Source organism: Triticum urartu, chromosome 7 (assembly GCF_003073215.2).
Source record: "Triticum urartu cultivar G1812 chromosome 7, Tu2.1, whole genome shotgun sequence".
Taxonomy (NCBI): domain Eukaryota; kingdom Viridiplantae; phylum Streptophyta; class Magnoliopsida; order Poales; family Poaceae; genus Triticum; species Triticum urartu.
In genome coordinates this window covers 32,327,481-32,399,569 of record NC_053028.1, presented here as the reverse complement: position 1 = coordinate 32,399,569, position 72,089 = coordinate 32,327,481, and the positions used below count along the sequence as shown (strand labels likewise).

General features: G+C 45.1%; 3 protein-coding genes and 1 long non-coding RNA gene across 5 annotated transcripts; 2 read left to right on the top strand and 2 right to left on the bottom strand.

Annotated features, from left to right (window-relative positions):
• The first annotated feature begins 28,096 nt into the window (after positions 1–28,096).
• Positions 28,097–31,716, top strand: LOC125520404. Its single transcript, XM_048685321.1, has 3 exons — positions 28,097–28,703; positions 28,807–29,309; positions 31,314–31,716. The coding sequence occupies exons 1-2, from the start codon at positions 28,173–28,175 to the stop codon at positions 28,900–28,902; spliced, it is 627 nt and encodes a 208-aa protein (XP_048541278.1). The 5' UTR covers positions 28,097–28,172; the 3' UTR covers positions 28,903–29,309; positions 31,314–31,716.
• A 1,193-nt stretch (positions 31,717–32,909) lies between these two features.
• Positions 32,910–34,105, bottom strand: LOC125520405 (peptidyl-prolyl cis-trans isomerase CYP18-1). Its single transcript, XM_048685322.1, has 2 exons — positions 33,906–34,105; positions 32,910–33,799 (listed from the first exon to the last, which is right to left on the bottom strand). The coding sequence occupies exons 1-2, from the start codon at positions 33,906–33,908 to the stop codon at positions 33,320–33,322; spliced, it is 483 nt and encodes a 160-aa protein (XP_048541279.1). The 5' UTR covers positions 33,909–34,105; the 3' UTR covers positions 32,910–33,319.
• A 502-nt stretch (positions 34,106–34,607) lies between these two features.
• Positions 34,608–38,890, bottom strand: LOC125520403 (probable aminotransferase ACS12). The gene is made up of 4 exons (XM_048685320.1): positions 37,957–38,890; positions 37,709–37,852; positions 36,126–36,286; positions 34,608–36,035 (listed from the first exon to the last, which is right to left on the bottom strand). The coding sequence occupies exons 1-4, from the start codon at positions 38,449–38,451 to the stop codon at positions 35,177–35,179; spliced, it is 1,659 nt and encodes a 552-aa protein (XP_048541277.1). The 5' UTR covers positions 38,452–38,890; the 3' UTR covers positions 34,608–35,176.
• Positions 38,891–59,345: 20,455 nt separating this feature from the next.
• LOC125525037 lies at positions 59,346–64,543 on the top strand. Of its 2 annotated transcripts, XR_007291117.1 has the most exons (3): positions 59,346–61,158; positions 63,896–64,049; positions 64,137–64,543. It is a non-coding gene; the product is annotated as an uncharacterized LOC125525037 (long non-coding RNA). The 2 variants fall into 2 exon arrangements; XR_007291116.1 differs by lacking the exon at positions 59,346–61,158 and having other exon boundaries at positions 63,612–64,049.
• The last annotated feature ends 7,546 nt before the right edge of the window (positions 64,544–72,089 follow it).

Genomic DNA, 72,089 nt, shown 5'->3' with positions numbered 1-72,089 from the left:
TGTCTCGGCCATGTCTGTATGGTTCCCGAACCCGTAGGGTCTACACACTTAAGGTTCGATGACGCTAGGGTTATGGGGAAAGTATGCACGCGGTTACCGAATGTTGTTTGGAGTCCCAGATGAGATCCCGGACGTCACGAGGAGTTCCGGAATGGTCCGGAGGTAAAGATTGATATATAGGAAGTATGGTTTTGGCCACCGGAAGTGTTCCGGGCATCACCGGTAGTGTACCGGGACCACCGGAGGGGTCCGGGGGTCCACCAGGTGGGGCCGCCAGCCCCGAAGGCCTACATGGGCCAATAGTGGGAAGGGACCAGCCCCTAGGTGGGCTGGGGCGTCTCCCACCAAGGCCCAAGGCGCCTCCAAGAGGGGAAGGGGGCAAACCCTAGGGCAGATGGGCCCTAAGGCCCACCCCAGGTGCGCCTCCCCCTCTCCCCCTTGTGTGGCCGCCACCCAAGATGGGATCTGGGGGCTGCCACCACCCCTAGGGAGGGAACCCAAGGTGGGGGCGCAGCCCCTCCCTCCCCCTATATATACTTGAGGTTTGGGGCTGCCCAACAGATGTGATTTGCTCTCCCTGTTGGCGCAGCCCTACCTCTCTCCCTCCTCGTCTCTCGCAGTGCTCGGAGAAGCCCTGCTGGAGTTCCGCGCTCCTCCACCACCACCACGCCATCGTGCTGCTGCTGGATGGAGTCTTCCCCAACCTCTCCTTCTCCCCTTGCTGGATCAAGGCGTAGGAGACGTCACCGGGTTGTACGTGTGTTGAACACGGAGGTGCCGTCCGTTCGGCACTAGGATCATCGGTGATTTGGATCACGACGAGTACGACTCCATCAACCCGTTCACTTGAACGCTTCCGCTTAGCGATCTACAAGGGTATGTAGATGCACTCTCCTTCCCCTCGTTGCTAGATTACTCCATAGATTGATCTTGGTGATGTGTAGAAAATTTTGAATTTCTGCTACGTTCCCCAATATAGTGGCATCATGAGCTAGGTCTATGCGTAGTTTCTATGCACGAGTAGAACACAAGTGGTTGAGGGCATCGATTTTGTCAATTTGCTTGCCGTTACTAATCTTATCTTGATTCAGTGGCATCGTGGGATGAAGCGGCCCGGACCGACCTTACACGTACTCTTACGTGAGACTGGTTCCACCGACTGACATGCACTAGTTGCATAAGGTGGCTAGCGGGTGTCTGTCTCTCCCACTTTAGTCAGATCGGATTCGATGAAAAGGGTCCTTATGAAGGGTAAATAGAAATTGGCATATCACGTTGTGGTTTTCGTGTAGGTAAGAAACGTTCTTGCTGGAAACCTATAGCAGCCACGTAAAAACTTGCAACAACAATTAGAGGACGTCTAACTTGTTTTTGCAGCATATGCCTTGTGATGTGATATGGCCAAAAGGATGTGATAAATGATATATGTGATGTATGAGATTGATCATGTTCTTGTAATAGGAATCACGACTTGCATGTCGATGAGTATGACAACCGGCAGGAGCCATAAGAGTTGTCTTTATTTATTTATGACCTGCGTGTCAACATAAACGTCATGTAATTACTTTACTTTATTGCTAAACCGTTAGCCATAGTAGTAGAAGTAATAGATGACGAGACAACTTCAAGAAGACACGATGATGGAGATCATGGTGTCATGCCGGTGACAACGATGATCATGGAGCCCCGAAGATGGAGATCAAAAGGAGCAAAATGATATTGGCCATATCATGTCACTATTTGATTGCATGTGATGTTTATCATGTTTTACATCTTATTTGCTTAGAACGACGGTAGCTTAAATAAGATGATCCCTCACTAAAATTTCAAGAAAAGTGTTCCCCCTAACTGTGCACCATTGCGAAGGTTCGTTGTTTCGAAGCACCACGTGATGATCGGGTGTGATAGATTCTAACGTTCGAATACAACGGGTGTAAGCCAGATTTACACAGCAAAAACACTTAGGTTGACTTGACGAGCCTAGCATGTACAGACATGGCCTCGGAACACAGAAGACCGAAAGGTCGAGCATGAGTCGTATAGAAGATACGATCAACATGAAGATGTTCACCGATGTTGACTAGTCCGTCTCATGTGATGATCGGACACGGCCTAGTTGACTCGGATCATGTTTCACTTAGATGACTAGAGGGATGTCTATCTGAGTGGGAGTTCATTAGATGAACTCAATTATCATGAACATAGTCTAAATTGTCTTTGCAAATATGTTGTAGATAAATAGCTCACGTTGTAGCTCCCTGTTTCAATACGTTCCTAGAGAAAGATTAAGTTGAAAGATATTGTAAGCAATGATGCGGACTAGGTCCGTAGTCCGAGGAGTGTCCTCACTGCTACACAGAAGGCTTACGTCTTTGATGCACCGCTCGATGTGCAAACCCCTACAACATCGTCTGTGGATGTTGTGAACACCTGACAGATACATCCTGATGACTACATGATAGTTTAGTGCACCATACTTTACGGCTTAGAATCGGGATTCCAATGACGTTTTGAACGCCATAGAACATATGAGATGTTCCAAAGCTGAAATTGGGATTTCAGGCTCATGCCCGTGATTGAGAGGTGTGAGACCTCTGACAAGTTCTTTTGCCAACAAGATGGAGGAGAATAGCTCAGCTAGTGAGCATGTGCTCAGAATGTCCGGGTGCTACAATCACTTAAATCAAGTGGGAGTTAAACTTCCAGATAAGATAGTGATTGATAGAGTTCTCTAGCCACTATCACTAAGCTACTAGATCTTTGTGATGAACTATGACATGCAAGGGATGGATTTGATCCCGGAGCTGTTCGCGGTGCTTAAGACCGCAAAAGGTAGAAATCAAGAAGGAGCATCAAGTGTTGATGGTTTAACAAGACCACTGGTTTCAAGAAGGGCAAGGGCTAAAAGGGAAACTTCATGGATGGCAAACCAGTTGCCGCTCTAGTGAAGGAACCCAAGGTTGAACCCAAACCCGAGACTAAGTGCTTCGATTGTAAGGGGAACGGTCACTGGTAGCGGAATTACCCCAAATGCATGGTAGATAAGAAGGCTGGCAACTTCAACAAAGTATATACGTGTTATTAATGTGTACCTCACTAGTACTCCTGGTAGCACCTGGGTATTGGATACCGGTTCAGTTACTATTATTGGTGACTTGAAGCAAAAGCTACGGACTAAACGGAGACTGGCTAAGGGCGAGGTGACGAGGTGTGTTGGAAGTATTTCCAAAGTTGATGAGATCACCATCGCACGCTCCGTCTGCCTTCGGGATTAGTATCGAACCTAGATAAATGTTATCAGGTGTCTACGTTGAGCATGAATATGATTAGATCATGTTCATTGCAATACGGTCATTCATTTAAGTTAGAGAGTAATGGTTATTCTGTTTACATGAATGATACCTTTCATGGTCATGCACCCTATGTGAATGGTTCATTGAATCTCGGTCGTGGTAATACACATGTTCACGCCAAAAGATGTAGAGTTAATAATGATAGTACCACTTTCTCGTGGCACTGCCTCTTAGGTCATATTGGCGTAAGATGCATGAAGAAACTCCATGTCGATGGATGTTTGGAGTCACTTGATTTTGAATCGCTTGACGCATGCGAGCCATGCCTCATGGGCAGGATGACTAAGACCCCGTTTTCAGGTACAATGAAACGGGCAAGTGACTTGTTGGAGATCATGCATGCTGATGCGTGTGATCCAATGAGAATTGAAGCGTGCAGTGGATATCGCTATTTTCTCATCTTCACTGACGATTTGAGTAGATATAGGTATATCTACTTAATGAAGCACAAAGTCTGAAACGTTTGAAGAGTTCAAGCAATTTCAGAGTGAAGTTAAGAATCATCATAACAAGAAGATCAAATTCCTACGATCTGATCAATGAGAATATCTGAGTTATGAGTTTGGCAAACACTTAAGACATTGTGGAATTGTTTCACAGTTGAAGCCACCTGGAACACCACTGGGTTATGGTGTGTCCGGACGTCGTAATCGAACCTTATGAGATATGGTGCGATCTATGATGTCTCTTATCAATCTACCATTTTCATTTTGAGGTTAAGCGTTAGAGACAGCTGCATTCACTTTAGATAGGACACCATCTAAGTCCGTTGAGATGGCGTCGTATGAACATTGGTTTGGCAAGAAACCAAAGTTGTCGTTTCTTAATGTTTGGGGCTGCGATGCTTAAGGCTTCAGCCGGAGAAGCTCGAACCCAAAGCAGACAAACACATCTTCATAGGATACCCAAAGGTGACAGTTGGGTACACCTTCTATCTCAGATCCGAGGGCAAATTGTTTGTCGCTAAGAACGGGTCCTTTCTCGAGAAGGAGTTTCTCTCGAAAGAATTGAGTGGGAGGAAGATAGAACTTGATGAGGTTGTCGAACCTTTATTTCAACCAGAGAGTGATGCAACACAGAAAGATGTTTTCCGTGGAGCCTACATCTGTTGAATAGGAAGTTAATGATAGTGATCATGAAGCTTCGAATCAAGTTGCTATCGAACCTCGTAGGTCGACAAGGATATGTACTACTCCTAAGTGGTACGGTAATCCTGTCTTAGATATCATGTTGTTAGACAACAATGAACCTACAAGCTATGGGGAAGCGATGGTGGGCCCGTATTCCGACAAATGGTTAGAAGCCATGAAAACTGAGATAGGATCCATGTATTAGAACAAAGTATGGACTTTGGTGGACTTGCCCGGTGATCGGCAATCCATTGAGATAAATGGATCTTTAAGAAGAAGACGGACGTGGGCGGTAATGTTGCCGTCTATGAAGCTCGACTTGTGGGAAAGAGTTTTTTCACAAGTTCAAGGAGTTGACTACGATGAGAATTTCTCACCCGTAGCGATGCTTAAGTCCGTCGGAATCATGTTAGCATTAGCTATATTTTTCGATTATGAAATCTTACAGATCGATGTCAAAACAAGTTTTCTTACCAGTTTTCGTAAGAAAAGTTGTATGTGATACAATAAAAGGTTTTTGACGATCCTAAGGATGCTAAAAGGTATGCTGGCTCCAGCAATCCTCTATGGACTAGAGCAAGCATCTTGGAATCGGAATATATGCTTTGATGGAGTGATCAAAGCTTTTAGGTTTATACAACATTTGCTAGAAACTTGTATTTACAAGAAAGTGAGTGGGAGCACTACAACATTTCTGATAAGTATATGTGGATGACATATTGTTGATCTGAAATAATGTAGAATTTCTGGAAAGCATAAACGGTTGTTTGAAGAGTGTTTTTCAAAGGAAGACCTGGATAAAGCTGCTTACATATTGGGCATCAGGATCTATAGAAATAGATCAAGACGCCTGATGATACTTTCAAAGAACGCACACCTTGACATATTTTGAAGGAGTTCAAAATAGATCAGTCAAAGAAGGGGTTCTTACCTGAGTTGTAAGGTGTGAAGTTGAGTAAGACTCGAAGATTGACCACGGCAGAAGAAAGAGGAAGGACGAAGGTCGTCCCCTATGCTCTTGTCATAGGCTCTATACGGTATGCCATGCTGAGTACCGCACCTGATGTGTGCCTTGCCACATGTCTGGCAAGAGGGTACAAAGGTGATCTAGGAGTAGATCACCAGATAGCGGTCAAAATTATCCTTAGAGGAATAAGGAAATGTTTCTCGGTTATGGAGGTGATAAAGAGTTCGACATAAAGAGTTACGTCGATGCAAGCTTAACACCTATCCGGATAGCTCTTAGTAGAGATACCGGATACGTATAATGGAGCAACAATTTGGAATAGCTCCAAGTGGAACGTGGTAGCAGCATCTACGATATAAAGTTTTGCGAAATACATAGGGATCTGAATATGGCGAGACCCGTTGACTAAAACCTCTCTCACAAGCATAACATGTTCAAACCCAGAACTCTTTGAGTGTTTATCACATGGTGATGTGAACTAGATTATTGACTCTAGTGCAAGTGGGAGACTGTTGGAAATATGCCCTAGAGGCAATAATAAATTGGTTATTATTATATTTCCTTGTTCATGATAATCATTTATTATCCATGCTAGAATTGTATTGATAGGAAACTCAGATACATGTGTGGATACATAGACAACACCATGTCCCTAGTAAGCCTCTAGTTGACTAGCTCGTTGATCAATAGATGGTTACGGTTTCCTGACCATGGACATTGGATGTCGTTGATAACGGGATCACATCATTAGGAGAATGATGTGATGGACAAGACCCAATCCTAAGCCTAGCACAAAGATCGTGTAGTTCGTTTGCTAAAGCTTTTCTAATGTCAAGTATCATTTCCTTAGACCATGAGATTGTGCAACTCCCGGATACCGTAGGAGTGCTTTGGGTGTGCCAAACGTCACAACGTAACTGGGTGGCTATAAAGGTACACTACAGGTATCTCCGAAAGTGTCTGTTGGGTTGGCACGAATCGAGACTGGGATTTGTCACTCCGTGTAAACGGAGAGGTATCTCTGGGCCCACTCGGTAGGACATCATCATAATGTGCACAATGTGATCAAGGAGTTGATCACGGGATGATGTGTTACGGAACGAGTAAAGAGACTTGCCGGTAACGAGATTGAACAAGGTATCGGGATACCGACGATCGAATCTCGGGCAAGTATAATACCGCTAGACAAAGGGAATTGATACGGGGTTGATTAAGTCCTTGACATCGTGGTTCATCCGATGAAATCATCGTGGAACATGTGGGAGCCAACATGGGTATCCAGATCCCGCTGTTGGTTATTGGCCGGAGAGGTGTCTCGGTCATGTCTGCATGGTTCCCGAACCCGTAGGGTCTACACACTTAAGGTTCGATGACGCTAGGGTTATAGGGAAAGTATGCACGCGGTTACCGAATGTTGTTCGGAGTCCTGGATGAGATCCCGGATGTCACGAGGAGTTCCGGAATGGTCCGGAGGTAAAGATTGATATATAGGAAGTATGGTTTTGGCCACCGGAAGTGTTCCGGGCATCACCGGTAGTGTACCGGGACCACCGGAGGGGTCCGGGGGTCCACCAGGTGGGGCCGCCAGCCCCGAAGGCCTACATGGGCCAATAGTGGGAAGGGACCAGCCCCTAGGTGGGCTGGGGCGTCTCCCACCAAGGCCCAAGGCGCCTCCAAGAGGGGAAGGGGGCAAACCCTAGGGCAGATGGGCCCTAAGGCCCACCCCAGGTGCGCCTCCCCCTCTCCCCCTTGTGGCCGCCACCCAGATGGGATCTGGGGGCTGCCGCCACCCCTAGGGAGGGAACCCTAGGTGGGGGCGCAGCCCCTCCCCTCCCCCTATATATACTTGAGGTTTGGGGCTGCCCAACAGATGTGATTTGCTCTCCCTGTTGGCGCAGCCCTACCTCTCTCCCTCCTCGTCTCTCGCAGTGCTCTGGCGAAGCCCTGCTGGAGTCCCGCGCTCCTCCACCACCACCACGCCGTCGTGCTGCTGCTGGATGGAGTCTTCCCCAACCTCTCCTTCTCCCCTTGCTGGATCAAGGCGTAGGAGACGTCACCGGGCTGTACGTGTGTTGAACATGGAGGTGCCGTCCGTTCGGCACTAGGATCATCGGTGATTTGGATCACGACGAGTACGACTCCATCACCGTTCACTTGAACGCTTCCGCTTAGCGATCTACAAGGGTATGTAGATGCACTCTCCTTCCCCTCGTTGCTAGATTACTCCATAGATTGATCTTGGTGATGCGTAGAAAATTTTGATATTTCTGTACGCTCCATCATTGTCATATTGCTTTGCATGATCATGTAGTTGACATTGTATTTGTGGCAAAGCCACCGTTCATAATTCTTTCATACATGTCACTCATGAGTCATTGCACATCCCGGTACACCGCCGGAGGCATTCATATAGAGTCATATTTTGTTCTAAGTATCGAGTTGTAATTCTTGAGTTGTAAGTAAATAAAAGTGTGATGATCATCATTATTAGAGCATTGTCCCAGTGAGGAAAGGATGATGGAGACTATGATTCCCCCACAAGTCGGGATGAGGCTCCGGACGAAATAAATAAAAGAGGCCAAAGAAGCCCAAAAAAAAGAGGGAGGCCATAAAAAGAGAAGGCCCAAATAAAAAAAAAAAAAATGAGAGAAAAAGAGAGAAGGGGCAATGCTACTATCCTTTTACCACACTTGTGCTTCAAGTAGCACCATGATCTTCATGATAGAGAGTCTCCTATGTTGTCACTTTCATATACTAGTGGGAATTTTCATTATAGAACTTGGCTTGTATATTCCAATGATGGGCTTCCTCAAATGCCCTAGGTCTTCGTGAGCAAGCAAGTTGGATGCACACCCACTTAGTTTCTTTTGTGAGCTTTCATAATACTTATAGCTCTAGTGCATCCGTTGCATGGCAATCCCTACTCACTCACATTGATATCTATTAATGGGCATCTCCATAGCCCGTTGATACGCCTAGTTGATGTGAGACTATCTTCTCCTTTTTGTCTTCTCCACAACCACCATTCTATTCCACCTATAGTGCTATGTCCATGGCTCGCTCATGTATTGCGTGAAGATTGAAAAAGTTTGAGAACATCAAAAGTATGAAACAATTGCTTGGCTTGTCATCGGGGTTGTGCATGATTTAAATATTGTGTGGTGAAGATGGCATAGCCAGACTATATGATTTTGTAGGGATAGCTTTCTTTGGCCATGTTATTTTGAGAAGACATGATTGCTTTGTTAGTATGCTTGAAGTATTATTATTTTTATGTCAATATTAAACTTTTGTCTTGAATCTTATGGATATGAATATTCTTGCCACAATAAAGAGAAATTACATAGAGAAATATGTTAGGTAGCATTCCACATCAAAAATTCTGTTTTTATCATTTACCTACTCGAGGACGAGCAGGAATTAAGCTTGGGGATGCTGATACGTCTCCAACGTATCTATAATTTTTGATTGTTCCATGCTATTATATTATCAACCTTGGATGTTTTATATGCATTTATATGCTATTTTATATGATTTTTGGGACTAACCTATTAACCCAGAGCCCAGTGCCAGTTTCTGTTTTTTCCTTGTTTTAGAATATCGCAGAAAAGGAAAATCAAACGGAGTCCAATTGACCTGAAACTTCACGGAACTTATTTTTGGAAGGAAAGCAACCCGGGAGACTTGGAGTCCACGTCAAGGAAGCCTCGAGGAAGCCACGAGGTAGGGGGCGCGCCCACCCCCTGGGCGCGCCCTCCACCCTCGTGGGCCCCTCGTGGCTCCCCTGAAGTACTTCTTCCTCCTATATATATCCATATACCCTAAAAACATCCGGGAGCACAATAGATCGGGAGTTCCGCCGCCAGAAGCCTCCGTAGCCACTGAAAACCAATCTAGACCTGTTCCGGCACCCTACCGGAGGGGGCAATCCCTCGCCGGTGGCCATCTTCATCATCCCGGTGCTCTCCATGACGAGGAGGGAGTAGTTCTCCCTCGGGGCTGAGGGTATGTACCAGTAGCAATGTGTTTGATCTCTCCCTCTTTCTCTCTCTTTCTCTCTCTCTCTCGTGTTCTTGAGGTGTTACGATCTTGATGTATCGCGAGCTTTGCTATTATATTTGGATCCTATGATGTTTTCTCCCCCCTCTACTCTCTTGTAATGGATTGAGTTTCCCCTTTGAAGTTATCTTATCGGATTGAGTCTTTAAAGATTTGAGAACACTTGATGTATGTCTTGCCGTGCGTATCTGTGGTGACAATGGGATATCACGTGATTCACTTGATGTATGTTTTGGTGATCAACTTGCGGTTTCCGCCCATGAACCTATGCATAGGGGTTGGCACATGTTTTCGTCGTGATTCTCCGGTAGAAACTTTGGGGCACTCTTTGAGGTCCTATGTGTTGGTTGAATAGATGAATCTGAGATTGTGTGATGCATATCGTATAATCATACCCACGGATACTTGAGGTGACATTGGAGTATCTAGGTGACATTAGGGTTTTGGTTGATTTGTGTCTTAAGGTGTTATTCTAGTACGAACTCTAGGGCTGTTTGTGACACTTATAGGAATAGCCCAACTGATTGATTGGAAAGAATAACTTTGAGGTGGTTTCGTACCCTACCATAATCTCTTCGTTCGTTCTCCGCTATTAGTGACTTTGGAGTGACTCTTTGTTGCATGTTGAGGGGTAGTTATGTGATCCAATTATGTTATTATTGTTGAGAGGACTTGCACTAGTGAAAGTATGAACCCTAGGCCTTGTTTCCTAGCATTGCAATACCGTTTACGCTCACTTTTATCATTAGTTACCTTGCTGTTTTTATATTTTCAGATTACAAAAACCTTTATCTACTATCCATATACCACTTGTATCACCATCTCTTCGCTGAACTAGTGCACCTATAAAATTTACCATTGTATTGGGTGTGTTGGGGACACAAGAGACTCTTTGTTATTTGGTTGCAGGGTTGCTTGAGAGAGACCATCTTCATCCTACGCCTCCTACGGATTGATAAACCTTAGGTCATCCACTTGAGGGAAATTTGTTATTGTCCTACAAACCTCTGCACTTGGAGGCCCAACAATGTCTACAAGAATAAGGTTGTGTAGTAGACATCAAATGCCTGCTTAGTATAAAGGTACCGTATGGCTTCTCATCTAATATAAAGGAAATAATACATATGTAAGATAAAAAGTTTCAGAACCTAAAGTCTCATGACTGCCACGTGATTATGACGCAACTGCTTCCGGTTGCATTGAGGGGGCTTCTACCGGAAAACGTTCGATTAGACATTGTGAAGCTATGCGCATTCCTCAATGCAATCTCTCAGAAGGTAATCGATCCGGAAATCATACCAATGTTAGAGAATGATTCGGTGCAATGTCTTGTCAGTTTTGAGTTTGTGTTCCCACCATCCTTCTTCAACATCATGACACACGTCCTAGTTCACCTATGCGAAGAGATTAACGTTTTGGGTCCTGTATTTCTACACAATATGTCCCCCTTTGAGAGGATCATGGGAGTCTTAAAGAAATATGTTCATAGCCGTGCTAGGCCAGAAGGAAGCATCTCCAAAGGACATGAAAATGAGGAGGTCATTGAGTTTCGTATAGACTTTATATCTGACCTTAAGCCGATTGGTGTTCCTGAATCGCGGCATAAGAGCAGACTGAGTGGAAAAGGCATGCTAGGAGGGAATCAGATAATATGTATGGACGGGCATTCTCTCACTCAAGCACACTACACAGTTCTATAGAATTCCGTCTTGGTGGCTTCGTATATGGAGGAACACAAGAATTTTCTACGCTCCAAACACCTGGAGCAGTCTCACGACTGGATTACACGTGAACAAACGGGGACTTTCCCCGGTTGGTTGCAGACACGTGCCATGCATGACGCCGCTATTGAAGATGACATGTACTTGTTGTCCAAGTTACCATCTTCGAATATAATGACTTTCAAAGGGTATGAGATAAATGGGAATACATTTTACACGATCGCCCAAGATAAGAAGATCACCAACCAAAACAGTGGTGTCCGCTTTGATGCAGCAACCAAGACAGGAAAGGACACATATTATGGTTACATAGAGGACATATGGAAACTTGACTATGGACGTGGTTTGAACGTCCCTTTGTTTCGGTGCAAATAGGTCAATATGACACGAGGCAGGGTAATGGAAACCGCAGTACGGAATGACAACAGTGGATATCAACAATCTTGTGTACGCAAATGAACCATTCATCCTAGCCAATGATGTGACACAAGTTTTCTATGTGAAGGACATGTCTACCAAGCCGAGAAAAAGAAAAGATAAGGAAACGAATACATCATACGATGAGTCAAAGCGCCACATAGTTCTTTTAGGAAAAAGAAACATCGTAGGAGTGGATGACAAGACAGACATATCAGAAGAATGTGAAAAGTTTGATGAAATTGCTCCATTTGGAGTGAATATTCACCCGAGCATCCAGTTAAAGGATGAAGATTGTCCATGGTTACGACGCAAAGGGACACACGTGAAGAAAAAGTTTCACACCCAAAGATCCCACTCTAGGATGTGATCGGCTTCACTGTCATCACTTTCTTCTCTAGTGAGTTTCTAGACTTGTATATGTTTTTAATAGTTAGGGTGCTTATGTGTTTTGGCACTTGAAACGTGTATTTTTGTGCTTCGGACAAACGTGTACCTTTCTGACATCATTTGCTATTTTTCATGCATTTACTGAATTTTTTGAGCTAAATGACCCTGAAATTGAAAAGCACTATAAATGAACTCTGAAAAGGTTGAAAGTTGGCATGACATCATCATTTGACTCACGTAGCATGTGCAAAAAAGTAGAGAGGGTTACGACAAAAACTGGAGGCACTTCGTGTACAAAATGGACAATCTCTTTCGAAGTATCAGGGTTTCGGACGAAAACTCATCTGTTACAAAGGCATTTCATTTTTTAAATAATCTAAGTATTACCAAATTGAATATAATGATAAAACACACTAATATTAAACATAATAAAAAAGAATCACTAAAAAAATCTATTTTTAAAGTTAAGTTATTCACAAACTAGTGATTCACACAAATTTCAAATAATTCAAATTTAAACTATTCAAATTTGAAAACTACTGGCACTAACAGAAAGTTTGTAATTTTTTGTACCTGAAGCAAAAATATTCACAAAGAAACTCTAAATACAACAAAAAACAAATCAGAAATAAAAAAGAATTTAAATAAAGTAGAAAATAGAGAAAACTAAATAGAAAAGCCCACCTACTGGGCCACAGCGGCCTGCATACGACTAGAAACCCAACCTGTAGTTGGGGCAGGATGCAGGCACGCAAGCCCAGTAGGCCCCACAGGGCAGAGTAGGAGAGTTAGACCCAGAAGGCCTGCATTAGAGAGGAGCTCAATGCCCTCGCCGGGGCTTATAAACAAGTCTTGGGGCTCCTCAACTAGCGAGGTGGGACTAAACTTGCCGCACCGCACCTGCGCCAGCGCATCTCCCTTTAGTACCAGGTCGTGGTTGCAACTGGTACTAAAGGGGGGGTCTTTAGTACCGGTTGGAGCCACCACCCGGTACTAAAGGGGTGCCATTCCCGTCGCTTGGCCTGGCAAAATTTGACCTTTAGTACCGGTTGGTGGCTCCAACCGGTACTAAAGTTCATCCCTATATATACAAAAATTACGAAAATTTCAGTTTCTTCTCCTCTGCTTCTTCGACCCGGTCGCCGCCCCCCGTCGCGCGCCGTCGCCGTCGCCGCCCTCATCCCCGTCGACTCCGCGCTGCCCCCGTCGACGCACTGGCTCATCGCCCTCCCCTCGCCTCGCCGTCGTCGTCGCCTTGGACCTCGCCTCGCCATCGCTGTCGCCTGGACCTCGCTGTCACCGTCGCCTCGACCTCGCCCGCGTTGTGAGCCCCTCTCCTCCCTCCAATCGAAGCCATCGCGCCGTCATAGGTGCACGCACACATACGCACACACACACACAAAATTTCTTCATCTTTTGCACTAGATGTTGTAGATGCCTTAGCTATAGATGTTTTTCTGTTTTTAGTTTTTAGTTTTTTCTGTTTTTCTGTATTTTATACAAAGGTTTTAGATGAATTAATTAATCAGATACTTTTAGTTCGATGAATTAGATATCTTAATTTGCATAGGAATTTGCATATAGAATTTTGACATATGCATGCAACGATACCATTTTTAAAATTTTTATATAAGAAATCACAATCCAATCATTTAAAAAATGTTACGTTTGTATATAGTATTTGTTCTCGACGATGCCCGGCCCGCATCCTCGCCGTCGACCCGTTCGCGACGATGTCCTGCTTCAGAGGACCCATGTCTGGGACTGGGCTCCGCCGGGCTGGCATTGGGAGGTGCTACCTTCAGGGCGCGTGAGGAACCCGGCCCCTGGTCCCGTTGTCGACCCTGAGCTCCTTTGGTGGCGTTCGCGTGGGCCACTTTCGGTGCAGAGGGAGCCGGCCCCACCGGAGGTGGTACATCGCCGTGTCAGGGAGGAGGACGAGCACATCCGTTGCTACATGGCTGCTATGGACGTCGGGTTCTCTAATACCTGACAGGTTCTTCGAGGATCTCACCCGAGCTATGATCCTATGATGGTTCCTTCTCTTTGGGTGTCCACCGCCCGCGCCTCAGGAACCGCGAGTGAACTAGATTATTCTGTAGTATTCAATCTTTATTAGCTAGCTAGCTAGTGATGTATTCGATATATAATATTCGAGATGATGTATCCGAGATTATATATACTATTTGATAATATTTGAGACGATGTATTCAAGATTATATTCGATGATGCATATTATGTACTATGATTCAGTTTTTCCTTATTGATTGCATGCAGGCATTGTAATTTGAATACTAAATTGTTTATTATTTCTTCTAGATTAGTTAAATAAAAGCTATGACGGACAATACCGGCAGAGAAGGAGAAGAGGCCCTGTTCAAGATCATACGCTCCCCTGGCCGGCTAGATGATCGGAATGAAGAAGATGATGGATCCCAATATCTGAACAATACCGGGGAGGGTGATATGATATCGATCGTGACGACCGAATTGATGAAGTCCAGAACTATGATTATGATGACGAAGAAAATGTTGATCTTGAAATAACAGAGACCGGCGAGGTATATTTATATAAGCAGGCATCTGGTGATCATCACATGTTTTAAATGGTTTGAAGATATATTAACGATTCGATCTTTCTTCTTTCAGCCCTCTGGATCGAGCAAATCTTCTACAGGCAACAGGACAGTGCGATGCCCGGCCAAAAAGTTGAAGCAGGGCGTAAAGTACAACATCGAAGCCATCAAAACTGATGGCGAACCACTCGTGCCTAAGAACATTGCGAACAAGTTCGTTCGTCGGTGCGGAGTTCTTGTGAAGGACCAACTCCCGATCTCCACGCAAGAATGGAAAAAGACAGCAAAGCAACGTCCAGATTTTACTTGGGTCGACGGCAGAGCAAAAGATCTGCTTTGGGAATCTCTCATGGAACATTTCACCCTACCAGATCATTTCACAGATGCAGATGTGCAGAAAGTGAAGGTCACTGCTCTTAGAAAGATGGCAATTGCATTCAACAACCACAAGAAAACTATATGTGCCAAGTACGTCGAAGGAAGAAAGAAGACTCCAGAATTCAAGGGAACACTGGAGAAGCAAAGAGATCACTGGCCTGATTTCGTGAAATTCAAGGAATTGAAATTATCTATGGAACGGTCGAGAGTAAACAAGGCCAATGCCGCAAAAAAGGAGCAGTTCCATAAGTGGGGCCAGGTGGCTACGCGGTGGCAATGCCTAAGTGGGATAAGTCTAAGCAAGAGATGGTGGATGCAGCGATCATTCCAGTTACTAAGAGCTGGCCCCCAGGTGCGGGACTTGGTTCTATGCGCATGGGGGGCGTTGGACCCGAAGACAGGCAAGGTTTTGAAGAAGGCAAGTCTTAAAGGAGCCGAGGACAAGTTACTTGTTGCAATAGAAGAGGCCCGAACGGGGGTGTTCACGCCCAACAGAGAGAACGACGAGCTTACGCGTGCCCTGGGAAATCATGAACACCCGGGAAGAACATGAGGCAAAGGCGTTGTTCTGTGGTATGAGGGGTTGCGGACTGGAACGCTGACTGCAGAAGTCGTTGATACATCTCCAACGTATCTATAATTTTTGATTGTTCCATGCTATTATATTATCTGTTTTAGATGTTTAATGGGCTTTATTATACACTTTTATATTATTTTTGGGACTAACCTACTAACCAAAGGCCCAGTGCAAATTGTTGTTGTTTTTGCCTATTTCAGTGTTTCGCAGAAAAGGAATATCAAACAGAATCCAAACGGAATGAAACCTTCGGGAGAGTGATTTTTGGAACAAACGCAATCCAGGAGACTTGGAGTGGACGTCAAGAAAGGAATGAGGAGGCCATGAGGTAGGAGGGCGCGCCCAAGGGGTAGGCGTGCCCCCACCCTCGTGGCCCCTCGTGGCTCCCCTGACCGACTTCTTTCGCCTATATATACTCATATACCCCGAAAACATCCGAGAGCACCACGAAACCCTATTTCCACCGCCGCAACCTTCTATACCCGTGAGATCCCATCTTGGGGCCTTTTTTGGTGCTCCACCAGAGGGGGAATCGATCACGGAGGGCTTCTACATCAACACCATAGCCTCTTCGATGATGTGTGAGTAGTTTACTACTGACCTTTGGGTCCGTAGTTATTAGCTAGATGGCTTCTTCTCTCTCTTTGGATCTCAATACAAAGTTCTCCTCGATTTTCTTGGAGATCTATTCGATGTAATTCTTTTTGCGGTGTGTTTGTCGAGATCCGATGAATTGTAGGTTTATGATCAAGATTATCTATGAACAATATTTGAATCTCCTCTAAATTCTTTTATGTATGACTTGTTATCTTTGCAAGTCTCTTCGAATTATCAGTTTGGTTTGGCCTACTAGATTGATCTTTCTTGCAATGGGAGAAGTGCTTAGCTTTGGGTTCAATCTTGCGGTGTCCTTTCCCAGTGACAGCAGGGGCAGCAAGGCACGTATTGTATTGTTGTCATCGAGGATAAAAAGATGGTGTTTATATCATATTGTTTGAGTTTATCCCTCTACATCATGTCATCTTGCCTAATGCGTCACTCTGTTCTTATGAACTTAATACTCCAGATGCATGTTGGATAGCGGTCGATGTGTGGAGTAATAGTAGTAGATGCAAAATCGTTTCGGTCTACTTGTCACGAACGTGATGCCTATATACATGATCATGCCTTGATATTCTCATAACTATGCACTTTTCTATGAATTGCTCGATAGTAATTTGTTCACCCACCGTAATACTTATGCTATCTTGAGAGAAGCCACTAGTGAAACCTATGGCCCCCGGGTCTATTTTCCATCATGCAAGTTTCCAATCTGTTTTATTTTGAAATCTTTACTTTCCAATCTATATCATAAAAATACCAAAAAATATTTATCTTATTATCTCTATCAGATCTCACTTTTGCAAGTGGCCGTGAAGGGATTGACAACCCCTTTATCGCGTTGGTTGCAAGGTTCTTATTTGTTTGTGTAGGTATGAGGCGACTTGTGTGTGGTCTCCTACTGGATTGATACCTTGGTTCTCAAAAACTGAGGAAAATACTTACGCTACTTTGCTGCATCACCCTTTGCTCTTCAAGGAAAAAACCAACGCAATGCTCAAGAGGTAGCAGTCGTGCGAGAAGGAAGATGGAGGAGGAGAAGAAGAGGAAGTTGGAGGAGGAGTAGAGGAAGCAGGAAGGCAGAACTCATTAAAGGGCTAGAATCAAAGCACGCGGAGTTGGCACTCCAATTCCAGCGGCAGTAGCAGAAGATCGACTCACTTAGCCAAGAAAGAGGGTCTCAGCAGTGGCAGCAGCTAGCAGATGATCCAACATTGGATAGCACTGTCCCATCCACGTCGAGAAGCAGCGTGGGTTCCACCTCGGGCGAGGCACAGCTGATGGATAGATACCTTGTGGATGACATCATGGAGACCACTAATTGTGGGCTACACTTCAAAATGAAGAACATATCCATGAAGGTGGCGGACGCCGTTGCTTATACAAATCCCCCTGAAGCAACCTTCCATTGCAACCCTATTCCAGCTGGCTATGCTCCTGTCGTGATTGATGAAGTGGTGGACCAATATTCGGGGCTAGAGCTTGACATTCCTAGAGGCGACGAGGAGTGCTACCTCTTGAGCACTGCATTGGTTTTCTCTTGAAGAGGAAAGGGTGATGCAGAAAAGTAGCGTAAGTATTTCCCTCAGTTTTTGAGAACCAAGGTATCAATCCAGTAGGAGGCCGCGCACGAGTCCCTCGCACCTACACAAACAAATAAGTCCTCGCAACCAACGCGATAAGGGGTTGCCAATCCCTACACGGTCACTTACGAGAGTGAGATCTGATAGATATGATAGGATAATATTTTTGGTATTTTTATGATAAAGAGAAATAAAAGATGCAAGTAAAATAAATGGCAAAGGAAATAACTAAGTATTGGAAGATTAATATGATGGAAGATAGACCCGGGGGCCATAGGTTTCACTAGTGGCTTCTCTCAAGAGCATAAGTATTTACGGTGGGTGAACAAATTACTGTTGAGCAATTGACAGAATTGAGCATAGTTATGAGAATATCTAGGTATGATCATGTATATAGGCATCACGTCCGAGACAAGTAGACTGACTCCTGCCTGCATCTACTACTATTACTCCACATCGACCGCTATCCAGCATGCATGTAGAGTATTAAGTTCAAGAGAACAGAGTAACGCTTTAAGCAAGATGACATGGTGTAGAGGGATACAATCATGCAATATGATATAAACCCCATTTTGTTATCCTCGATGGCAACAATACAATACGTGCCTTGCTGCCCCTACCGTCACTGGGAAAGGACACCGCAAGATTGAACCCAAAGCTAAGCACTTCTCCCATTGCAAGAAAGATCAATCTAGTAGGCCAAACCAAACTGATAATTCGAAGAGACTTGCAAAGATAACCAATCATATATAAAAGAATTCAGAGAAGATTCAAATATTGTTCATAGATAAACTTGATCATAAACCCACAATTCATCGGTCTCAACAAACACACCGCAAAAGAAGATTACATCGAATAGATCTCCACAAGAGAGGGGGAGAACTTTGTATTGAGATCCAAAAAGAGAGAAGAAGCCATCTAGCTAATAACTATGGACCCGTAGGTCTGAAGTAAACTACTCACACTTCATCGGAGGGGCTATGGTGTTGATGTAGAAGCCCTCCGTGATCGATGCCCCCTCCGGCGGAGCTCCGGAAAAGGCCCCAAGATGGGATCTCATGGATACAGAAAGTTACGGCGGTGGAATTAGGGTTTTGGCTCCGTATCTGGTAGTTTGGGGGTACGTAGGTATATATAGGAGGAAGGAGTACGTCGATGGAGCAACAGGGGGCCCACGAGGGTGGAGGGCGCGCCTGGGGGGTAGGCGCACCCCCTACCTCGTGCCCTCCTCGTTGATTGCTTGACGTAGGGTCTAAGTCCTCTGGATCATGCTCGTTTCAAAAATCACGTTCCCGAAGGTTTCATTCCGTTTGGACTCCGTTTGATATTCTTTTTCTGCGAAACCCTAAAATAGGCAAAAACCATCAATTCTGGGCTGGGCCTCCGGTTAATAGGTTAGTCCCAAAAATAATATAAAAGTGTATAATAAAGCCCAATAATGTCCAAAACAGAATATAATATAGCATGGAACAATCAAAAATTATAGATACGTTGGAGACGTATCAAGGAGCACACACTGGGAGAGGCCAAACATTGTATCATCCTATGGAGAAAGGATTGCATCATCTTTTCAAGGCCATCGACACCGCGTCAGCCGACTCCTTCTCGGAGTCCACCACCGCGTCAGCAATCTCCCGCTCCTCCAAGTCATCAGCCACCGCCTCAGTACAGTCCTGCTCCTTCAAGTCCGCCAACACGTCAGGCCACTCCTCCTCCTCCAAGTCCGGCACTGCGTCAGGCCACTCCTCCTGCTCCGAGTCCGGCACCGCGTCAGCCCACTCATCCTCCACCAAGTCAGCCACGTCAGCCATCTCCGCCGCCTCAGCAACAGCGGAAGAGAGCCGTCGCAGCTATGGTGTGTAGCGATACAAGTCGAGGTAGTACAGGAGGTACAGGCGGAGGCAAGCGATTTCAATATGGTCCAAGCCTCGCGCCTCTTCCGTTGAGGCCTTACGACATGACCAGTGAGCAAAACGAAGCCATAGTGAAGGCCCAAGTGGACGCCCATTTTGGACCAAAACCACCACCGCCACAAAAGGAGAAAGTGCCTGAGGAAATTGTTGACCACTTTATTTGTATGGCTAAAAAACTAGCTCCCAAGCCTGTTGACTCGGACTATGAGCGCCAAATCAGAAAGGCACATCAAGCACGACAACAGAAGGAGTCGAGCTTGAGCTCGAGCCAAGCAGCTGCCAAAAATAGCGGGAAAACCGTTCCCCAGCTGGGAGAACAGGCGGTGCAATCGATCCCCCCGCTCATTGTACCAACACATGCGAGTACCGGCGCCGATCAGCTGTTAATAACCGACGACCATATAAGGCAGGCTAAAGAGATCGGATGCACTATAGAACAACTCCTAGGCTTGGAGCCCATGGAAACTTTTAAAGAGGAGGAGCTAAAACGGAAATATGTCTGCGGCAAACCTCTGGTCAAGCCTGAGGAGGTCAAGAAGCTCTCAACGAGAATGTATGAATTTCATCAATGGTACATGGAAATTACTAAGACTACCAATCGAGAGTCCCTCATGGTGAAAGTCAAGAAAGAGCATTACTTCCATGAGACAGCTCTGTCTGTTGATTATACATAACTGTTTCAGTTATTCAATCAAGACGCACTCGACAAATCTATCGTCAGTTGCTATTGTCTATAAGTGATTTCTTTTCGTAATTTAAGTCACAAGCTAGTTGTAGTGCTCGTTGATCATTACCTGTAATTATCCTCACTGTATTATTTTTTGTGGTGTTATGTAGGACAAAGATCTATGAAATGAAAAAAGTTGGACGCTACGGCATTGGATTCATTGACCCAAATACCATTAATGAAGAGACATGGGCATATGAATGGTATCGAGACGACGTAGAGAAAAAATACTAGAGTTCTTGAAGCGCCTCAATACCAATCGAGATATACTACTTCCTTACAACTTCCAGTGAGCCACACTGTCTTGTACTATAAATTCTGTTTTTGCTTACTACCTAGAGTTAATAAGTGTATAGGGTTTAGGGTAGTTGATGAGTGTTATGCACATGCCCGCTTAATTTATACATGCAAACGTATGCGCATGCAGTTACCACTGGATCTTGTTAGACATTCAAGTTGAAGAAGGAAAAGTTGAAGTACTGGACTCACTACTTAAAGAATCTAGTGAGTACTCAATCGTGAAGGGGATAGTCGATAGGTAATTTTAATCATTATTGAACTATATGTTGGCCTCTTTAGTTCGTCATTTCTTGATATCAACTAATTAATAACTTCTTTATTCATTTTCTTTGTTGGCGGGCAGGGCTTGGCAAAAGTTCATCAAAATGGTCCTAGGCGAATGAAAACAAAAGTTGTTCTGGTATCGACTCAGGGTAAGTAATGAAGTAGTACTAGCTATCTACCATCTCTTTAATTCTACTTTCAATACCATTAATTATCATGCTTCATTAATTATTATCTGATTGAATTCTATTATCGTAAAGGCCATGAAGCAGGCGCCGGGGAATGATTTATGTGCATACTACGTTTGCGAGAACATTCGCATGATGGCGTCCGAAAAGAGCACATCTTCTAGACAGCTATGGGTACGTTTGCTAGAACACTATTCATAATTTTTACATCGTTATCGATATCTAATCACACAATGACTAATACATGCATATTGATCTCCTTCTTAAAAGTTCAATGAGGTGCGGGATAAGCTCCTACCAACGGATCGCGTACGAGCAATTCAAGAGGAAATAGCGGGATTTTTGCTCGACCAGGTGATAGATCCCAAAGGAGAATACCATTACCCACTACCGCAGTAATGCCTCCATGTAGGAGAAATTGTATATACCAAATTGTATATGTATACATGTGTATGTGTGAATGGTGGTGTGAGACATATATATATAGGGTCGCGCTATTCGTCATCCTGGGTGAGGCATAGTTATTATTCACCCTCCCTCTACTTTACTATCAATGCACCGTAAATTTACGTTCCGTAAGTTTTGTCTTATTTCCGACGCAAAAAGGGACCGTAAGAAAATATATAATCGTCGTAAAAAATATTTTATGTTATGTAAAATTACAAACATAAAAACATAGTCTAAAATACACATAAACTGCAAATTTTCTTGTCTTATGACCTATATTTTTATTTTCTTATGTCAAATTTTACGTAGTGAATCAATAGGAATGTAACTATTTGAATTCGAAATGTAATTTAATTATGAAATGATTGTAAGATTACCTCGGATGAAGAATAACTTATTCTGCACCCTGGTTGATGAATAGTAACACTATATATATATATATATGCATATAATGTGTACAATATAATATGTAGTATCGTAAAATACCAGCAAATGAAAAAGAATTAAAGGGAAAACACAAAATTAAAGGGAAAAGAAATCATGAACCCAAGACCCCCCCAAACCTTTAGTACCGGTTGGTGTTACCAACCGGTACTAAAGGTCTCCCCGCCCCCGGCGCTGGCTCGTGCCACGTGGTGGCCCTTTAGTGGCGGTTCATGCTGAACCGGTACTAGGGGGACCTTTAGTCCCCACCCTTTAGTGCCGGTTACAGAACCGGAACTAAAGGGCCGTACGAACTGATGCTAAAGCCCGGTTCTGCACTAGTGACTCCACAAACGATAGTCCCCACATGGAAGTCTCTCTTCCTCTTCTTTTTTCTTCTTCCTTTCACGCGGCCAATGGTGACTTCTATATACTAGATGAGGCCCATGAATTAGCTAGGACCTGTGATAGATGCTCCACAAAAGTAATTTGCCAGAGGCTCACCCTGTGCGACGTAGGCGTGTGACAAAGAAGTTGAAATTCGTCCTCCATGGGCCATGGTTTGGGCGCTTCTTTGCCCGAATGGGGTCTTCCCCTCATCCTTCTCCTCAACAAAAATAAAAATAAACGCCAAGATTAGAGTGGTAAAAAAAGAATTGGCATGTGCCTGTGAACACCTAGAGGTCACTAGATGCTCTCACTAACTTATTCACAAAAAGGAAAAAGAGGCAGGCTCATGAACAAAACATATAATAACCAGTATAAATCTAGTGAAATGAATGGATAAAGGACAACTCAAAGGCGGTTTGTAATCTCCTATAGAAGGACCCCAAGTCTTCCGGTTGTAACTCAAGCCATTTCACTATCAATTCATTCAAGCCTCGAGTGTGAGCAACACTAGTGTGTGTGTGTGTACTATGCATGAGCACAAGTAGTTCTAACACACAGCCGCTACTCTCTGTAGTTTAGCTTTTCCTTTCGTTCGTCCGATTCTCGGTACCCACCTACTCTATAGTTTGGGCTAACAATTTAGACTGTACAATGATAAGACTATGAGACTAGGAAATGTTTAATCATATCCGTTGTTCGGGTGCTACAAGTTTATACCAAAAATGCTAATGTTGGATGATTTGTGTAAACATCAACATTGTATCAGTAGATTTGTGATTTTTCAGATAGTTCTGTAATGGAAATTAAAGTTCGGTGTCCTCTGTTAGTTAAAAATGGTGAAATATAACACATCTGGGTGCATACACATATAACAACATGTTTCTTTATTGCTCTCAATTACACTCTATGTAAACGGATAAATTTTTTTAATAAGCTAAGTTTTCAGTAGATCATTTTTTGAAGGCCTTTTGAAATGACAATGTCAAATTATTTATACTTAACTTTAATAATTGTTTATCAATTATTTATGTTTGATAAAAAACATTGCTGATGAATAATTATAGTTTGAAATTTATTTTGAAGTTATATATTTTCAATGCATTGTATCTTCAAACATAAATGAACCAAATCCAAATATGGGAAAATGACAAATCTTATGCTTCTTCGAATAATTTGTGACACTTGCATAAATATATAGTGTATATGTGTTTTGTGTATTCTTAAATATATTGGTTGAGACTCTAACAGTGAATGATAAATATCATGACGAAGATCTTCAATTAGAATTCTATGCAAATAGAAAAAAAATCTAGAGTATATGGAAGGGCTTGGGAATCTTCCAGCCAGGTGGTGCTTACACCAGCCTCTCTCCATCCTATTCTCCTCAACGTGAAGTTCCTCGAATTCAGTTGATTTCACTCGTGGTAGAGTATATATGATGTAAGTTAGTTGGGGCCCCGAGTGCATGAGTTTGTACCAAGAAGTTTCGAATGAGAATAGAGTATCGATTCAAGGAGGTACAAGTTTCCTAGATCAATGATAAATTCTGCAATACTAACAAAACATTATTTGTACCACAAGTCAACCTTAATAGCTTTCCTCATTCTACAATATATTCTGCAATACTAACAAAACTTCATTTGTACCCCAAGTCAACCTTAATAGCTTTGCACATTCTATAGTATATTATTTTATAGAGTGGTATTTTTCATTCTTGGAATAAATAATAACTTTTTTGCAAAGAGGCATAAGACCATATATTAAGTATCATAGGTCCTTACAAACATACCCATACAAAAAATATAAATACATTCAAAATCTTGAGAGTGTGAAAGTCTTCTTCCTCCTACATTCACCGCATTGCGCGACATGAGCATAGCTCGATTCTGCCTATGGGCTGGGAGCATGTAGAAGCAGCGACCCGAAAGTCATCAATGCAGACCAGGAGACACCAGTGGCCGTGATTTGTGAAGTAAATTGCCAACCTGGAGAAAATCCAGACGGATCCACCGAAAATCTCAACCAATTGTATCATAGGAGACCCGCCTGAGAGACAACTCCACATGCCCTCAATCGGCAGAAAAACACACCAACGGAATGGGAGGAGTACACTAGTCCTATGACGAGGCAATGCTGCCGCTTTCCTGCCCCAAACCAAACACGAAAAAACCAAAAAGAAAACCTAAAAAATCACCCATGCACTATACGACAGGTCTTCGAGCGGATCGACACGGCGCGCGCCGACGAGGCATACATGGTCGAGCTCCACCGGAATCATCCGGAGCTCGTCCCTGAGGTGCGACAGGTCCTCGAGTAGTGGAAGAATGGTGCCTACGGGGCCAGACCGTCTGGTGTGGAGGTCATCGACCATTGCTCCAGCGACTCCGACTTCGAGAACATTGTGGATTGGGCGATGATCATGAAGGAAGAAGATTATATTTTTTTTGAATTGATTTGTTTAAATTCATGTTATACAATGTAGTTTGAATCGAATTGTGCTATCTATATTTAAATTAATGTTATGGAATGTAGGTTGAATCGAATTTGTGTGATTTGTTTTTACGGAATTAAGTTTAAGAGTTCGGATAAAAACTACTCCCTCTGTCCTAAAATGTAAGACGTTTTATACACTAGTATAATACCAAAAAAGGTCTTACATTTTAGGATGGAGGGAGTACATTTTTTAACTCCTTAAATTTAAGAAGTTGAAATTTGAGTAGGTGTACGAGGCTAAATTATACCGATATAAAAAGAGCGACTTCTGGAGATCCAACACATCTCACCCGTTCACCATGTTTGTCCCTATATTTAGAGCTAAATAAGGTTAATAATATGAGCCAACCTGTGGTTGCATTGTTAGGTGGACAGTGGTATCCCAATCCATCAGGATTCAAGTCCTACTGCTCGCATTTATCATGGATTTATCAGGATTCAAGTCTTATTGTCCCCAATGCAAACCATTTAATTATATCCCTAATATCGACATGTGATCATGTCAGATATTAGTACGCAATATAAACCAACAGGACTGTCTATTTGACATTTGAATGATTTCCAATTGGATATCATTCAAATTTTCTGACCAATGTCCTGTTGAAATCTGTATTGCCCAAAACCACTGATACTGCTCGTTCCCACTAAACGGGTCGGACTAAAAAAAAGAAGACCCGGTTGTCAACTAAACCAAAAGAGCAAGAGAACCCCATGCAATCCCTCCCTCCAGCTTTGCTGACCACACCTGACAACAAAAAGTAGAAGCAAAAGAGCAGTTAAACATCTTTGCTTGAACTTGCCTCCCAAGAAACAAATAAAGTTACAGTGAACATACACGTAAATGAAAAAGAATTTACTTGAGATTTGTCAAGCCCTCCATCATCACTAGAGATTTCCTGAAATAAAATTAAAGTGAACATACACATAAAATTAAAAATGAAAAGAAATAATTCAAATTAATTAAAACTAGGGAAGAAAAAGAAATAAATACCAAAGACATAGGATTAGAACCATCATCTGCAAGATCATTAGGCACAAACAGATCATTCAGAGAATCTGCACTCTCAAGAGAAGAGACTAGTGGTACATCCTTGTGAGAAACTTTCCGCATTGAACCAAACCTAAAATCACAAAGGCAAAAATCATTAGGCAAATGAACCAGAACCAACGCAAACACTACAACCAACAATCCCCAGACCTAGATCTAGAAGCTACAAAACCACAAACTAGACAACTGAATATTAAACGCATAGACACTGTAAGACTCTGGAGAAATACATAATAAGTCATACTGTAATTACAGTCCTCAAGCACACAAATTACAGTGTAATACTCTACAGAAAATACAGTGTAAAAGTCTGATGAATTACATTGTAAGTCATACTGAAATTAAAGTCCTTTAGGCAAATACAGTGTAAAATTCTGATGAGTTACATTGTAAGTCATACTGAAATTACTCTAGGGAAATACAGTGTAAAATTCTGATGAATTACATTGTAAGTCATACTGAAATTACAGTCCTCAAACATACAAATTTACAATGTAAGTCTAGGGAAATACAATGTAAAACTCTGGTGAATTGCATTGTAAGTCATACAAAAATTACAGTCCTCAAACCATACAAATTACAGTGAAAAACTCTACGGAATTACATTGTAACCATACAAATTACAGTGTAAAACTATATGGAAATACACTGTAATTACATGAGTGGTTGGGCTAAATTTACAAAGTAAACTACACAGTGATCTGGGCGTATACATAGTGATTCCAGGGCATAAAAACACTGTAAATCTGGGCGAATACACTGTAAATTACATGAGTAATTGAGCTAAATTACTGTGAACATAAATAGGATGAATTACACAGTGATTCCAGGCATAATATACTGAAAAATCTGCATATACACAGTACATGAGTAATTGGGCTAAATTCCTGTGGACATACTAGGACAAATTACACAGTGATTCCTGGCATAAATACATTGAAAAATCTTGCATATCTGGGAATATACACTGGAATTAGGGAGGAAATTACACATTATTGCTAGCACAAATAACACTGTAATTAAACAATAAATAACATAGTATTTGGGAGAATCACACAGTAATTGTAGATATGGGAGAATTACACTGTAAAGCATGATAATTGCACTGTAAAAATGGTAGAATTAGACTGCAAAAGATGGGATAGTGAGGTTCTGCAAACCTATTACACAGTAGTTACACTGTAATTCTGGGGGTATGATCCACTGTATTTTTGAGCTACATTACAAGTCTCAGGGGGTAAAATTACACAATAATAGAAGCATCAAATTCAGAAAGCTTGCTGGAACACATTCAAACATGCCTCAGCTATCAGGGGAAAATCATAAGCAGCCACCTACAACTACAAAAAAGCAGGCCAGATCATCCCCAACTGTCACCTAACGACAAGGGAATATACACCCCAAGCTAGCAGAAAACAGGAAATCACCCGCTGCAACAAGCAATACGCCTACCTCCACCATCTACAACACAAAATAAAACAAATATAAAAGCCTACATCCACATCTACACAGCAAAACGAAACCCCTAGAACCCGCAACTACAAAAGCTCCTCACAACGCAGGCGAGCACAAAAGGGAGGGGGGGGGGGCGAAATTGGGCGGATCCATGAAGAACAACAAATAGACATCCATGAAGACGAAAACTCAGCTAGATTTGGAACTACACGACCAGAGCACAAGCAAAAACACCCGGGACTGGCAGGGGATTAGGGGAACCAATCTCGGCAACCGGGGGCGAAGAGAATAGGGAGGACAAAATCAAAATCGAACAGTGAAATAGCTCGGAATCGCCTCTCTCCTTCGCCGCTCGAGCTCTCTCCCCCGGCCTTATCGAAACAGAGCGACCTAAATGAAAAGGGAGACAACACCCACTCCGATATTCAAGCACGACAAAAACCAATAGTACCGCGACGGGATGATTTCGAGTTGAGATAAAGAAAACCGAACCCACAACAGCAAACCAAACCGAGCGAACAGAGTGCCAGCGCGAAGAAAAAAAAGAAAACCAGCGTGAATCTCCGCGCGAGAATGGACGGACAGAAATTCGAATGACGATGAATTGAAAAAGCAGCTGACTGTAAAATAGCAAATCCGTAAACCAACCGTATATTGTCTGATACGTACTGCATATACACAAATACCAGTGAGGATTGGGAACCTTGCTCTCATTGTCATCCTCCATCGTCTGCTCGTTGCTGGTTCCCATCCTCGTCCTCTGCCCTACTCTAATGGCGCTCCCAGATGAACTCCTCGAAGAGATCTTCCGCCGCCTCCCCACGGCCGCCGACCTCGCGCGCGCCTCCGCGGCCTGCGTCTCCTTCCGCCGCGTCATCACCAGCCATCCCTTCCTCCGCCGATTCCGCGCCCTCCACCCGCCGCCCCTCCTCGGCATCCTCTGCGGCGGCCTCATCCCCGCCCAGCCGCCCCACCCTTCCGCCGCGGCGGCGGCCACCTTAGCCGACGCCGACTTCTCGTGCTCCTTCCTCCCGCCGTCCCGCGACCGCTGGTGCCTCCGCGACGGCCGCGCCCTTTTCTCCCCCGCCCCCGAGCGGACCGGCGGCGACTACAACCGCCGGGACCTGGTTAGGGAGTTCGCTGTCTGCGACCCCCTGCACCGCCGGTACCTCCTGCTGCCTGCCCTCCCCGACCATCTAGCCGACCAAGTCCATCGACCGGACATCATACATTGCGAGCCCTTCCTTGCTCCTCCCGGCGACGAAGAGGACTCGTCATTCACAGACTTCAGAGTCATGTGCTTGGTGCGGTGCACAGCCAAGCTTGTCCTCTTCGTCTTCTCTTCCTGGGCCGGGCAATGGCTCGCTGATCCTATCACATTTGACATGTTGGGATGTTTGATGTCAGACCCTACTACGCCCATGGATGCTTCTGCTTGGAGGTTTGTCCGGAAGACACGCTGCTCGTGCTCGATGCACAAAGGCTGGAGTTCTCCCCTGTTGACCTCCCGCCTCCACTTGGCTCTTGTAAGTGGGACATGGCCATTGTGGAGGCAGCAGAAGGAAGGCTTGGGATGCTTACTATCTCTGAGCATACTGAAGCTGGTGTGTACAAATACCATCTCGTGTATGATGTATTGCATCCTAAGGATGAGAATGGCGCAAACCAGTGGCAATCAAAGTCCGCAATCCCTTTGCCGGTGAATTATCGCTATGGCATCTTGGGTGTAGCTGGTGGATACTTGCTCCTAATTGGGTATCCACAACAGAACAGGCTAGTACTTGATTATTTTTCACTGAATCTCCAGACATTTCAGATTGAGTGGTTCTGTCAGACTGGTCGCTGTGCCATAACTAGCGACCTGTATGCCGATCTCCCACTGTCCTTGGCCCCGCCAACTATTTGAAGTGGTAAGCTTGCCCTCCGTCTTTAATTACTTTATTTCCATGCATATGACATTGCAATTGCAATATGATGCAAGTGTTAGTTATATGGTAGTGTGTACATTAGCATTCTCTACTTTGGCAAATGGTCCTGTATTAACGCTGATGCGGCCAAGTTACTTTTCACCCTTATAATTCTCATTCTTATTGCTTGTAAGTGTTTAGGTGCTATTCTAATGGTTAGTACATCTGTGCAATTCCAAATCTGTGAATTTCAGGATGAGCAAGAAGCCTTTGTTTCTCATCTTGTGAATATGACTGTCCTCATTTTCAGTGTCATACAGAAATACTACTGAAATAGTAATCAGCATCACAGTATGCGCGAGTTAGGCTGGATTTGACATGCGTTGGCTACTTTCCCTTGAGTCCTTTTTTCCCTTGCACATTTAAAACTATATATTTTCTCCGTTTTTAGCTACTTATTGAACCATTTGCTTCTGCTAGTTCCTTCTCCTCAGCATGCCACGTTCTTCTCCTTGACCATTGATGGCTTTAGTTAGTTAGTTTGTGCTGGGATCCATTCATCAGATTGCATAAAGCACCAAGTGTTACAGCATTAGTAGCAGCAAACACCACTATTTTTCCAAAAAACTGTCACTTCGCAGCATTTTTTAATTCTGTTGGGATGTGCAGCATGCATCATGTGTAATGAATTCTCGCATTTGGCTGATGAGAATCACAGTTCAGCTGAGGTTGCATGACGCAGCATGTTAAATTTTTGTTCTATGGTTTGGCCATGTCACCAAGCTATCATGCCTGGCGCCATTTGCGGTGGAATGGCTGTGATTTGTGCGGTAAATTGACCGTAGTGGCTTATTCTTAAATTTATTTGTTTTTATCTCACGATGCACTTGCAATTAGAGATTTCGGATCATACTATTGATCCTGATGTTTGTAAATTAGACCCCCAAAAATGCTGCGTCATCATATTCAGAATGACCCAATAACCATGCTTTTATTTGCAACTGTAACCGACTCTGGCTTTCCACGTGGCAAGCACAGTAACCGAACCAGCCTCATACATCAACTTTTAGGCATGGACGGCTGAGACATACACTACATCAGAAACATATTTCTAGCCTAATAATGTTAAGCTTCTACCTAGTGGCATCTTGTAACAGCTGGGTCGTACTAATAAATCAAACTTATTGAATGTAAATTTTACTTATGATGTCTTGCATACCATGCAAATTGATAGGTCGACACTAAATGGTTGCAATGATATATATGAGTTTAGATGCCATGCTAATGTTTATGGTCAGTAATTTTCTGGTCTTGTACTGCAGATGCATGTTTAATTGCGTAGATAACTTCAGAAACATGTTTGTGTCGTTTGCAAATAAGAGTTGAATCTGTGAGCATTTCAATCAAATTGGACGCTCTTCAGCGATCAGCATAGTGATTTTTAGTGACACTCCAAAAGTAGCTGTTTGTATCACATAAAAGTATTCATGAAAAACTTTGTATTATGGTGAGTTAACATCCTCGTTCCCATTTACTCCCTCTGTTCCAAAATATAATTTTTTTAGAGATTTCAGTACGGACTACATACGTTTGGAACAGAGGTAGTAGTATATTTCAGTTGTATACATTTCTGGCTTCGTGTAGAAACAGAGAGGCTTAGAGACACATGCTTTCTATTCCTCAGTTTGTTTCAGTTTAGTACTCCCTCCGGTTCTTCTTACTCTGCATATTAGATTTGGGTCAAGTCAAACTTTGCAAAGTTTGACCAAATATATATTAAAAAATATCAATATCTACCATACCAAATATATATCCCATGAAACTACATTTTGTGATGAATCTAACAAAATTGATTTGGCATCGTAAATGTTAATACTTTTTTCTATAAATTCGGTCAAAGTAGAGATGCTTTGACTTCAGACAAAACTTATATGCAGACTAAAAAGGACCGGAGGGAGTACTTCTTTTGAGTTGTTTTATCTAAGAACCATTTCCCTCTATTACCAGGGCTTGTCAGAGAATAATGCAGATGGCAAGTGCGATGCCATGTTAAGGGGAATAAATGCAAGAGCATTTGACAGCAATTTGCAGCTGATAGATACTTCCTCATTTGAACCGTTGAAGAACTAGAAACGTGCAATGGATGTCCGCCGCATCTGCCTTCTTTTCACTGTCGAAGATTTCATATCGTTAAACCGTTTCTGCTATTTGTGCAGTGCTTGCCTGGCAAGAGACTGGACTTAGGACAAGCGAACGGCCTGATTGGCTCGCATACCTGTAGTGTCCAGCTTCAGTAGTGGCTTCGCTTGCTTGAACTGAGTGCCGGGCAAGTTTTGCAGCTTTAGTTGTAACCCTGGGAATGGAATAGTTTGCTTTTGCTGATATATGATTCCAGTATGTATTTATGGCATTACCCAAAGTCTACCTGTGCCGATATATTATGATTCATATATCTCTTTCAAAAGCATAGATTGGATGAAGTTGCAAGTAATGTCCTCTCTGCCTTTTTTTTTGAACGGGAAAAGGCGCTCAAGTCGCCAAATTTCATTTCATTCAGTTAAAAAAACACAGTATAGCGTGATTTACACATCGCTGTAGAGCTTGAAGAGATTACAGAGAAAGAACAGGCCAATGAGTGTGCCAATGAACTAAATTGGAACAACCAAGGACAGGTTGAACTGAACTGTTCAGAAGATGGTGAGCAACATTATGGGCAATGCTATGAAGACTCCTAGAAATCTGAAAAACCTGCCAACGAGAGCCTTCTGAGATGGCAAAGAAATCTGCCAGTGATTGTCTGGATTTTCTCTGAAGTCACATCCCTAGTTGGCGCAGCCATCGCCAAATTAAGATAGTCACATCCCTAGTTTGCCACAGTCATCACCAAATTAAGATTATCTGTATAATAATTGGGCTGATCGACCTGAAGAAGTTTCTTATTTAAAGAGACCCTCTATTAGTTTTAAGTGACGGGGTGCTTAATTAGATCGCTTTACTTGAAATCTGAGGTTTGAATCCAAGCCATCCCCTCCCAGTATTCAACACAAAACAAATCCTTGTCAGTTTTCTCACAACCATTATCAACTTGGATTCTGCATTTCTGCTAATGGCGGCGGTAATGCCGGTGTACATGAGAACGGGTCACAAACACAAAACCACAGTTCAAGGCCACAAACACTCATAGTTCAACCAAGTAAATTCTGGAATTGATTGACAGCGAATCGTGTGTGTTCGTCAGGTGGATGAACACACAATCACATCACAAGCCACCAAAGCATTTAACCAAACATTTGCAGCATAATCAGTGACCACCACACCTGTATCATGTTCTTGCAGGCAGGTAGTTATATTCAGGCAACCAAATTCAGGTGACAAAACCTCTCACAGCTGAATCGTGTAAATTCCACTACTGATGACAGAAATTCTTGCATTCCATTCGCTCGTTCAAACATCGCAAATTACAAGTAGCAAGCAGCAAGACGAATGGCAAAGCCTGCAGATCGGGAAAGAAGGCATGAACAATCACAAGCCAGCAGCAGAACAATTAACCAGACACTTGCAGTATCATCAGCCAGCGAAGCATTTAACCAAACACTCGAGGTATAATCAGTCAATATAGCCAGTACACTATCATGTTCTTGCAGGTAGGTAAAATTCAGGCAACTAATTTCAGGTGACAAGCCCTCTCACAGCTGAAACATGTAAATTCCACTACTGATGACAGAAATTCTTGCATTCCATTCGCTCGTTCAGACATCTCAAATTATAAGTAGCAAGCAGCAAGAGGAATGGCAAAGCCTGCAGATCAGCAAAGGCGACATTCTTCCTGAGCCACCACATCCAGTATGTTGTATCATCAGTGTCATGTTCTTGCAGGCAGGTAGAATTCAGATAACCAAACGAGGATGATATTACAGAACCGGACGGGTAAAATCGATTCCAGTACCTAAATTAGCAACACAAGCAAAGAGATCGAGGAGCGAATCACCAGTCAGGCACCAAGAAGCATCGCGCTACCCGGCGAGCGGGTTGGCGTGGACGGTGACGCGGTTGAGGCGGATCTCGGCGAGGGGGCGGTCGGCTGGGCCGGTGGGGGTCTTCTCCATGAGGTCCAGCACCTCGAAGCCGTGGATGACCTTGGCGAACACGGTGTAGTGGCCGTTGAGGTGGGGCTGCTTGGCGTAGGTGATGAAGAACTGGCTGCCGTTGGTGTTGGGCCCGGAGTTGGCCATGGAGAGGGTGCCCCGGGCGCCGTGCTTGAGCGCCTCCCGGAACTCGTCCGCGAACTTGCCGCCCCAGATGGACGCGCCCCCCTTGCCCGTCCCCGTCGGGTCGCCGCCCTGCACCATGAACCCCTTGATGTTGCGGTGGAAGACGGTGCCGTCGTAGTAGCCGCTGGCGCAGAGGGCCAGGAAGTTCTCCGCCGTCCGCGGCACCTGGTCGCAGTGCACCTCCACCTTGATGTCCCCCAGGTTCGTGTGCAGCGTCACCGACTGCGGGTTTGGGGGGAGAGGGGGAGGAAACGGAATTAGAGCCTAGGTCAGGGAGAAGAGGACGAGAGGGGATGGTATGGTAGGGATCTGGGGCTTGGTTGCTTACCATGGCGGCGCGGCGGAGTGGAAGGGGCGGCGGCCGGCGGGACGAATCGGCGGGGAAGAGGAGCGGGGACGAGTCTGGAAGCGAGCGGAGTGGGGGGGAGGCGGTCTGCGAGCCTGGGTCTCGTGGGTTTGGGCTGCTGGGCCGCCCACGCTTTATGGGTCGCGTGTTTGGATTGGCGGTATCAAATTCGAGGATATTTTTTTTACCTCAATAAAATCGAGAATAAAGTGCAGTATTTCCTTTCCTGGGAACAGAATTCGAATATTCCCCAAAATTTGAACAAATTGAGTTGGAACTGCTGCCTTTTGTGTAGTTAAGTCATGATACACCCATTTTGCACCAATAAATTGCCTACGAAATATATTTTCATATTACATACATACTTTATATTTTAGATATTAGCCCATTTTTCCATAGACTTGGTCAAACTTTATATTTTAGACAATCCTAGAACTTCAATTATTTTGAAATAGACGGAGTAGGTTACTACGGTGTCAAAAAAAGAACTGGGTTACTACAGCCTACACGAATTTAAGTGAATTCCATCACCGAGCTTTCCTGTCTGGGAACATTAGTCTATAAGAAACAAAACTGAAAAATCATACTGCCTAGTGAACAAATAAATACTTTTGATGACACAACGCAATGCCGTGCCCCAAGAACCGCCGTCACAAACTGGATACTTTACAGATGACAAGAACCTGAATTCCTCAACACTAACTTATGTTACCAAAGAGCAAAATTGCTAGAGGAGAAAGAACCTGAATTCACAAACTGGATACTTTACAGATGACAAGAACAGAAGAAACTGAATTCCTCGACACTAACTTATGTTACCAAAGAACAAAATTGCCAAAAGAAAAAAAAAAGGATGACAGGATTGAATAGGCGAATGAACACAAGACTTGACCCACGCCTACCATGAGACGGACAATTTACCGCCTGTGACACCTATGGGGAAGCAGATGAGAATCGACACAATTACAACCTTCCGAAGAGCTGCCGCACTTGGATTCAACAGGAACAGGGAGGACACGACGGATGCGAACATGATCCCTGCTCTTTGTTCCACCACCGAAGACATGACTGTTTCCACCAATTGTCAGTTTCAAACCTCCACCAATGGTAGATGCCAAGACGGAATCACTCTGATTGGAACAGATCTGGTTAAGGCATTTTTTTCCTGTGTGCTCCTGCGTTTTCTGCGAAGCAACTGGCAAAGCAGTTATTTCTTGACACCCTACAGGCCCAAAAGGAGTTCTCTAGGCGTTTCAGCGGTTTGATTTGTGGCCATCTGTGATCCTCCTAAGCCTTTCCACCACCACAGGAATATCCTGCTCCCTCAACGTTGTGAAACAGCACCTAAACCAACCAGGCTCAATGCAATGGCAAGATGAACCTGGGGTGACATTGACCTTCGCCTCCTCCAACAGCCTGTCCCAAAGCCTGCGTTCCCCTTTCTCGCTGTAAGACCGGATGAACTTGCTCATGTCTGCCCAGCAGTAGAACCCTCCGCTGCTCTTGAAGCACTCGATGCCCACCTGTTTCAAAGCATCAACGAGCAGATTGTACGCCTTGCGCAGCCTCTCTCTGTTAACTTTCAGGTAATTTGAAATAAACTTCTGGTCCGAAAGCATGGCAACAAGAAGGCGCTGGGTCGGGGTCGACACAGATGAGAATCTGGCAATCTTGGCAGCTGCCTCCACAATGCTTTCGTTATACGAATATATGACTCCAACTCGAAACCCTGCAAGAGATAGGTCTTTTGAGAGTCCATAGATTATGTGAACCCTGCCTCTGTCAAAGTCTTCTAGCTCGTTCACAACCTCAGCCACACTGACAAATTCACCACTTCCAAATGTTGAACCGGCAAACACTTCATCAGAAATTAAGTGTATGTTCTTCTCTGTAGCAAAGTCCAGAAGATCACGCAGTGTTTGCTTGGGTACAAAGCTTCCTGTAGGGTTGGAAGGATTAGATATGAGAACCCCACGAACCCTTACTCCTCGCTTCTTTGCCTGGTTATAGGCTATTTCTAGAGCAGTGATACTGATGTTGAAGTTGTCGGTGCTACGGCAAGGAACGGGTATCAACTCAATACCAGTTCGCCATTTTATGTCCCGGTCCCATCTGCAGAAATAAAGTCACAAATTCAGGACTTCGCTCTGAACACCAAACCATGATTATAAAACACGCCTGAGAGCGAGGAGATAGACATACCCAGGGTAGTATGGTGACGGAACAAGAAATGCATTTCCTGGATCAGCAAGACAGAAGCTCAGTATTTCCATTGCAGGCGTCGCACCAGATGTTATCACCATTTGAGATGGATCAAAGGATACTGACTCTTGCATTATTTGCCTCATAAATCCAGCAAGAGCCTGAAAATGAAATCAAACAGTTATATTGGAAAATTACCCCATGAGGAATAACAAAAAGTAGCCATTGAAACTAGTTTGATTATCTGGTGCCAGATTCAAACTATACAAATAAAGACTTGGGAGCTTTTTGTACTAAATTAATGACCATCTAACAAATAGTACAGGACAAGCAACAACATATTAACGTGGAAAACAGAGTGACATCCCAGCACAATTTCTGCATGACGTATGCCGTAAGGGGCTCATCATTAAATTTATTTTCTGATATATCAGCATGACAGCACCTTTTAAAGTACACTGTTGTTTCAGTATTAATCTTGAAAAATAACCACCAGAAATGAGGTCAAGAGGCAAGTTTCATAGAAGCATGACAATGCAGAATGGCTTGGTTAGATTCCTAAACTGATTTCGATAGAAAGCATCCACTAAAAGGCCATAACAAAAAACAGAAAAATAAGCAAAACAAAGAGGCAGCTCCAATTCTAAAATGGGAGTGGCCCACTGTTTTAGCAGCATATCATCCAGATTAATCGCCAAGGTCTGATCTATCTAGAAGTATGCCTTCAGTTCAGATTCACACAGTTGACAGCAGCTAAAAAGACACAGGATCATGGAAATGAAAATCTTTAAAATCAATTGTCGTTTCAGGAATGAGCTGATTAAAATGACAATGTCTCGGAAGTCAATAGTTGACAGATGGCATCATTGCAGCAACAAAACTAAAATTGACAACCAAGAACAAACAGACATGAGATAGTGACTCTTTGGCACATATCAGTTAGATGCAGATAACATGTATATGGCCACAAAATTTCAAAAGAGGAAAGGAAGCAAATTACGCAACATCACGTCAACAATTGTACCTCGCTCCAGGCTTAACCACACAAAATTCTAGAGGAATTGCTACGATTATTTGTAGGTTCAATAATTGACTGGACACTGTTGTTCGATTGAGCTGATCCAAAACAGTGGCTAACCGCCTAGGCCCACGCTACCAAATCAGAGCAGTGGTACTACTAATGCCAAAGATAGCATAGTTGAAAGACAAAAACTGAAGATACCAAATATATTTATCAACGTGACGCAGGCTAATTATCATATTGTTCAATGGACACAAATAAGTTAATTCTCAAGTGTATTTATCAAACTAATTATCATACCGCTCAATGGACCAAACAAGTTCGAACCAACCACTGCAGATTGCAGAAACTTTGATGATAATCAAACACTACTTTTTTTTTGCGTGGAATCAAACACTAGTGAATTGTTAAACTGGCTGTTTCTGTCGATGGAATCAGGAAAAGGTAAGATTCCGGTAGCACTTAATTTTGACATCGCCATAGTTAACAGAATTGGAAGGCTTTTATGGATGGGATGGAAGGAATGAGAATGAGAATCAGGGGCTGGTTCCGTTAGGCTTACCATCTTCAAGGCAAGTATCCCGTCATATGGCTGGTACGTGGCGAGGCCGCTGATGGTGAGGTCCCTCTCCTCGTCGCCTCCGCCGGGCGTCATCGCCGGCCCCGCGTGCTCCTCCATCCATTCCCTCACCAAATCCAGGGACAGCTGCACAATCATCGGCACCGACTGCGTCAATCTATCTATGCCTACTGATTTCGGGAACAGAGCAGAAGGGAAGAGGGATGGGGGGAGGGAGGAGAGGCGCTGACGTGGTTCTCGGCGAGGCCGAGCTGGATGACGCCGGCGGGGTTGGAGGCGGGGTGGTAGGGGTCGTCGGCGCAGCGGCGGAGGCCGGCGTAGTAGAGGGAGTCGTCGTCGCCGGCGCGGACGAGGGCGCCGCGGGCGGAGAGGGCCGGGAGCGCGCGCGGGGAGAGCAGGCCCCGCGAGAGGGAGCGGTGGATCGGCGAGAGCGGGCCCGCGGCCGCGGCGCCCGCCGGCGCCGCGGAGGAGGCCGCGGTGGGGGAGCCCGGCGGCGGGCGGTTGCGCTTGATGTAGAGCTGGAGGAAGTAGAAGAGGGCGCAGGGGATGAGGGAGCCGAGGACGAGCCCGCCGCGGCCCTGCACCACCCCCTGCAGCGGCACCACGATGCGCATCCCCCCGTCCGCCCTCCGCTGCTGCCGGCCGCCGCCCTCCCTGTCGCCCCCGCCGCCGCGCGGTGATCTCGGGCGCGGCTTCTTGTCGGCGCGGTCGCCCTTCCTGCTCATGGACGGCCCGCGCGGCGCCCCCGGTGGCGCCGCGTCGTCGTCGTCGTCGCCGTCGCCGCCCTGCTGCCGCGCATGTGCGGGAGGCCGGGCGCGGGATTGGGTTGGGTTGGCGCGGGCGGGCGGGGGATTCTGGGGTTTGGGAGAGGGGCCAGCTGGGTGGGGTGGGGGTGGGGGTGGGGGTGGGTGGCCGAGGGGGAGGGGGCGCCGGGTTTGGCGTCTTGCCGGTTCAGAGTTCAGACGAGACGGCGGCGGCGGTAATTCCGTTGGCCAGGCGAGGCGAGGCCAGGGACAGCTCGTGGGTCTCGGCGGAGGCTCAGATGCGGCCGAGGGGGGCCGAACCGCAAAAGTTACGGCGTGCTCCGGACTCCTCCGCCCGCCCGCGCCCGTTCTCCGTGTGAGAACCAGGATAGAAACAATCTTCCTTTTCCAATTCGTGACAAACAATCTACTCCCCTTTTCACTTGGTCCTTGGCGTTCAGCCACCAACCACAACCGGGTGCTACAGTGACAAGAGCAAAGCCTTCGAGGTTCGAATCCAACCATTCCCGTCGGCACGGCCGTCTTTTCTTGAATGAACTCTCAATGTTTCTTCGAGTTTCTGAAAAGAGAACAAAAAACTAAAAACAATCTAAAACAATCCGGTTAGCGGTGGAGGCGGGTGCCCCGGCCCGAAGGTTGTGTGGGAAGCGGACGACCAGAGGGCGTGATGCAAGTGCTGAGGAGCGAGAGGCTGGATCGATCACGGTATGGTCCTCTCATCGGGGAGACACGGGAGCTCCTATCCCCTCTGTATGACAGTCGGGAAGTAGTCATGCTAAGCTTGGGCCTCACAGGACCAGCGCATCAGACCAGTAACCGTCGTCAATGAAGCGAAGCGTGGAACGAAAGTATCCAACCTATGGACACACAAACACAATGAACGAAGACCGGTCCACATAGATCTACAGAAAGACAAATGTCGACGAAGAGAATCATGTGGGGTCCGCAGGCGACATACCTTCATATGCCCTCCGATTATGCTACACGCACCACCGGGATGAGGGCTAGGCGTGGAGATCCTTGTGACACTTAGGGCGTGTTCGGCAGCTCACTGACTTCCCACATCCTCAACTCCAGGACTGGAGCGCACCCGAACGGGTCAACTCCTGGCTATTCCATACAGAAGCGGGCGACCCAGCGCAGTGCAAAATTGTAGGATTGGTGGAGTTGGAAAAACTGAGCTCCACAGAAACTAGGAAGCGGGAGTTGAAGAAAATTACTTTGTGCTGCCACCGCCAAGTGACTCGCTCGACCGAGCATCACGTACCGATTCGCTCTCAGGTCGTCTCTCTCCTACGAGCAGTCCCTCCCCGACCAGGCTTATGGCCCAGCCCATCTTTTTCCAACCTTTTTGCATTGCCAGCCTGCTACTGATGGGCCACAAAGATATGATTTCATGGGCTTGAGGCTCGCTCCCTCGCGCGAGTGAGAAGCCGTGACGCCGAACGGATCGCTCACTCCAGGATCGATCGTGAGAAGGTGGGGCTGGATTTGCGGCGTTGGAGTTGAAGATTTTCTGGGAACGGAGGGCTCCCGAACACGCCTTAAAAACGGAGCAGGAGCCCTCCCGTCAACAAGGACCAAGGTCCACCGCACCTACATGAAGACCATAGGAGACGAGGCAAACCTGCGTCGGTGTCGGCAAGAGGCGAGAAACCCTGATCGCTCGAGTCACGAGAACATAGGGGGTGAAGGGGTACAAGACTTCGCTTTATGTACATGATGTAAGTTGGGCTTTAAGTACAGCGCACTACCACTTTTTTTGTGTGGAAGCCCACTGTCACTGTTGGTATCAAATTTTGTTATACCTATGTTTCTCAATTTTGGAATTGAATTTTGTTGACATTATAGATTCGTGATGTGACAATAGGCTAATACTATTTATCTTTTTTCTGGAAGATCTATAAGCTCATAAATGAAGCCAGATGCGTATGATGCCTTCATAGCTTCCTTTAGAGCAAAGAGAAGTACATACTACAAACACATAGTTAAAATGTAATGTCGCAAGGTTGTGTTTGGATATCTTTGTTTTCCTCTAGCCCTAGACAGCTAGGGCAAAGTTTCTCCTCCAAACTTCACCGAGAAGCCTGTGGATTCGCATCCCCTCTGCCTACCGCTCGGTGGCCGATGGCAGGGAGGAGAAACCTGATGCCTCAGCTTAGGTTAGTAGTTTATTAGGTTAGGGTTTTTTAGTCCTCGCAAGTGTGGCGCTCGAGTTGATGGTGACGCTTCTTCTTCGAGTTCGTTTACCAGGCTCCAATCCTCCTCGAGTGTGTCTGTCTAGATGTAGTCAACGGAGCTCGTGCATAGATTACTGTCGTCTCCTTAGACGGTGAGATTAGGGTTTCTATGTGTTGAGATTTGGTGGAGGGTGCTTTAGATCTATGCAAGGGTTCCAACCGCGAGTACCGCAACTCCGGGCCGCTGTTCCTTAGGGTCACGTGCATGAAGACTTCCCGGCTGTCGTCGACAACGTCAAGTTGGCTCCGTCAGCAGCGACAGCGGTGCGTCGGCGGCTTGTTCAGCAGTGGTCGTTTGATGGTCTCGAAATCTTAGTTTGTTATTTATATTTGAGATGCTTTGTACTCCCCCCGTCCGAAAAAGCTTGTCCCGCAAATGAAGGGACAAGCTTTTTCGGACAGGAGGAGTACTTAAGATGAATTTTTATAATAATTCTGATGATTTCCGAACGAAAATTGTAATGTCGCAGGAACCAAGGAACAACGAAGTTTTATAAATCGACGGTGACCACCAGGTCTGGTGCCTCTACCCGACCCATTCCGTTCCGGCTAGTCGTGGTTCCGCCCGCGGTCCTCATGAAAACAACAATAAATAAGCTTATTTAAAAAAAACACCCTCCGTCCAAAAAAACTTGTCATCAAAATGGACAATAAAAGGGTGTACGCCCTCCGTTCGTAAATATAAGTTTTTTTAGAAATTTCATTATGGACTAGATACGAATCAAAATGAGTGAATCTATACTCTGAAATATGTCCATATACATCCGTATGTAATTTGTACTAGAATTTTTAAAAGACTTAAATTTAGAAACGGAGGAAGTATTTAAAACTAAAATACATCTAGATAACATCTCTTTTATTTATTTTGATGACAAATATGTCCGAACGAGGGAGTACATAAAGTGCATCGAGGTCTCGGCCGGCATCGTCACGCAGGACGCAGCACTCGCACCTGCGCGGCTCTTGTTTGCGCCCACCCGAGCCATGCCAAGCCTTGTCCTCAAAACAAGAAAAGGCCAAGCCAAAGCCAACGCCAACCCATGATCAATTGGCCTCTCCTACGGAGGAAACAGAAGCGCCACAGAAAAACGAGAAGGGCCGTCTCCGTGCTCCGAGGGCCGTAGCAAACAACGGGCTCATTTTAAAAAGAGGAGGGATGGGATGGCAGTACAGAAGCTTCCGAACCCATCCATGAAAAGGGGGAGAGCGTCTCTTGTCACCTCCCTTCTCTTTTCCCTTTTCGCTTTGTTGTTTGGCGACTTGACTCTCACGTGTCCGTCTATCTTCCTCGCTCGCCGCCTCACCTGCGACGCCATCAGACTGCCCACAATGAAAGTAATATAGACTAGAAGAACGCCCGTGCGTTGCAACGGGGCCACATTAGGATTAAGAGTTCAATATTAATCATGTTAATAATACATTTAATATTCTCATACATATCAAGTGACACTGGTGACTTTTTTTGTCAATTTAGCAACGGGCTCAATTGCAACGGGCTCTTTATACATATCAGACAACTCGCTACTACTTAAACTACAACTATGGCTACTAATATTTTTTTGTCAATTTAGCTCAGCAATAGTGCCTGGCTTAATAGACTGCTTTGCATTCACCCCCTCAGAAGACAGAGAGCAAGCTAGCAAGCACGCACGCGTCCAACCCCGCCGCTGCATGCGCTGGCAGAAGGTGAGGCAGCAAGGGAGACTGCACATTGAAGCTGTCCATGCAAGGCTGGAGGTGCTGGGCCGGCGACGGCGGTGTCGGGACGGCGCTTGATTCGTTCCCGGTGGCGTGGAGCTTGGGGCGGCAACGCGGCGATAGCTAGTGCTCGGGGATGGGGGTTTGGGGCGGGGGCAGTCGACCCAATGGCTGGCGAAGTTAACGGGCTCGGGCGGCTGGAAATTCGGCGGGTGGCGGCGGCACAGCGCGAGGATGGGACAGACGAAAAACCTAGCGGGCGTTCAACTACCAATACCCACGCCTTTTTTTAGGGGAATTGCTTGTGAAAATAATGTGCGACGACGACTTAGCGAGCGGATCCCCTTAAAAAAGACATAGCGAGCAGATTCTCTTAAAACTGGTAGGAATGGATACGATTGATGACGTTGATAAATAGTGATGAATGTTGGCCTAATTTACTATCATCATGCATGGAAACGAATCATCAAGAAAAAGAATACTTTCTATTAATACACTCATAGGAAGCTTCCTAATCTCTGCTACCAAACAGTTTCTGCCCAAATAAGGAAGGAAAGTTATGGACGTGATTCGGAAGAAAACAAACGTTATGAAGATTAATTAATTTAGATTTGATCTTTAGAGATTGATTATGATTGATTCTTTTACATAAAGACATTACTAAATAATTTGCGAGTACGAAAAGTTCTGATCCGTTCAGTTTTTTTCGTTGTGTGAGAGGATGAAGTGAAAATAAACCAATGAAGTAGGGGAGGCGACGAAAAAAATCTACGACGGTTAACCTACGAAAAAAAATCGGACGAAAGTGGTGGGACGAAAAAAAACCTGGAAACGAGACTACCAACTGCTCCATTAGCAGTAGAGATAGTAACAGCACACATATCTAGATAAAACAGATGATGTGGCAAGCAATAAATGAAGAAAGAGAGATATGTAGTAACATAGCTAGTTACTACTAGAGGTAAATACACTAGAAGTCAAAGAACTTGCACGCAACGCTCAGTTTAGTGCATAAACTTGTAAAATACGTGTTTCTGGTCATCTAATTTGTCCTCTTGTTCATATACGGTGCTTTCTACGGTATCCAGTCGTATCCTTATGCATGCCACATGGAGGGGCCCACTGTCAGTGGCTGAGATGGTGATAATCCGCATGCACTTTTTTAGATAGCACCCTATTTGAGACTCCTAAGATATATATCAAAGAGTAAAAGTACACATTCTGAACTATGTTTTCTCTTATCTAGATTATTAATTTAAAATTATTTGAATTCAGACAAAATTTCCGTTGATTTGTCCAAATTTTTTCATTACTAAAACCAAAGTTACTTGGACTACTATTATGAAAAAGTTCAGACCTCGGGCTCGAGGATGTACATTCATTCTACACTATATTTTCTTTTATCTAGATTTTAATTTAATTTTTTTCGAATTCAAACAAAAAATATTTGATTTGTCCAGAATAATTTATGTACATCCATTCTGCACTGTACGTTCTTTTATCTAGATTTTTAAATTTACATTTATTTGAATTCAAACATAAATTGAGTTTATTTGTCCGAAAACATACGTACATTCACTGTGCACTATATTTCCTTTTATATAAATATTTAAATTTAGAATTATTCGAATTCAAACAAATGTTTTGTTGATTTGTCCAAAAGAATTTACGTATATTCATTCTACATTTTATTTCCTTTATCCAGATTTTATAATTTTAAAAAATCAAATTCAACCAAAATTTTCGTTGGTTTGTCCAAAAGAATTTGCATTCATTCATTCTGCACTATTTTTTGCGGGAATATATATTTAAAGTTAGGTACTATGTGCAAAAAAAGGTCTATCTTTGCGTAAAAAAATTAAACATAGCTCACTGCCATTGGAATACATAAATTTTATACTATACAAATACATAACACTTTTATCATTTTTATCTCTATTTATCACTGATAAACTAAAATCAAATCTATCTTACATAGAAAAAACAATATACAGGATAAAATTTGTTTGTGTTACTAAGTGTCGGTGTGGCCTGATGGTTGGCACTTGTACACGATGCCATAGTATCAAACTGGGGCTTTCCCTTTTCAGCAAACCCTTTTGTTGTTTTAATTTCTATTTTTTATGCAGTATGTGTTAAATAGCTTTAACTGTGCATTTTAGCGTCAACTGTTAGATTTTCTTTTTTGAGGAAGCGTCAACTGTTAGTTGGTCTAGTCGCTCTCTACGCTAGGCGGATCGTGCTAGCTCATCGGTTTGAATCCCATCATGCGCTGCAGCTTCTTTCATTTTATTTGAGGATTGTTTGTGTAAAAATAAATAGAATGTATGGGTCCTTTCTTAAAAAAAACAGCCTCAGCCACTGATGGTGGCCCTGCCACGTTGGCACTCGTAGGGATACGGTTGGAAGCACCGTATATGCACGAGATGACGAGTTAGATGACCAGAAACACGTATTTTACAAGTTTATGCACTAAACTGAACATTGCGTGCAAGTTCTGTGACTTCTAGTGTATTTACCTCTTACTACTAGTATGGGTAACATCACACATATCAAGGCAAGATAAGTCTGTAGCATAATAAATGAAGGAGTTAAATACATTAGAAGTCTTACAACTTGCGCGCGACGATCAGTTTGGTGCACGAACTTGCAAAATACGTGCTTCTGGTCATTAAACTTGTGCGGGTGTGCAAATACGGTCATATTTCCCGTACGTGGATGTATTTGCTGCCTATGTGGCAATGCCAGTGTAGCAAGGGCCCATTGTCAGTGCCTAGTGCATGTGATGTTTTTTCTGCAAAAACACCCTTGTTTTTTTACTTTGTACAAAAGCACTCCAACAATAGTTGTCCGCTGGGTCCCAGCCGTCAGTATTCGCTGTGAAAACATTTGGCTGGAAAAAAAGGGACGGAGCGAGTTCGAAACTACAAACTGTTGTAATGGCGCTAACAACCTAACCACCTCAACTGATCGTGCTTGCTGTTTCATTTGGACTACTAAGGTATATCACCTCTTGGATAAAAGTACACATTCTGAATATATTTTCTTTTCTCTACATTTTCCAATTCAAAATGATTCGGATTCAAACAAAATTTCCACTGATTTGTTTGAAAGAAAATTACATACATTCCTTCTGCACAACATTTTCTTTTATCTAGATTTTTAATTTAAAATTCGAATTTAAAGAAAAAAATTATTTGATTTTTCCGGGAAAAAATTACGTAAATTTATCCGGACCTGTATTTTCGTTTATCAAGATTTTCCAATTTTAATATATTCGAATTCAGACAAAATATCCAGTGATTTGTTCGAAAGAAATTTGCGTACATTGATTATGAACTGTATTTCTTTTATATAGCTTATTCAAATTCAAACAAAAATTAGATGATTTGTCCGAACAATACTTACATTCATTCTGAGCCACATTCCTTTTCTCTAGATTTTCAAATTCCGAATTATTCGATTTGAAACAAAGTTTTTCTGATTTGTCCCCATAAAATGTGTATATTCATTGTGCACTATATTCACTGTGCACTATATTCACTTTTCCATATTTTTAATTTTTAAATTATTTGAATTCAAACAAAAAATAGTTAATTTCTCCGAAAAATTTATGTACATTATTTTTTACATATAATTTTTTTATCTAGATTTTCGAATTTATAATGAGTTCTGTTGATTGTCCGAAAGAAATTGACGTATATTCATTATGAACTATATTTTATTGTAAATAGAAAAAAGAAAGAAGAATACATAAGATAAATTGTGTTTATCTATTTAAATGTCATTGTGGCTGATGTTTTTTTAACTCATTGTGGCCGGATGGTTGGTGCTCCCACACGCGGCGAGCTTATGTGTTCATAGGTTCTTCTAGAAAATGTGGTCATAGGTTCGAACCGGTGCCTTCCCTTTTTCTCGTTTTGGTTTCTATTTTAGCTCGTAGTGTCTTTTTTTAAGGCCGCACAATATTTTTTATATAAAGCTAATTGTGCTCCAAGAATGTGAACAATATGTAGGTCAATTGGTTATCCAAGCGTGGCGAATCGTAGCAGGTGTTTTGTTCGAATCCCAATGAATCGTGGCGGGCAGGCTCAACTAGTGAGCTGCGGCTATTGAAGCCTCAGCAGCACCTAGTGTCTGATGACTAGTAGTTACTACTGTCGAACGTACACCTGACCTCGCCGGCCGGTGCAGCACCGAAAGTCTCTAGCTCCTCACGTCACGTACGGTTGAGCCGACGTACGGTTCGAATCCTCTCCGGCGGGCCCAAGGCAATGGCGGCTCCAGAAATTTGCAACCGGATATCTATGTGTATTCATTTTGCCAAAATCATTGCTATTTTCTGAAAATTATCACTCTTTTGCCAAAATCAACACTGTTTTGTAAAAATCATGGGTATTCACATGAAGACCTAAGAATACCCCTAGCGCCGCCCCTGGCCCAAGGGCACGCGTTCGTCCTTTGCCGGTCCAACGCCGCTGTCGCCGGACAGACGGGGATCTTGGAACGTAGCAGGGGCTCTCGCTCTCCCTGGTGGCCTGGCGCTGGCGGTGAGCTGCCCGTACCGTACGCGGCCGATCACACGCGACGCGAACGATCGTGGGGACGGACGTCGTCGACCGCCATGTTGCTTCCGGCTTCGCGTTCTCCGCCCGGGGCTCCCACCCGGACGTGCACGCTTGTGGCTAGGGGACGCCCGTGTCTTCCCAGCTCGGAGCTGCCGACCCTGTGCCGGACTACACAAAACAAACCAAACCATGCCGCAATTCTATGGGAAAAGAGCTGACGCTGTATTCTACTACCACGTAAGCACATGATGCACGGTGAACCGTCTTGTTGTTCGTGATAGCGTACTCCCAATGCCGAGGAGGACGGCACCGCGGCGAGCGAAACCAGGCGTGAGGACGCCGACGAGACGAGGTCTCGGACGGCGGCGAGTTGGAGGAGGTCGACTTCGCATGGGAGGTGCGGCTCGCTGAAGAAGTCTGGTGCTTGGAAAGGTTTAGATGTAAGACTGGCGGCGGCCGCGAGGGGAGGAGGAACGAAGCCTGCGCGGCGCCGGCCACGGCGATGAGAGCTGGCAGACGTGGTTACGTGGTTAATTGGCGACTTGGGCGGTGACGAAAGTCAATGGAGCAGGAAGCGTCCAGCCGGGTCGATCGACAGTTCGACACACACAGAAAAAAGCGAGCGCATCGAGTGACTTTGGCGAGGAGAGTGCGTGGAACGACGGATTCGTCCAACCTGGATGCTTGCCCTGCTGGCTGGAGCAGTAGGAGGAACGCCCCGGCCGGAATCTGAATCTTGCGGGACGATGTATTCTTTTTCTCCTGGATGATGGAATCTGGGTCACATGCCACATGATTGAGATGTTGTTGCCCTCCGTAAGCTATACTAGGAAGTATGCCCGTGCGTTGTCACGGAAAAAGTTTAGCATACACATCTATCTCAATAATACACAAAATCAAATGAGTGACAACAAATTCATAAGAGTGATTACATATGATAATAAAAGCGTTGTGTACTTTGTGGACCGTCCATACAAATATACTTTTATTGTGTGTATGTTAATGTCGTATAGATGTACAAACTTCCTCTTCATTTGCGACATATGCAGGATACAAATATACTTCCTATTCTAGCTTTCTTTTGCTCTGGCTGCATATTTGCGTATTTCTGCCTTTCTCTTGCACATTTTTTTTGTTTTTTGTGCCAGCTCCATATTTGTATATTTCTTCCTCCCTTGTGTGCAACTTTTTTTCAACTGAGTTGAATCTTTATTTGTTTTGTTTCGCTGATAGGCCTGACGTCGCTTTTTCAGCTTCTCCTGTTTTTCTTCATTGGTCATTTGTGCATACCGCTCTCTAACTTTTTTATTTCTTTGTTCTTTGGCATCCAGGACTGGAGATAGCTACACAAATTGCATGGCAGCATGAGAGTTTTCTATATTGTATGAATCTGTTAAATTTATTAAAAAAGAAGGAATTGATCAGATTTTGCATTAAATATATGCATAGTGACAAAGCATATCACATTGCCAAATTAACCATCCTAATGAGTTGCCGAAATCAGACAATAAAAATGTCCTATGCGCAACACTTTAGTTGAAGTAAATTTACCTAGATGAAATTGTTCCTCTTAAAGGTGTTGATCTGCAACCCTTCATCGATAGGTTCGCAGGCAGACTACCAGGATGGAAAGGGAAGCTTCTCAACAAGCCTGGCAGGGTGGCACTCGCTCAGTCGGTCCTCATGGCCATGGCCACCTTCCACATCACAGCTCTCAACTTGTCGAAGGGGACTCTTAGTAAGATCGACAAAATCATTCGGGCCTTCATCTGGCAAAAAGAAGACCAAACTCAGACCTCCGGAGGCCACTCCCTTGTTAACTGGAAGACAGTCTGCCGCCCAAGGCATTTGGGCGGCCTAGGGATCATGGACCTGCAGAGATTCAGCCGTGCCCTGCGCCTACGGTGGCCGTGGTTGCAATGGACTGACCCAGAAAGGCCATGGGTGGGATCGGAGCTGCCGTGTGACCAATCAGACATGAGCCTCTTCCGCGCATGTACCTCTATTACACTGGGCAATGGGCAGAAGACTTTGTTCTGGTATGACAATTGGACTGGTGAAGGTCCGCTCAAGCTCCTAGCTCCAGAGCTCTACAGGATTGCCTCAAGAAAAAACAGATCGGTGCACAACGAGCTCATGAACGAGAACTGGATTAGGGCGGTGGCCAGACTGCAGACCATTCAGCAGCTAGGTGAATTCGTGTCTCTCTCGAACCACATTAGTCAGATCACCCTCCTCCCTGACCAAGAAGACACCATTCGCTGGAACTTAACCACCTCGGGGACTTACTCGGCCGCCTCTGCCTACGGCGCGCAGTTCATCGGCTCCTACTCACGTTTTGACACGACCAAGGTCTGGTCCGCAAACGCTGAGCCCAAGTGTAAGTTCTTCGCATGGCTAGCTTTGCACGGAAGAATTCTCACTGCGGATATGCTGGCCGTGAGGGGATGGCCTCACGATCCCAGATGCATGCTCTGTCTTCAGCAGCCAGAAACAACAACTCACCTCTGCAAAGACTGTCCCTTCACGGTCGCGGTTTGGAACCAGGTGAACTCTTGGACTAACGAAGGCGTTCCAATCTCGGGCTTCCTCCCGGAGCCAGGAAATTTGTCTGACTGGTGGGACAAGACTCTGAATTTCTAGTCCAAGCAAGTGCGCAAGAGGCGCAGTGGAAGAATCATCTACACGATATGGTCCGTTTGGAAGGAGCGAAACAGGCGAGTTTTCACTGGACAAAGGCTGACGCATCGCGAGGTGGCGGCTCTAGCCCTAGACGCAATCAATCAGAGCAACCTGGCGTTTGCCGGCAACCTGCCAACCGCCGGCATTGGTTAATCTAGATTCTAGGTTGGTTGGTCTTTTGTGGTTTCTGCACGTTCCCTAAAATGCTCGCCCCTCTGTAAATTGCGTCCTTTCGCCATCTCTTCTATAAAGAAAAAGGCAGTGCTCCTGCCGGTTCCTCAAAAAAAAAAAGAAATTGTTCCTCCATACCACCTCCAACGTGTCCACCTTCAGAAACGTTAAGCATGGCATCTTCTTTCTGGTCTAGAACAACAACTTCATCGAGATAAGACTATGACCATGACTTCTAAATGTATGTGTTTTGGAGCCGGTGATTTATTATGCAGTCGCATATTGACGTTTGTGTGCTAAGCCGTGTATATATATATTAGTCCAAGATTGTTTATTATGAAAGACTCTAATACCAGTACGTGGAGGGCACACAAACAATACCAAATCCAATCCAGCTTTGATTCAAATCGGCCAACACCAAACAAAAACAATTTTTTCTTGATACTTTCAAACCGATGAGTGCAGTACCTAGCACGTTCTTTTCTTGAGATTTGCCAAATCGGACGCAGTGTAATTCTTTTCTTTTGACTTCCCATATATGGCTTTTCTTGAGACTTTCCACATGGCACGTGATTTCTGAGACCGACCAATTCTGACACATGCAACATCAACGTTAAACTTGCGAACCAACCTGTGGTTGGATGGTTAGAGGAATTGTGATATCTCCAGCCCACCAGGGTTCAAATCGTGGCGAAGCGCCTATGATGACTTTGTAAATTTCAAGATGATATGCCGTCTCAGTCTTTCGAAGGTGCTCATAGGGATAGGGTGTGCGTGTCTGCGTTCATAGAGATAAGTGTATGCGCGTGTATATGAGCACTTGCGTCTGTATTGATGTTCAAAAAAAAACATCAACGTTAAACCACTCTCTGTTTCTCTCATTAATTTGCCCCCTTATATCGCTCAGTTTTCCTCCTTATTCCAGGCAGACACATAGGGCTTGAATGCGTGCAGCATGAGCCGGTTTAATCCGGTCTTTCTCTCCTTAATTCTCTCCCAGCAATTCCGAAATTGGTCGATCTCTCTCTCCCATTAATAATTTGCCATAATCCCACAATCTTGTTCCGATCTCATCTTTTGAGACGGATCAACTCTTTACGGATTTTTTTTTTGAAATGGAACACTTGTATTCCGTTACGACACGGCCAAATCGCCGGTCACCGCACTGATTACATCTTCAGGGTAGCTTGTGAACCATTCACAGTGTTCATCATGAGCTAAACCTGCACCCATAGAAGCCAACACATGTGCTGGCTTATTACAAGATCTTGGAACATAGACTACAGAGGCCTCTATAAAAAGAGTGCTAAGCTTGAACTTAATATCGCTGAACATGATTCCTAAGGGCGCAAGGTCATAGGCTGTAGATGTCACAGCTTGTTTGAGCACGAGGCAGTCTGTTTCAAAAACAGCACGTCCAACACCCAAACGATCAGCCAGAGAGATGGCCTGTAGAAGAGCATAAGTTTCAGCGTGAAGAGCATCCGAGCAGTCATGTTTCCCGCCAGCTGCTGCAAACCGGACATCCGGCGTTTCATCTCTGCAGATAATACCCCAGCCACCTGCTACTGTTTGTTCATTCTATGGTTTCTCCCATCTACATTGCTGCACTATTCCTGGTTTGGGTTTTGGCACCAGGAATTCAAACCATTCATCAACATGGTGCTTGACAATATACCTGAAGGCCTCAACCTCGAGTCTCTTCTCGCCATGGTTACCTTTGTTTCGCTCCGTCCACCAGCACCACAGCAACGCCACTGCTAGGAGCATACGTTCCTCCGGGAGGCTAAAAATCACTGACAAGCACTCTTTGGGTGAAGCACAATCTAGCAGCTTGACTCGAACGTCCTCTAGAAGCAGAGCACGCCATCGTTGCTTGACACTCTTGCATTTGATAAACAAATGTCCCCCATCCTCAAAGTACTTGCCGCAGACTGCACATCGGGTGTCGAGCTCCACGCCGCGCCTGCTGATATTCATATACATTGGGTGACTATTATGAGCAAATCTCCAGAGAAAATGATGAACTCTGGGTGGGCAGTGGATCTTCCAAATAGTCTGAAAAATTTGAGAATTGTGTTCCGTATTTCCTGAACTCTGTCCCCGCTGCCGGTTAGCTTCATTTTTCAGCATCTGTACATGTACTTTATAAGCAGATTTAACTGAAAAGCAACCTTTACTATTGAAATGCCACGCCACAAAATCCTCAGCTTGGTCACAGATTGGTATGCTTAAAATTGCCTGGACATCATCAGCATGAAAACATCCCTCAACTAGGCCGCGGTCCCAGCTTCCAGTGTCCGGGTCCATCAATTCTGAAACCCTTGACAGAAGATTTACACCTTGGTTCGATACAGGCATACAAGTTGCACCTCTGGGGATCCACGGATCCTCCCAGATCCTCACCTTCGTCCCGTCCCCGATACGCTAGATTATCCCTTCCTTCAGCACCTCTAAACCTTTGAGAATACTGCGCCACACGTAACTCATTCCAATGATAGGTTCAGCAGCTAGAATATTGCCAGAAGGGTAATACTTGGCTCGTAGCACTTGTGCACAAAGTGAATCCGGGGCTTGTATGAGTCTCCACCCCTGCCGTGCTAACATGGCCATATTGAAAGAGTGCAGATCACGGAAGCCCAGTCCACCTTCCTCTTTTGATAACTTCATTTTCTCCCATCCAATCCAATGCATCTTCCTTTCATCGGCTTGCGGACTCCACCAATATCGGCATATAAATCGGCTGATCTCATCACAGAGAGACTTAGATAGATCAAAACAAGCCATTGCGTATGTCGGGATAGCTTGAGCGATAGCTTTAACATAGACTTCTTTACCTGCCATTGACAAGCATCTTTCCATCCCTCCCTGCAATCTGCTCAAAATACTATCCTTCAAATATGCAAAGCACTTCTTCACCGACTTACCAATGTAAGTGGGCAATCCCAAATATTTTCCACCATTGGTCTCAGCCCCCAATTGTAATTCATGCAGCAACAGATTTTTAATCCCTTGTTTTGCATTAGCACTAAACATCACCGAGGACTTTTATCTGTTAATAATTTGTCCTGAGCTTTCCTCATATGCTTGCAAAATAGATTTAATTGCCTGCACTCCTTGAACAGTAGCCTGCATAACCAGAAGAGAGTCATCCGCGAAAAGAAGATGATTGACCCGGGGTGCCATTGGGGCCAACTGGATGCCTCGGATGTGTCCCTCCCTTTCAGCTTGGTGCAACAAAGCTGAGAATCCCTCAGCACATAGAAGAAATAAGTACGGCGGAAATAGGGTCACCCTGTCTCAGCCCACGCCCCGGAACTATGACATCCGTGAGATCGCCATTTACCCTGAACCGGTATGTGACGGTTGTGACACACTTCATAATTAGCTGAATGAACTCTTCCGCAAACCCCATCCGCTTCATCATGCCCTCCAAAAAAGGCCACTCTACTCTATCATATGCCTTACTCATGTCAAGTTTTAGTGCCATATAAACATCCTTTCCAGTACGCTTCCTCTTCATAAAGTGACTCATCTCATATGCCAAAATTGTATTATCTGAGATTAAGCGCCCCGGGACAAAGGCACTTTGGTTCGCAGAAATGAGTTCATCCAGAATCATCTTGAGACGGTTAGCAAGGACTTTGAAGACGAGCTTGTACACTATATTGCATAGGCTAATAGGGCGAAGATCTTTGATACGATCTGGGTTCCGAACCTTTGGGATGAGTACAACAATAGTTTCATTCCATCCCTCCGGTATACTGCCGCCTTGCAATACATGCAACACCTATTCACCACAACCTCAACAACCGTGCCCCAAAATCTCTTATAGAACACAAAAACTCTTTACGGATTTTCTAGGCCGCTTATATTGATATCAAGAGGTAAAGGTATATAAGTTGATCATATTTTATTGAAGGGAGCGAGGTGGGATAATATAAAGTATATGAGCCTATTATTAACACAACCGTGAGCTACTCGAGTTGGATGTCCGCTCGACCATTCAGCTATAGGTCGGCAGTTCAAACTCCCTAGCCCGTCTTTTTGGCTCATCTAGTGTAGCTGCTCAAAAAAAAAATCTAGTGTATGAACGGACGGACGGACGAAATTCAGGACTTAGGGACGAATATTTGGAAGAAAGAAGCAATAGCCTTTTTATTATTATTAATTAGGGAGAGATCTACTGGAGCCCACGCACGGACGCCGCCGCCGCTGCTGTCGGATGTTGGAGAGGCGAGACCAACCAAGCAACCCAGATCACGGCAGTGGCATCACTCGTGCTAATCAAGGGTTTGCAAGCTGAATCTAGCAGGCTGGTAGCTCAGCTGTGCATGCGGGTAATGAAAAGGGCTTGACTGGGGTCCCCGGCGCCCACTCTGCGACCAATGTAGGTGGCTGCGATTCTTCTCTCGTCTCTCCTCCGGCGACAGATGAATCAGTCCGTCGGACGTGCGCCGGTCAAGCTAGCGGACGGTCACAAATTGGAGGGCAGGACAGCAGCGGGCAGCATCGCGTGTTTGTCCTTCGCTCCTCCGGTCTCACGTTTGCTGTCGCTCGCCTGAACAATATCTTGGAACGTCGTAGCGCGCGGCAGTACAAAGGTGGTTTGGTGGCATCGAGCTAGCGCATGACACGTACTCCCTCCATTCCAAATTACTCCGTACGAGTACAACCGGTCACGCAGCGACTGACCACTGGACCAGCCTACCTGGATGCGTGTGCTTGCAGCCTCCGATATTCCCGCCTACCACCTGAATGGAAATGCTTCTCCTTCTGGGTTTCTTCTTCTTCTTCTTCTTCTTCTTATTCTTCTCCTGTTGCCAAAGGAGCTAGAGTCCAGTTGGCAACGGTGCGCGCACGCCTTTCTTGAACTCCCTTCTCAGAGGGAAGCCCTCCGGGATGTCATGTCTCTTAGCATGCACATTGCCCACATCAACATGATGCCATGTCAGTGTTTACTTTACAAACACCAACCAATCGGTCCGATTCAATTTTCTACGTGTGGGATGTACACAGCCACGTCTTGAATCTCTGCACTGGGTTGCCGAGCCAAACATGGGTTGTCGCTTCCTTCTTCACACGTTACAAGTCTCATAGGAAAAAAAAAATAGCCCAACTCTGTCGTTGCTTACGGCAATCTTCCCAATTGTCTCATCTCCCCTGCCGCAGTGCCACTGTCCAGCGTCTTCCTAGCATCAGCTCCTTCTTCTCCTTAATTAATTATCCTCTTTGCTATTCATCTCCTTCATCAGTTATCCTCCCCGCGCTTCGTCTCCCTGATGCAAAGCAAACTTATACGGATCTTGAGCTTCGCCGTGATACCTGCGGACCACCATGGACGTTTGGCTCATGATATTCTGGTCGCCAAACTAAACCCGGACGATCTCCTCTCTCTCTCTCTCTCTCTCTCTCTCTCATACGTAGTATTTTTTTTGCGGGGTGTAGTCCATAGTATGTCTGGAATTCCTGTTCGTGTACTCCATTATTGCCAGATCTGAAGCTGAATGGATTTTCTGTGTTGGATTTATCTTTGGAATTTTGGGCTAGATCCGTAGTCAATTTTGGTTGCATCCTTCGCTTGTGTTGTTTCACTGTGATATGGTCCATACGGAGTAGTGGGATCTCCTTTATTTGTTTCTATTGGTTTAGTAATAATCCGCAGTGTTCGTGCTCACTTTTTTTTTCAAAGAGCAAGCAATGGTCGTGATATGTGAATCATGCATACTACCATCCTCATATATGCACAGGCACCAACTGTGCGGAAAGGAATTGATTTCATCTAAGTTCTGTTTCACCAGTTCTCAGCTATGCTCTGTTTCTGTATCAGTCATTGTATTTGCTCATATTCAGGTGCTCAGTTTCCAACAGTGCAGAATGGAATCGATTTCATCCGGTTCCGTTTCACTTGTTTTCATCTATACTTTGTTTCTGCAAGGTCATTGTGTTTTCTCATATGCAGGTGCATAACTTTGATAAAATGCACTATTGTTCGTCAATTCACCGTTTGGAATTGAGCTGCAACTAGGTAGGTTACTAATTTTATGTTTGTTCTTGTAAATAATTCCCTTCAAATAACACGTTTATTTTCCTTCACCAAACTGAGCAGACATCTCATTTCTTTACTCTTGCCAGTTCATTTCTATTATTAATCAGATCGAGCCATCACTCGTCCCGCTGCAATCAAGTGGGAACTAATTGCATTTTGTAGGCAGGTACCGAAGCACAATACGAAAAAAACCAGTAAGCAATAATGCCAATAAGAAAAAGACCTACATAAACACGTTATAAACTCTGGATATTTCCATTTGGTTATCTATAAAAAAATATCAGGATTTTTATGTCATATGCTTTACATATCTCTATTGAAATATTTAAGGATGTTAAGATATTCACAAACACATAAAACATATACATCATAATTCATGAAATTTTACAACCCATTCTCGGAAAGGAAAACTAACTTAATATTTCATACGAAATACAATTTTAATTTAGTGCAACACATTTTTGTTAACCATAGATGGTTTTTTTAGTAGAAAACCATGGATGTTAGAACCGTTTAAAAGAGCATGATATAATGAAAGTTTGCAAAATTTTCTACGATCAAGTATGCTAAATAAACTATGCAATATGAAAAAAATGGTTATAGTTTAACAAATAAATTATAAAAAGTACAAAAGTTTCTTATAAGTTTGTTTGAAAATATGCAATTTGACTATCACCTCACTGTACTAGCATGAATTGATTTAACACTTCGCAAAACGGTTTGAAATTTGAACGCCGGGTGGTGTACACTGGTCAATAGACCAAAATACTTATCTTGCCCAAATCGGACAGAGGCGAGACTATAATCGTCCAGGAATCGCTTTGGCCTTTGGTATCGCCAGAATATCTCCCCTCTTCTACTCTTTCTTCTCCGGCCGCACCAGCTCCACGGATGGCCGTCCCCCTCGATCCTCTGCAACCCCTACCGCCAGATCCAGTAATAGGTAAAACACTTGTATCTCCTTTTTGGAGTATTTGCAATGCGCCGTCGTCCATCACCGGCCATCAACAACATTCAAAGTGTTAAATAAAAGTGTTTTGCACCTCATGTTCAAATTTCAAACTGTTTTGTAAAGTGAATCAATTATGCACCCCCATGGCCGCCCTCTTTCTGTTATGAACAGTTGGTTAATTCGCCCATCTGTTCCCGTCGAATCACACACATATGCCATCGGCCCCACATTGCACCCACATGGCATGCCTTCTTGCTCTTCTCTAGCCGCCTCATGCACCTGGAACCTTTTGCTGAATCGAGTAGGCTATGACTCCAAAGCATAGCATCTTATTACTCTCCGTGAATGAGACATTGAAACCAGCGACACCTTGATCAATTTCAGGTACATTGCGCCTTCTTGATTCATGTGACTATAGAGGTCATCTGCCCGCCCATACATATCACTTTGCTTGTGTTGACGACGTCAACAACAATTGGAACTCTGTTGGTAAAACAAATACTTTCTCTATCTTTCACTAGACAATGCCGCAAGAATTTGGTTAAGACTTTCAGTGAAATCTGTTCACACAAAACTAGCAATTCAAGGCATAGCCCATTGTCAAGTTGTGAATGGATGTAGCTTAAAGTTCTAGGCAGAAGTTCAACTTAACAGTCTCTGCTGAAACACTGATATATTAAATAAGTGGTGAGAAAAGATAAAACTCTAAATGGGCATTTGAGATCGGGTGGGGGTTGTCTGAATTAATGGGCCTGCCCTATTAATAAAACCTGAAGTCTCAAATGAGCCCATGTGTAAAATGACAAGTGGTGGTGCTAAAGTTTAGTTCCACCACAGAAGTTGAAGAAAAGTCGGACGTCTTTATGTAGTGGGTTCTCTCCACCATTCTAAGTGGTGTGTTGAGAAGAGAAAGGGAAGACCACACGCGCATGCTCGCTCGCATGGCCAGGGCGGGGCGTGGCGGGGCGGGAGTTTGGGATTGTGATCGCGACACAATACCGCCTCTGGTCCTAATATATGTACATCTACCTGTCGCGGCCAAAGACACACCGAAAACATTTAGGGTTTTGCTTCGTCTCACAACTTGTGCCGCCACCATAGTCTACTCTATTCCGAATGCCGACGTGCATCTGCGTGCGGGAGAGCATGTCTCCGAAACCATTCGTCTTTGCGATCCTGCGTCGGGAAAGGACGAATTAGGTTTTTGGGAAGCGCTCTGCGCGATTGCTCAAGTTCGTCATCACGGGTCGTCTTCCCTCCAAGTCAGGCGGTACTACTCATCATCGTCAACAACAGACCGTCGCCAACATCATCATCAACATCGTCGCTCCTACTGCAACTACCGAATCGTACGTCAATCGTGATCTGTTCATGTCTCTCTTAAGTTGCTATTTTCTGGGCAATGTTGTTGTACATGATTTGTTGCTCTTCTAATTTGCTAGATTGTTGCATGCTAGTTTATGTCCTAGTCATGAATTATTTACTGGAATTAATCATGAACTTGCCTAATATTTCAACATCGACAAGGCCTCGGGCGGCGGCAAGTTGGAGGTTGACTTCGGATGGGAGGTGCGGCTCACTGAAGAAATCTGGTGCTTGGAAAGGTTTAGAGGTAAGATTGCAGGCGGCCGCGAGAGGAGGATGGACGAGGCCTGCGCGGCAACGTCGCCAACCATAGGGACGAAAGCTGGCATTTAGATTTGTACTACGTACTCCCTCCGTAAACTAATATAGGAGCATTTAGATCACTATTTTATTGATCTAAATTTTTTTATATTAATTTATAGAAGGGAGTACTATGTAAGCCGTAAGCAAGTACTGTGCGTGGCATACGTGGTTAATGAGCAACTTGGGCGGTGATCAAAGTCAATGGAGCACGAAGCGTCGAGCCGGGTCGATCGACACCCACAAAAAAGGCGAGGGCATCGAGTGAGGTTGGCGAGGAGAGTACGTGGGAGGACAAATTCGTTGAACCTAGATGAGTAACGCCACGGTCGGAATCTTCCGGGACGATGTATTGTTTTGAGGTAATAGCACCAGGAGTCCTGGAACTTGTTCTGGATGTGATGATCTAGTCTAAAACTTGAGAAAACAAACTATTCATCCTACAACTTGCACCCAATGTGCAAATTTGGTCCTAACCAATCAGGCGACGACAAGTGGAGCCAAGTCAGCACAGCCCACTCCATCCGGTCAGCCCAGCACTTTTTGCAATTACCCCTGGCCTTAGCACAAATAAACTCGCACTACACCACCTGAGTTTAACTGCGTGGGTAGCTACAACTAGTACGAACCAGACCTAGTTGTATAGATGACATCAGGTAAAGGCCAACGAACCTGACCTAGTTATAATTTGCACTCAGGTAAATGCACTCAGGTAAAGACCAATCAACTAGTACGAGTGTGAGTGTCTTAGTCAGGCTTTTTTACCCTTTCTGTTTCAGTGTGACTCTGCTTCTTTTTTTCGAGATTGACGCGGGGGGGGGGGGGGGGGGCAAAAAGCCCCCATCGCTTGTTATATTCCAACTCGAAGGTGACTTGACGGTCAGTACAGATACAAGTAAGCACACAAAGGCACAAAAGAAAATTACAAAGGAGGGTAAGAGAAAACCCAAAAGTAGAAGAAAGAAACAAAATGGAGGGGAAGGCTGGCAGCGGAACCAAACCGAAACCCCTGGAGGCCGACATCTCGGGTAGCGAGCTCCGCTGAGCAGCTTGTTCCACCCCTGACAAAGAACCACATCAAGGCCTAGGGAGAAACATACGGGCACCAGACCAACAACTCGCAATGGGAACAACACTGACGGGAACGAAGGGCGTCGGATAGCCGAGTTCATGCGGCGACACCGGTGTGCGCCGGCGAAGCCAAAAGACAACGCACCACCGAGACTGAAGGGCACGACACCGGTGTACCGCCACCGAGGTCGAAGGGCAGCGTGCTGCCGAGGCCACCCCAGGATGTCCATGTGAACGTCATCCGGGCCACCATGAAGCACATCCCTGGCGGAAAGGAGACACCGAAGTAGAAGCATACTGAGAAGCATCACTGGCGCGAATGAAGAGCGTCGGATAGCCGAGTTTGAGCGGCGGCACCGGTGTGCCGCCGGCGAAGCCGAGAAGGCAACACGCCACCGAGACCGAAGGGTGCAACACCGGTGTACTGCCGCCGAGGTCGAAGGGCGGCGTGTCGTCGAGGCCACCCTAGGATGTCCAAGCAAGCTCCACTCGAGTTGCCAAGAACAATGGCCAGCCAGGATCGAAGCCGAGGTGGAGATGAAGAAGCAAGAGGCGAGTCCACCCGAAGCAGAAGAAATCCAAGAAGATGCCCCAAAGGAGGAAACGACGTAGAGACGTCGACACCATCCGACACGGGGAACCCCGGGTCCAAGATTTCTCTCGGGATCTGAGAGCTTGGGGGGAGGGGAACAATGCCAAACTCGACGCCTTCAAGAAGGGAAAATGGCGACTGCAGCCGTCATCGTCGATGAAGTTTTCACCCGGCAGTGCCTCCTCCACCTCGCAACCGGAGCAAGTCGGCGAACCACCACCGTAGCCCATCAGTCTAGGCAGCCATGAGCTGCGAAGCGGGCTATGGAGACCAAAGAAGCGGCAACATACCGGGCCGCCGCACGCATAACAAGGTGAGGCTGAGGTGCACCGCGGCCAGCGTGAGGCCGCAACTAGAGAGCACGGGGAGCCGGTCGATGAGGCCACACGAACCCGCCAGATCTGGTGCAAAAGCGCGACCAACAGGAGACTGGCGACGGTAGAGGGACGAGTGGTGGGGCCCACCTGAACCCGCTGGATCTGGCCATAGACCGGCAATGGCCTCGCAAAGGTGGCCAGCTGGGACCCCATTCGCAACGGGGAGGCAGGGGACCGGTCAGGCGGTGCACCAGCCGCACAGATCGAGCAAGGGGAGGCACCTGGGCGTAGATTGAGCCGCCGGCAAGGGCGAGGTCGTCGGCCGCCGCAGCCCGCTGAGAGGCGGTGAGGACACGCGCAGCCGCCGCGTGAGGCGCCTGGGGAGACGCGGAAAGGAGCGGCGGCCAGGGGAGCGTCACCAGACGGCGGCGGCGACCGCCATGGGAGTGGGAGGGGCGAAAGCAGGGAGGAGCCGCATGGGGGATACGCCCGCCGCCGCCAGCCACCGGCACGCTTCGCCCGACGACGTCAGCCGGCGGCGGTGAGGGGAGGTGGTGGAGGAGGGGGGTTCGGCGGCGGCAGTACTGGGGTTCCGCCCGAGTCGCCTCTAGGAGACGACGCGGGGCCGGTCCACCTTCAATCCTTCTGACCTAATCCTTCTAGGTCAGTCCGACTCTGCTTCTTTTATCACTTCACAAAAGATAAATACCGTAACTAAAGTTGTGTACCTGAAAAGTGGAACTCCCATGCTTCTGAATGCTGCTTGGTGCCGCTAGCTATCTCCCCATGTGTCTCACCATCTGTGCAGCTTTGAACATGTTCGTGAAGACAGTGAGGAAGACTACAAAATTCAATACAAGACCGCCAAACAAAAATTGTGTTAATTCAGTAAGTTGGTTTCAAGTTAGAGATCATCTTTTTTGGAAGTTAGCTGGTGAGGTGCAAAGTTAATTCATCAAGGGGAAATCTAGTTAGAAATCTTTGTTCTGATTTGAATATTGTGAAGCTTGCGAACAACAGGTGCCATGCAGTTCATAAAGAAAAACTGATTTGGTTCCATCACCTCTAGATCAAAATCAGTCCCAGGCTGGAGTATCTTCTCTCTGCATGGAGGAAGTTCACACCAACAAATCAGCAAGTTAAGCATAAAATGGCAATAAAGAATATAAACAGTTTTGAAAATGTTCAGGTTCTAAAAATGTTTAAAACAGTTTTGAGCTACTAACTGAAAAACTTCAGGTTCTGAAAATGTCCAGGTTTGGACTTGTAGCTGTACTTTTGCAATTTACAAATAATGTTGTAGATTAAGTCCTAAAATGGAGTACCTGCACTATTATTCAAAACAAATGCAGTCTAGATTGTCAACTGAATTTTTTACTACTCCATGCGGTCCAGTTTTTTCGGTTTTCTATTGCAGTTTGTTAACTAAATTTAGATTCACTTAACTGAATTTACCAAGTGTTAAACGTGTTAACTGAATTTAACACTCGGGACTATGGGACTGTTGGGGAACGCATTAATTTTAAAAAATTACCTACGCACACGCAAGACCCATCTAGGTGATGCATGGCAACAAGGGGGAAAGAGTGTTGTTCATGTACCCTCGTAGACCGTAAGCGGAAGCGTTATGACAACACGGTTGATGTAGTCGAACGTCTTCATGATCCGACCGATCCTAGCACCGAAGGTACGGCACCTCCGCGATCTGCACACGTTCAGCTCGGTGACGTCCCACGAACTCTAGATCCAGCTGAGTGTCGAGGAAGAGTTTCGTCAGCACGACGGTGTGATGACGGTGATGATGAAGCTACCGGAACAGGGCTTCATCTAAGCACTGCAATGATATGACCGAGGTGGATTATGGTGGAGGGAGGCACCGCACACGACTAAGACAATTGTCAACTTGTGTGTCTATGGGGTGCCCCCTCCCCCGTATATAAAGGAGTGGAGGAGAGGGAGGGGCCGACCCTCTATGGCGCGCCCAAGGGAGTCCTACTCCCACCGGGAGTAGGATTCCCCCCGCCCTCCCTAGTTGGATTAGGAGAGGAAGGAAGGGGGAGAGAGGGGGAAGGAAGGGGGGGGGTCGGCCCCCCACCCAATTCGGATTGGGCTTGGGAGGGGGGGGCTCCTAGGCTCCCTTCTCCTCTCTCCCACTGTGGCCCAATAAGGCCCATATACTTCCTGGGGGGGTTCCGACAACCTCCCGGTACTCCGGTATATACCCGAACTCACCCAGAACCATTCCGATATCCAAACATAGTCATCCAATATATCGATCTTTATGTCTCGACCATTTCGAGACTCCTCGTCATGTCCGTGATCATATCCGGGACTCCGAACAACCTTCGGTACATCAAAACACATAAACTCATAATACCGATCGTCAGCGAACATTAAGCGTGCGGACCCTACGGGTTCGAGAACTATGTAAACATGACTGAGACTCATATCCGATCAATAACCAATAGCGGAACCTGGATGCTCATATTGGTTCCTACATATTCTACGAAGATCTTTATCGGTCAAACCGCATAACAACATACGTTGTTCCCTTTGTCATCGGTATGTTACTTGCCCAAGATTCGATCGTCGGTATCATCATACCTAGTTCAATCTCGTTACCAGCAAGTCTCTTTACTCGTTACGTAATGCTACATCTCGTAACTAACTCATTAGTTACATTGCTTGCAAGGCTTATAGTGATGTGCATTACCGAGAGGGCCCAGAGATACCTCTCCGATACACGGAATGACAAATCATAATCTTGATCTATGCCAACTCAACAAACACCATCGGAGACACCTGTAGAGCATCTTTATAGTCACCCACTTACGTTGTGACGTTTGATAGCACACTAAGTGTTCCTTCGGTATTCGGGAGTTGCATAATCTCATAGTCATAGGAACATGTATAAGTTATGGAGAAAGCAATAGCAGTAAACTAACGATCATCGTGCTAAGCTAACGGATGAGTCAAGTCAATCACATCATTCTCTAATGATGTGATCCCGTTTATTAAATGACAACTCTTTGTCCATGGCTAGGAAACTTAGCCATCTTTGATCAACGAGCTAGTCAAGTAGAGGCATACTACTGACACTCTGTTTGTCTATGTATTCACACATGTACTAAGTTTATGATTAATACAATTCTAGCATGAATAATAAAGATTTATCATGATATAAGAAAATATAAATAACAACTTTATTATTGCCTCTAGGGCATATTTCCTTCAGGGACTTGGTAAAAAAGTGCTCACTAAAATATTGCTCCAGTGCACAAGACACTAGCAATCACCATATGTTCATAATTACTCCATAATTATTCTAACTGATCTACTCCATAACTAACTGATCTACTCCATATCAACTCTAAATGAAAGCCAATGATATTGACGTCAGGTAAATATCCTGTCGGCTCAGCCCACTCCACTCACTCACCTCTCTGCTTCCCTCGCAAGGATCCCCTGCTCCAGCTCGCCGCCGCCGTCCACTATCTTGCATTATGAAAAACTCACCAGTTCTAGAGAAGCTCACTCTTGAACTTTTTCCCAAGGTATAAATCATCTAACATGGACAGTTGTTGCACTGATAAAGTTATTATTGATTATCCATTTTTGTTAAACGTTTCTTTTTACCACAGGGGCAAAATCCCAAATTGAAAATAAAAGGAAGCTACTGTTACATGGAGAAACCATCTGCAATATCAGAGCACCTTAACATAGTTGAAGTCAAGTGTGATGTGGTCGACGAGAGAATTCTCAAAGTTCTGAAGTTTCTGTGTGCATTTAACATACGTAAGTTGACTAATGACACTTCACATGCTCTCTATATTCTGAAATTAGATTTAATATACATGTGCAAAAAGTATAAAGCAGGTAGTGAATAGGAAACTTCTGAATTATCAATGAAGAACAGTTTGTAGGGATGCCAAATTGTTGTAGGCATGAAAAATCTGGAGCTTGCCTGGTGAGGGGCAGGCAGGAAAACCGATATAATCCATTTTGTTGTTAAATGATGTTTAGTCTAACCGTGTTGCCGAAACAATTAGTGATGGACTTGTTGATTAGTTGTGGTTTTGTGGGCACTAGCACAAATGCCTGAATGTATTAGTTCAGAGTTATTGTACAATATCTTCATTTCTTCAAATGTTGATTTGCACTGGTAGTAACCCAAATGCATAGTAACACAACATTTTGACTCATTGTGTTGTCGAATAGTTTGTGCTCCTTGCCATTGTGGGCTAAAATTCGACACTCGGCTTGGTTGTAATTCTGGCACTAAATTATAGGCTCGCTAGATCTTAGATGTTGCAGTTTGCCAGCAATTGAAGCCAAGTTGCACAGGTGACCAAATGCATTTATGTCTTGGTGAGTTGAACCAGTTGCGTGTATGGGTTCGGTGTTTAATGCGGGTTTATTTGTGCTAAGGCCAGGGGGTAATTGCAAAAAGTGTGGTGCTGGCCCGATGTAGTGAGATGTGCTGACTTGGCTTCACTCGTCGTCGTCTGAGTGGCTAGGACCAAATTTGCACATTGGATGCAAGTTGTAAGAAGAAATAGTTTGCTTTTGCAAGTTTTGGACCAGATCATCACATCCAGGACAAGTTTTAGGACTCGTGGTGCTATTACCTATGTTGTTTTTCTCTTGGGTGGTGGAATCTACTCGGGGGTCACATGACACAGGATTGAGATGTTGTTGTCCTCCGTAAGCTGCAGCTGTTGGAACCCCACCTCACACAGACGCCGCCGCTGCTGTCGGATGTTGGAGAGGCTCGACCAACCAACCAACCCAGATTATGGCCGTGGCATCGCTCCTGCTAATCAAGGGTTTGCAAGATGAATCTGGCAGGCGCCGGATGAATCAGTCCGCCGGACGTGCGCCGCACGCGCAAGCTAGCGGACGGTCACAAATTGGAGGGCAGGAGAGCAGCGGCCAGCATCGCGTGTTTTGTGTTTGTCGTTGCCTCCTCCGGTCTGACGTTGCTGTCGTGCACCGGAACGAAATCTTGGAACGTAGTAGCGCGGCGCGGGGCGGTACGTGCGGCCGTGTCGTGTGTGTGTGGTGGGATCCAGGTAGCGCACGGGCACGGCACGTACGAGTACGACCGGCCGGTCACGCAGGCACCACGGCCACACGGACCACCGGACCAGCCTGCCTGTACCTGCGAGTGGCTTCAGCCCTTGTCCGGTTGTCCCCGTTATCCACCTGGACGGACGCGCATGCTTGTGGCCGACCTCCGATATCCCCCGGACCTGGACTAGTACGTGCCGTGCGCACCCACCCAAGGGACGAAACCTGCGCCAAGAGGATTGATTAGGACAACTTCATCGCACGGCTCCAAACAGACTTCCGGTTTGGTCGGATTTTGTCTCTTTGGGGCGGTGATGCGTTCGCCCATGTTTGTTTTTGTTCGTTGGGTTATGGGTGCGTCCAGCGCGCGGCCGCATTCCAAATCATGTCCGGGATGAACGTGAAAAAAGAAAACAAAAAACTTAAATAAAATGCTTAAAAAGTAAATAAACGCACCTAAAAAAACTTAAAACATATATAAAGGTCACGGCCACAAAACGGCCTAGTTTCACGCCGCACTTAAACGCCCAGTTCCATAATTAACATAAAAACAAAATAAAAAAATGCCGCCCGCGCGCTGCTGCCGCGCCCGTCCATGCCATGGCCATGGCCGTCGCCGTCTTCAGTGGCCGCCGGTGTCATCGTCGTCGCTGCAGAGGTCGACGTAGTCCGGCGGCGTCCAGAGATGGGCCGGCGGTCCGCGGTGCACGGGAACGACGGGCTGGAAGGTGGCCGGTGCCTGCACCACCTCCTACCGAGGCGAGGCGTCACGCTCCGGCGACCGCGGCGGCGTGAGGCACCAGTTGCCTCCCACGGCGGCCGCCATATGCTCCGTCGTGCACAACTAGCTCCACCACTGGCCCACCAGGCCCGGGTGAAAGGCGGCCACCGGCGGCTCCTCCGTCACCTGCTCCTTCGGCACCATCTGCAGCTCGGGGATGGCGACGTCGCCGGCCGCAGAGAGGGCCATCGTCTCCTCGAGGCCCGGCCATTGGCGCTCATCGTGCGTGTGCACGGAGTCCTCCATGACACGCACCATGAGCCGGGCCTCCTCCTCCGCTGTCATGCGAGGAGGTGGAGGTGGCGACGGAGATGGGGAAGGCGACGGCGTGGGCGTCAGGCTGCGCACCCGCGTACGCCCGCGCACCTCCCGACGTGGCCGCCGCGGCCCCGACACCGTGCCGGCGAAGTAGGACGCGCGCCGCACGTCGTGCTCGTCCTGGAGCCAAGTGTCCAACAGGACGGAGTCGGGGGCGTACCTCTCGTCGTCGTATAGGTCGTTGGGGAGGAGGAGGCGGCGACGCTCGATCTCATCGTGCCGAGCACGGCCGCTCGCTGGCACCGGCGGGATGGGGACCCGGTCCGCGGAAGGTGCCAGTTGTTGGGGAGGTGCACGTCGCTCCACGGGACCGGCGTCCTCGTCTCCCAGTACCACCAGCACACATCCACGGCCAGGTACCGCCGGTCGTGCTCGCCGGCGGCCCTAGGAGCGATAGTGAAGGGGGCAGGCACGGGGGCTCGAATGGAGGAGCGCGGCGGTGATGCGGGCTCCTCCTTGACGGAGCCGCGGCGGCGTCCCGAGGAGGAGCCGGCCTCGCGGTCGTGCTTCCCCTTGCGGCCGTAATTTCAAAGGCCCATGGCTGCGGCCGGCCGGGCGAGGTCGACGACGGGGAACGGCTAGGGTTTTGAGGGGGCAGAGAGGGCCGGAGTGGAAAGTGTGGACGACGATCGGTCCACGGCTTCCCATTTAAGAAGGACGGCGACTCTTCATTGTGCGGATGACAGGTGGAGCCACCCGCCCGTGCGCATTTATGTTGGCGGGTGGGAGGTAGGTGACCGTCTGCCACGTGGCCCCGACGCTGACGTTCGAAGCGTCCGTTCGTTGTCCTCCGCGATCCAAACCCGACACAAGTTTGCGGTCGAAATGGGTCAGCCCGGACACAAAACGGACCAGATGGGTCCGGACCGTCGCGCGCTGGATCGCCTGTTTGTCCGTTTTGCTCCAAACGGATGGGGTCGAATAAAATGGAGTCGCGCGGTGAAGTTGGCCTTAATCGCCAGCGAACCGAGGTTCCTCCAGGAGGCCAGGACATTCTTCTACGAAAATTCATTTCTGCACCCAAGCTCATCTGCATCCGCGCCGACGAAAAACATCAAAACAAATACTAGAAAAATTCAAAAAATTCCAAATAAAATTTGTGTGATAGACATTTTGATGCGTGAGGCCCGCTCCAAATTTCAAGTCATTTGGACATACGAGCAGCTCTCAGCAAAAAAGACAAATCGGGGGTCTGTAAAAATGTTTACTGTTCATGTACTGTTTTGGTCCGATTTGTCTTTTTTGCTGAGAGCTTCTCATATGTTTAAATGACTTGAAATTTGGGGCGGGCCTCACGTATCAAATTGTCTACCCTACAAATTTTATTGAAATTTTTTGAATTTGTTTTGAATTTTTTATGAATTTTTTATGAATTTTTTTCTAACCGGGTGCAGATGAGCCTGGGCACCAAAACGCCTTACTCATTCTTCTATTCTTTTTCTTTTCCTGTTACGTCACCCTAGTTCTCTCCGTTTGCTTTAGCCCTTTTTTCCTTCTCCTGTTTGTTCCCAGGCAGAGCTGCCGTGGCCTCGTGAGAACAAATTAACGTTCCATTCTGTCACGTCACGGAAAATCACGAAATGTCGAGTTGCAGTGCGCAGCAGCATGGCACAGAAAAGCGGACCAAAGAAATGCTCACCTTTTTTTCCTTTGTTTAACAGTTTTTTTTCAGTTTCCTCGGAAAACAAGTAGTGAAAAATGCACACCACTTAAATAAAGGTCGCTGAAAGTGGGCTGGCCCCGACTGGTTCGCAGGACCTTCCGCATGATTTTAGCTGGTTCTACAAATTAACCGTTTCATGTATTTTCCCCTATCGGTTTTTGTACATCTGGTTTTGTTTTCTCATTTTCATTTTCATTTTTATATTTTTAGAAAAGAATTGAATTTTTCTAGCACGCGTTGAGCTTTTTTATACAGCTCCACTATTTATGGATACACGCTGAATCTTTTTTAATACTACATGTTTACCATTTTTTCCAAATAAACATTTAGCATTTGTAAAATGCACATTGAATACATATTTCTAATGAACAATGAACATTTAAAAAAAATATTATGGAGCATTTTCTTGAAAACATGCAAACATTTGTTAAGTGTTAGAGTTGCTTTAATGTGAAAACATTTTTATAAACTTTATTTTAAAATTACGGAAATAATGTTTTACATTTCATGACTACTTCGAAAGATGTCAGGAAGCATATATTTTTAAACGTGTGAACATTTTTTAATGTCACGGACAATTTATTGAATGGTATGAAAGTTTTCTACAAATTACGCCAATAATTATTTTTCATTGTCATGAACATGTACCAACAATCATGAGCACATTTTAAAATGTGTAAACACTTTATAAATATCACAGACATTTTATAAAATCTTGAAAAACACATTTTTATATTGCATCACTATACTTTTAAATACACCGTGAATGCTTTTAAAAATTTATGTAAACTAAATCTTCAAATATATGTATTTATAATATTTCGAGATATAAATAAAAGGAAAAATCGGAAAAAAGGAAAGAAAGGACGAACGAACGGCGGTGGGTAGTGTCAGTACCTAGGGAAAAACCTATTTGACGCAAATCGCGTCGCATACAGAGATGCGACTAGCGAGCAATTTGGGCCGGCCAATCTTTAGAGTATGTACAGGTTCCGGTTTTGGGATGTATTCCCGGCCGGTTCTTACTTCGTTTGGGAACGATCTATAATGTTTCTTAACCGGTTTTTTATTTTTTCCTTTCCTTTTTCTTTTTTACTCTTCCTTTTTTTCTTCCTTTTTCTGGTTCTTTTTCTTTTCTTTTTGTTACTTTTTTTGTTTTCTTTCAGTTTTCCTTTTCAAGTTAATTTGTCTTTTCAACAAATTTTCTTTCTTTGGTTTTTAATTTCTTTTTCTTTATTTCTCTTTTTTCAAACTTTTTTCGAAATATTCAAGTTTTGTTCATGTTTCTGAAAAAACGTTCAATTTTCGAAAAATGTTATCAAAATTCAAAAAGTGTTCTCATTACACAAAAAAGTTCATAACTTTCGAAATTCAGAAAATGTACCGGATTTCAATTTTTGATCACGTATTCAAAAATAATTCGTGCTTCCAAATTTTTTAGGGATTTTTCAAAATTGTTCTCCGTTTCAGAATTTGCTCTCAAGATTCAAAAAATGTCAGTGCTTTAAAATTTTGTTCTCCATTTTGAAAAAAATTCTCAAGATACAAAAAATGTTTGTGCTTTAAAAAATTCTTCACAAATTCCAAAACGTTCATGTTTGCAAAAAAAATCAGGTTGCGAAAAAATGTTCACAAAATTAAAAAATGTTCTCATTACACAAAAAGTTCAAAACTTTAAAAATTCAGAAAATGTACCGGATTTCAATTTTTGTTCACGTATTCCAAAAACATTCATGCTTCCAAATTTGTTCAGGATGTTTTAAAATTGTTGTCCGTTTCAAAATTTGTTCTTAAAATGCAAGTTATGTTCGTGCTTCGAAATTTGTTCTCCGTTTCAAACTTTGTTCTTAAGATTTAAAAAATGTTCGTTCTTTCAAAACTTGTTCACAAATTCCAATGCTTTCATGTTTAAAAAAATGTTTGGGTCGTGTTTCCAATTTTTTTTTTCAATTTGAAAAATGTTCTAGCTTTTGAAAAAATGTTCCTGTCCAGTTTTTTGGGTAGTTTAAAAATGTTCCATTTTTAAAAAATGTTCGCTTCTCCAAAATTCGTTTGCGTGTTTAAAAATGTTTGAGTTTTCTCAAAATTCTTAACAATTTTGAAAAATGTTTCCGTTTGATAAAACATTCATGTTTTGTTTTTGAAAAAAAATGCTTTGCGTTTGAACTTTTAAAAAAAATCGGATCGGCGTTTGAGTTTCCTAATGTGTTGCGCTGTACTGTAATCATGAAAGGTCACTAGTGTAACACCCCGTATATAACCTGCCATATTTGTATTCCAACTCTTGCCATTTCCGGCAGTAAGTTATGATATTTCCTCGTTGTCGGGTTTTTGTCTTCGTGTTGTTTTTGTCTTTGTCATGCATCTCATATCATGTGATCATGTGCATTGCATTTGCATACGTGTTCGTCTCATGCATCCGAGCATTTTTCCCGTTGTCCGTTTTACATTCCGGCGCTCCTATGTCCTCCGGTGTCCCCTTTTACCTCTTTTCGTGTGCGGGTGTTGAACATTTTCGGATTGGACCGGGACTTGCCAATCGGCCTTGGTTTACTACCGGTAGACCGCCTGTCAAGTTTCGTGCCATTTGGACTTCGTTTGATAGTTCAACGGTTAACCGAGGAACAGAGAAGGCCTCGTGTGTTGCAGCCCAACACCCCTCCAAAGTGGCCCAAAACCCACCTAAACCCCCTCCATCATCTAGGTCGTTCGATTACAATCGCGTGGCCGAAAACCGTGCTCAATTTGGTGTTGGGTTTCGTAGTAATTTCAAAAAATTTCCTACGCTCACGCAAGATCATAGTGATGCATAGCAACAAGAGGGGAGAGTATGATCTACGTACCTTGTAGATCGACAACGGAAGCGTTTGGTTGATGTAGTTGTACGTCTCCACGGCCCGACCGATCAAGCACCGAAACTACGGCACCTCCGAGTTCTAGCACACGTTCAGCTCGATGACGATCCCCGGACTCCGATCCAGCAAAGTGTCGGGGAAGAGTTCCGTCAGCACGACGCGTGGTGACGATCTTGATGTACTACTGCAGCAGGGCTTCGCCTAAACTCCGCTACAATATTATCGAGGACTATGGTGGAAGGGGGCACCGCACACGGCTAAGAATATGATCACGTGGATCAACTTGTGTGTCTCTGGGGTGCCCCTGCCTCCGTATATAAAGGACTAAAGGGGGGTGGTGCGGCCGGCCTAGGAGAGGCGCGCCAGGAGAGTCCAACTCCCTCTGGGAGTAGGATCCCCCCCCAATCCTAGTTGGAATAGGATTCGCGGAGGGGGGAAATGAGAGAGGGTGGCCGGCCCCCTCTCCTTGTCCTATTCGGACCAAGGGAGGGGAGGGGCGCGCGGCCCATCTAGGGCTGCCCCTTCTCTTTTCCACTAAGGCCCACTAAGGCCCATATAGCTCTCGGGGGGTTCCGGTAACCTCCCGGTACTCCGGTAAAATCCCGATTTCACCCGGAACACTTCTGATATCCAAACATAGGCTTCCAATATATCAATCTTTATGTCTCGACCATTTCGAGACTCCTCGTCATGTCCGTGATCTCATCCGGGACTCCGAACAAACTTCGGTACATCAAAATGCATAAACTCATAATATGACTGTCATCGTAACCTTAAGCGTGCGGACCCTACGGGTTCGAGAACAATGTAGACATGACCGAGACATGTCTATGGTCAATAACCAATAGCGGAACCTGGATGCTCATATTGGCTCCTACATATTCTACGAAGATCTTTATCGGTCAGA

What these genes read in the sequence shown, in the direction of transcription:
- LOC125520404 (XM_048685321.1), top strand. Translation starts at nt 28,173, where the DNA reads ATGGCGCTCCCAGATGAACTCCTCGAAGAGATCTTCCGCCGCCTCCCC. An exon ending in ACTTCAGAGTCATGTGCTTG is followed by an intron (nt 28,704 to 28,806) that starts GTGCGGTGCACA and finishes GTTTGATGTCAG; the next exon opens with ACCCTACTACGCCCATGGAT.
- LOC125520403 (XM_048685320.1), bottom strand. Translation starts at nt 38,451, where the DNA reads ATGAGCAGGAAGGGCGACCGCGCCGACAAGAAGCCGCGCCCGAGATCA. An exon ending in TCGGCCTCGCCGAGAACCAC is followed by an intron (nt 37,853 to 37,956) that starts GTCAGCGCCTCT and finishes ATGATTGTGCAG; the next exon opens with CTGTCCCTGGATTTGGTGAG. An exon ending in GGATACTTGCCTTGAAGATG is followed by an intron (nt 36,287 to 37,708) that starts GTAAGCCTAACG and finishes TTTCATTTTCAG; the next exon opens with GCTCTTGCTGGATTTATGAG.